General features: G+C 35.2%; 1 protein-coding gene across 1 annotated transcript; it reads right to left on the minus strand.

Annotated features, from left to right (window-relative positions):
* Positions 1 to 22,874: 22,874 nt before the first annotated feature.
* Positions 22,875 to 44,958, minus strand: LOC109456021 (transmembrane protease serine 11G-like). The gene is made up of 9 exons (XM_019748007.3): positions 44,802 to 44,958; positions 44,132 to 44,250; positions 41,054 to 41,121; positions 40,291 to 40,451; positions 31,771 to 31,809; positions 30,856 to 31,027; positions 29,611 to 29,870; positions 26,358 to 26,500; positions 22,875 to 23,036 (listed from the first exon to the last, which is right to left on the minus strand). The coding sequence occupies exons 1-9, from the start codon at positions 44,956 to 44,958 to the stop codon at positions 22,875 to 22,877; spliced, it is 1,281 nt and encodes a 426-aa protein (XP_019603566.2).
* Between the last annotated feature and the right edge of the window lie 15,990 nt (positions 44,959 to 60,948).

A 60,948-nucleotide genomic window follows, 5' to 3' on the forward strand; every position in this document is an offset into this window, starting at 1 on the left:
TTCGTAAGTTATATAAATGCCTAGTCACTGTGTTGTACACCTGAAACCCATATAATATTGTATGTCAACTGTAATTGAAAAATAAAACATTGTTTAAAAAATAAACATGTAAAGCCTGAAGGAAGATGTGAAATTGAGTAATTGAGATTAAAACATAAAGGAAATAAAAATAAAAGCAAGTGAAGAGTTTTATGAACTGAAGATAGAGGCAGTTTTACTGATTAGAGAGGCCACCCATCTTTGTTATGGTTAAGTCTTGAATGTGTTTTTGTTTTCACATCTTCTTCCTTTCCACTGGCTTTGAATTCTCATGAATTCTCAAAAAGTAAGGATTCCCTTCTCCCGTTCCCCACAGAGGCTCACATAACAATGGCAGAGGTCATTTGACAAGAAGGAGGAGGGAAGGAGGTCTGTGAAGCAGGCCTGTACTGGGAAAATTAATGACCATATTTGGGGTTGTCTGTAAATTTTGAAGGCTTTTATTTGACACTTTTTCCCCATACTTCCACATGTTCTCTATATGTTTTATATCTTGAGATGTTATATGTACACATACCCCTAAGTGGGCAAGATCTTGAAGAGAGTGAAGAAGTCATAGATAGCACTGAGGCATTTCTCAATAAGTATTCCCAGGTAGCAGGGGAAAGAGAGGTTTCCCATATTCAAGTAGGTTTGGAAAAAATGAGTTAAATAAAGTTAAATAGGATCCTCACTTCTAGAAATCTTAGAGCCTTTACTAGTTTCAAATAGGTATAAAGGTGAGCATCATTTCCATCTTGGTTTTATAAATATTCTGTTCACTGATACAACCCCAGAGCTTATACATTGTCTGCATCTTAGTAGATACTTGAGTACTATTTATTAAATTGGATTGAAATAAAAGTTTTCCAAATGTACTTTTTTATAAAATCACCATATTTATCAATCTCTTTTGGGATTCTGATGTTCTACTGAACAGTTTTGAAAACATGGCTCTGGGTGTATTTACACCACTGTGGTGCTCCATGGAGTGCCTCGCTGTCAGGAGGTTTTAAAAAAAGAAGAAACAAAACTTCTGATACTCTTTCTGTACCTAACTCCCAGATATGGGTGGGAATGAGGGGTGGTGCAAAGAAGGTAGTGCAAAATTGAATAAATTTCACTGTATGTCCAAACCAAAGAAAATTTTTTGTGGAAAATTATGAAGAGATTCAAGCTGAGCTGAATTTAGGAGACTCAGAGAAGGAAAATGAGCACTCCAGAAAATACAAGACTCCACTTCTTCACCTATGTAGGGAAATGCCTTCACCTTGGTCCAAGGGTTGGAAATTGGGCATACTGGTCAAAAAGGAGCATAATTGGGGATTTTGAGGCTGGAAGAGGAAAACATTAACTAAAGGGGATTGAGAACTTCTTCCCTGGATTTGCCATGAATGTGCTTTTTCCCCCTGGAGGTGTACTTTTACCCCCAAATATGTTTTTGACACAAGGTACAGTCCCACCTATTAAAGTTTGTAAAATATGTATCAGATTGGAGGTTAAGGCCCAGGCTGGGATAATATACCTATATGAAAAAGTAATTGTATTCAAATGTGTGGGTCAGAGACTTGCTCACCACAAACGCGTCCTAACAAAGTACCTCTAAGAATTGACCAGCTATTATAATATTTCTTATTCCTCATTTGTCCTTTTATTTGTCTGTCTATCCATTCAGCTATCTACGTATTGTCCATTTATCCATCTATTTTCCTTTCCACGGCCTCATATCAACTCTTTGTTAAGTCTAGGCATCATGCTGGGCTTAGGGATGCAAGGGTGAATAAGACATGGCCTCTTCCCTCATGCAACTCGGGGTACAACCTATAATAATTTTTTCTCAATTTGTACCATGTGATTAAAAATAATGAAGTATTATAAACTACTTTTCTGTAAATATTTAAAATAACACAAATAACAATTTTCCATTAAGGTAACAAAAATGAGATAATGATTGTGAAATAATAGAAAATTCATATATTGGTCTCTGCCCCTGGTTCCTGGCACAGAACTCCTAAAATCCTTGTAATTGTCTAAGTGAGAAGAGTGTTATGGCATCTTTTGTTTTGATATTTGGTCTTTGGCCAACCCCTACACCATTCCTGACATAGAGCTCCTAAGTCCCTTGGAATTTCCTGGGTGACAGGGTATCTTTTGTTTTGATGAGGTTAACTCTTGGGGAGGGATGCTGAATAGATTCAAGATGGGTGCTAGTCATCAGAAAGACCAAGCCATGATTAGAAGCTTGGAATTTTCAGCTCCCCCATCCTTTGGGAAGGGGAGAGGGGCTGAAGGTTGTTTAATAATCGTTCATGCCTATGTGATGAAACCTCCATAAAAATCCCAATAGTATGGGGTTTAGGGAGCTTAGGTATTGGTGTATCCCAACTCCACAGAAACAGAAGCTCCTGCATTTGGGATCCTTCTGGACTCTGTATGTTATCTCTTCATCCTGCTGTTCACCCATGTCTTTTAATATCCTTTGTAGTAAACTGCTAATCTAGTAGGTAAACTTTTTTCCTAAGTTTACTGTGTTTTCCCGAAAATAAGACCGGGTCTTCTATTAATTTTTGCTCCAAAAGACGCATTAGGGCTTATGTTTAGGGGATGTCATCCTGAAAAATCATGCTAGGGCATATATTCCAGTTAGGTCTTATTTTCGGGGCAACATGGTATGAGCTGCTCTAGCAAATTAATCAAATCAGAGAAGGGGATTGTGAGACCCTATGATTTACAGCTAGTTGGTCAGAAATACAGATAACAGCCTGGACTTGTGACTGGCATCTGAAGTGGGGCGAGGGCAGTCTTACGGCGCTAAGCCTTAACCTATGGAATCTGTGCTAACTCTAGTGTCAGAATTGATGTGAATTGGAGGACAGCTGGTGTTAGAGAATTACGTGGGGGAAAAATCCCCACACAGCTGATGTCAGAAGTGTTGAGAGTGTGGTACTAGTGTGAAAGTAAAGGAAAACAGAGTTTTTCTGAGACAAAGACTTAAACAAATTCCTTTAAGTGTTCACCTTTATGGACAAATCTTCTCTAGGCATCCTGCTGTTGCAGATATGACCCTGTCTTTAGGGTCAGAAGAGTTTGGCTTCAGTCCCTGCTTGTAACTACTTATCAAGTATCTTGAAAAATTTATGAGACCTCCCTGAATTTCAGTTTTCCCACCTTAATATAGTGATAATAAAAACTACCCAAATATGCGAGGCAATGAAATGAATAATAAAGGACTGTAGCACATATCAAATTCCCTCTCTGGGTCAGGAGTTCTCATGTGGGTCATCTCATGTAACTGTTGCCAGAGCTTTGTGGGGTACTCAGTGACTAGCACTATGAATCTTTTACTTGACTTTTAAATAAACGTTATTTTCTCTTGAAAATTATTTTTAAAAAAGGAAAAGCAGAATATCATAATAGTTAAGCTCTGATTCCACACTACCTCAAATCCCAACTCTTCCACTCATTAGCTTGTGATGATACAGGGCTAGTTACCTTTTCATCTGTAAAATTGAGATAATAATCGTACCTAAGCATAGGATTATTGGGCAAATTAAATGCGTTATTATAATGTAGCGTGTATACAGCACATAGAAAGCTCTATGAGTTTGCTGAAAACTAACAAAAAGTAAAATTTAATTGATAAGTTATGCAAAGTTTTGTAATCAGTAAGAAACATGGATATATTAGAGAATAGACTTGGCAAATTAACAAGTTGGTTACAATGAGTATTGAGAATGAAATTAAAATATAAAACGTGAATGTTTACAAAGACTTTCCCAGGACTGTCATTTTCTCTAAAGGATGATAATGAAGAGGAGGAACCTAATTTTTGCTTTATTGAACAATGCCAAAGATAATGAGCTATAGGAAGAGAAAGATGCAAACTTCTGGGAAAAGGACAACAGTCTCAGATGAAGATGTCACTTGGTATTTTATATTTTATAAGGGAAATAATTGAGATTTTAAATGAGAGATTCACCCAGTTAACAAATTTATAGGGAAAAGTAGGGGTATGGATATTACTCAAGGCAAATGAAGATGGTTATTCAGAGCAAAGTCCAAACACTAAAGACTATCTCTGAAATGTAAAGAAGAGGGTCATTAAACCCATTAAGAAGAGATTCAATGTTCAGCATAAGAGAAACAGCGAAGATACGAACCAGATATAGTTTGACAAGGCTTCTACATTGTATTTCTTGTTAATGGAGAAGAATGGTCAGTATGACTATAGAGCACACTGTAAAATTAGTGTGAGACATAGGGTTGTCATAGTGCAGGTCTCCCCCATTCTCCAGAAGTAGAGCATTCCTGTGAAACCTTTCGTTCGCCGAAATGGTTTGGAAGACGAAATGGTTTGGAAGACGAAATGGTTGCGAAACCAAAGACGCAATTACAGTGAAGTGATATGTAAAAAAATTTAAGCATTCCCATATCCAAAAAATAACCTACCAAATCATACCAAATAATAAAACCACAAATATATAGTAAGAACAGGAATGACATGATAAGTAGAGTGAGGCTGACAGTGCTAGTCTCCCTGCCTGGGGTGCAGACTGCCTTTGTAATGGCTCTCTGCAAAACAGACATTAAACGCCCTTTTCGCTTTTTGCCTGTTTTTGTAAAAGCAAAAATCCTCTTTGGATTTCTTTTGATTAACAAAAACAAGTACTAATGTAGATCTTTTGTAAAAGCGATGTGGCTGTAACACGAATTTTTGAAAAGTAGGGGGTACCTGGAATTAAGCAGTTGCTTTGCCTTAATCCTTAAATTTGCCTGTTAGTGTGACCTGCCATCTCCCCTAAATCCTCTAAATCCTGGATTAGTGTTTCATGAATTTACCTTAAAGGAACCATAAACTTTCAGTGTTTCCCACTGTGCCTTTCTTTATCAAGAAACCTCATGGTTGTTCTGAACAAGAGCATTGCTCTCCAATATTATTCCTTCCCTTAATTTACTTCCCCTTAAACTGAAAACATTTCCTATAAACACCTAAACATTAGAAAATATGGCGTTTAATGTCTATAATTATGTGAGTTCATATTTTTAAAAGAATAATTTGGGGGAATGTGAAACATGAAAGTTTGGAATTACTGCTTTCCAATATCATGATTTCCATAAACATGGAATATGCATTTTCAAATTCAATGAATTTTAATAAATAAGCAAAACATTAATGCTAGACATTTACATTTGTTTACTCATTCATTTGTTCAACAAATATTTGTAGAGTGCCAATTATGTGTGAAACATTATAGACCCTTTCTAAGGGTCTCAGAGACCCTTTGGCAATTACTATGTGCTCACTAAAGGGCGGATACAAACATGTATATTATTGCTGGTGAAGGAAACCCAGTGAAGTTCACTAACTTAGTGGCTCATTTACTGTCAAATTCTCATCTCTGAAATCCACCAGGTAGAATCCTTGCCATCTGGAGAGTCTGAAAGAGTCCAGGAAGACTGGACTTAAGGTGTTGTGGACTTTAGTTCTCGGATTCTGTCATCATACAGCTCTGTAGATCTGACGAGGCCCATTAATTTGTTTCCCTCAGATTTCTCACTTTAAAATGGGAGCTAATAAATACCTGTTCTACTGATCTTACAAGAATGTTTGATTATTAAATGAAATAACATATGTGAAAATGTTTTCAAAATGGCACAAATATAAGCAATGGTAAAATATTACTGCCATCATGTATGTTTAAACTCACTATTTCAGTTGTATATAAAGTTATGCCAAAGAGTCTTATACTCCTTCTCCCTCTTTTGCGTGTAGCAAACCCCATTTGAAAAAATAAACCTTGAAATAATTCAGTTTTCTTTAATATTTAATAGAAAAATTTTTTAGAGAGTAGACATGTTTTCCCTAGTCTGAATCTCCTATTTCTTTTCTCCCTGCAAATAGTCCTGAGATTTCTATGCTGAAGTCAGGTAGGTACCTCTGCAGCTCTTGACCTCCCAATTTGCATTAGTTCCTAGAACTGACTGTAAGGTACAAGGAAAGCAGCTAAATGGAAAGTACTATAGAAGCTAAATTTAGTCAGACTTCTGAAAGGAGACTTTTTAAAAAAAACAGATGAACACCTTTCTCCTCCCACCCCAAATCAGAATCAGTCAGAACGCAATGTAATATACTTTTTCATTAACTTCTAAAATCCCAACTGTTGAACTTGGCAACATGAAATAATAGTTACAATGATCTTTTTTTAACACAAAAGCACTGATTACAAATACAGGGATTAATTAATCCAGCTGCTATAATAATTCTAGAAATCTCACAAAATCCAATGCAGACGAAATCCACTGAGGATACCACACAGGCAGTCCCCCAACAAGCCAGGAATCTAGCCACTGACAGACAGTAGAGTAAACAAGCCATTTACAAAATAAAACTGAACTTACCGACACATGATCTACAGGAGAAAGGATATGATCTTGGAAGTGTGCACCCACTGAACTTGACTTTCTAATCAACTGTATGACATCTCTAAATATATTAAAGATCTACAGCTGGAAGAAATAAGGAAATAAATTACAAGTAGTTGAAATGAAACTAGTTCGACAAGTCTGAACAGAGAAGCTTCAACCAGCTCAAAGACACAGCATAGTCCCAACAAGAAAGCAAATTTTTTTTTTTGTATTGACTAATTTTGTTGAAGAAGAAACTGGTTGCAAGGATTTAAATGAGAAACACCTGAGGAATGTACTAGGATTAAGAGTTTAAAGAAGATTTTTAGTAGGTATACAGCTATTTTATAGAACATTTTATATATATATATAAACATTTTCAATAAAAACAATCAGATAGTCTTAAAATCTATATTCATAATATAACTCAAGAAATACTCTTTAAATGTTTTGTTGAAAAACAGCTATCTGCATGTATCACAGGTCTAATGAATGTATTAATACATAATTATTTTTCTTTTAAAAATACCTACTTCTAAGAGTACATAAAAACAGGTTTACATCAAATCAGATTTTTGCCAAAATGACTTAATGTAATAAATATATATCACAAGTTGTATTTGTTATATATATTACATATATATTATGTTGTTTCTCCCTCTGTATCTATATATCTATATAGCGAGAGAGAGAGAGAGAGAGAGAGAGAGAGAGAGAGAGAGAGAGAGAGAGAGAGACAGAGACAGAGAGACAGAGAGAGACAGAGAGACAGAGAGACAGAGACAGAGAGACAGAAAGAGAGCGAGAGCGAGGACAGACAGAAACATTAGAAATGAGACTGAAGCTAGCTTTGTTTGATCATGCCCTAATTTTGGTTCCTTTGGTTCTCTGAAGTAACTAGTGTTATTAAGGTCCATCTTTTTATAGAATATACTAAGTATTTACACATACACCCTTATATCTATAGAAAAACATACATGAATATTAATTAAACAGTATCATACACATCCTTGTATAGTTGGGTTTTTTTTTACTTAATATTTTGAAGATCTATGTTGGAAAACACATATCTACCTTATTCTTTTTGATAGCTAGATGAAGTATGAATATACTTAGTATTTAGCCCCGATTATAATCTTACAACTAAATGATACCCATTTAAAGGGAAACTTTAGATAAAGGTTTTCAGCAGTCATTGTTTCTACTATTTAGGGAAAGTACATTTGAAATAGTGTTAGTACCACATAGTGCTTCAGGTGGGTAGACTCTCTAGAATCGTAATGCCAGGGTTCAAATCTTAGCAGTTTCCATGTCTGTAATATAGGAATAATACTAGTGACTAGCATATAGGGTTTTTTTGAAATGTAAATGTGTTAACATGTGCAAAATGCTTTGATTAGTTCCTTGTGCAATGGAAGCATGACAGAAATATTAGTTAATACTAGTACGACCCCTTACTTTATTTGCATATATTTTCTTAGCTACGATAACAGCAACAACAATAAAAAAACGCTTAGTGAAACTCATTCAATTGAACTATACAAGGAAGGAACACAAATAGTCACATTCTTCCCTTCCCTTGCCTTGCCTTGCCTTTCCCTTTCGTTCCCTTCCATATATTCCCTCCTTTTTTCTGGATACAGTGCTTCATGGAATAGTAAGAGGCATGGACTTAGAATGGAATTCTGACTTCTTGGTAGTTATGTGAACTTGGACAGGATACTTTTTGAACCTCAGTTTCCTCCTATATGAAATGAGCTGATACCATTTATGTGCAGGACTTTTGTGAGAATTAAATGGTTTAATGTATGTAAAACTGCCTAGCACACTCTCTGGTACTAAATGGCAACTTCCATTGTAGGTGGCAGAAGGACTGGCAGACTGAGCCGAGGCTTTGGAGGGAAATGCACTTGTCTGTAAATCCTGGCTCCCCCATACCAGCTTGGCCCTTCTGTACCTTAGCTTCTTCCTCTGTACATGGAATTAATAATAGATTTCCAGACTTGTAGAAATTAAGTGAAAGAGAACATGTAAAATGCTCTCTACAAGAACTGAATTGTGAACTCTATTAAGAAAATAGTTATTGCCCTGAATGTTAGTATGACAGAACATGGCAGAAAGTTTGCTTAGAACTCTTCTAGTCACCCTGATTTCGTCTGTCTTTTTAGCTTTCTGGTCTTTGTTTAAAAGAGGGTAGAGGACTAAATGGCTGAATATAAAGGTAAATTCCAGAATTGGTAGTGGACGTTTAATAAGCTAACAGAAGGCGATATGGCATAGCGAACAAGAAACATACAACTTGGAGACAAATAAAAGTGGAACCAAATTTCTATCTTTCACTAACTACAACTTTGAGTAAGTTACTAACTATCTGAATGTAATTTTCCTCCTCTGAGAATAGTAATGTTTGTGCAAGTTAAATGAGATTACCTCAAAGGCATTATCCCGAGTAAAAGAAGCCAGACTTAAAAGGCTACAAATTGCATGATTCCATTAATATGACATTCTAGAAAAGGCAAAGCTTATAAGGACAAAAACAGACCAGAGTTGCCAAAGTCTGGTGTTGGCAAGGAGGCATTCACTACAAGGGAGTTTTGGGGATAATAAAAATGTTCTATATTTTGTGATAGTTATAAGACTGTATGTATGCGTCAAAATTCATAGAACTAGTTACTAAAAAGGGTGAATTTTGATGAATGTAAATCATGCCTTGATACTAATATATAACCAAAATAGAAAAATAATTAAATGAGATTATAATAATTACAAATAAACAGTACTTATCAAAGTTCAGATGTTGCTTTACATGAAGTATCTTAATACTTCACAACAACATTTTGGGGTAGGAATTAACCCCATTTTATAGAAATAGAAACTGAGGCTCACAGATATTAAATAATTTGCCTAATCTTACATCTGAAAGTGGCAGAGATGGCATTCCCCCACCACCCAGATATCTCTGAACCCAAAAACCCTGATCTTTATCAATTAGGTCTACTATATGAATGGTGCTTGATACAAAGCTTGCCCTCAAAAAATAGTTTAATTTTTTCCCTGTTACTAGCAGATACTGGAGTTGGAAGTAGGGAGTATCAGTCCTTGGCCACTGTTCTAGTCTATATTTTGTGTTGTACCACCTCAAATAGCTACCATGTCCCAACCTAATTTCCCTAATGTGGTGGAAACAAAGATGTGAACTATTATGATTGTCAACAATCACATTTTTAATATGGGTGGAACTATTTTTGTTTCACTTCCGGCATCTACTTGAGTAGATCTCAATAATTCCTCATATCAAAGAACTGCATACAGTTGTTCATACCCAAACCTATACTTTTAAAGTTGGAATTTCTCACAGAAAATACTTAAGTACTAAAAAGTTTGTCAATATAATTTAAATTGGCATGCTGCTGCTTTGCTATTGCCTCCTATTAAGGTGCTATTATAATGAAAACTATTATAGTGCATAAGGGTTATATCATGAGACAATAGCAATATACTTTCCTTGAGGGAGATATGAGATATTTCTATGAATATTTTTCTTCAACTTATATTTTCGCCCTCTCTCTGCTAAGAGGAAATGACAAAACCGATACCAGGTGACAAACAGGTGATGTCATGTTGGAAAGGAACAGGTGGAAATTGTCACATATCTTAGGAGTCATGGCACATAGTAGCTCAGACTCTATTGTGTTATGTTTATTTCAGAGAAACCTAATATGTTAAATAACCTGCCATTTAATAACTCATTAAACAGATATTTTCTCAGTTCCTATGATGTGCCAGGGTATGTTTTAGGCACTTAGAGATTAGAGCAGTTAAACAAAAAGACAATCGTTAAAATCACTTCTTTACATATATCGTCAATTCCTTTGCTTCTCTTTCACTTTCTACTCTCTTTTTTTTTTTAAACGATTTTATTGGGGAAGGGGAACAGGATTTTATTGGGAAACAGTGTGTACTTCCAGGACTTTTTCCAAGTCAAGTTGTTGTCCTTTCAATCTTAGTTGTGCAGGGCGCAGCTCAGCTCCAGGTCCAGTTGCCGTTGTTAGTTGCGGGGTGATAGCCCACCATCCCTTGTGGGAGTTGAACTGGCAACCTTGTGGTTGAGAGGACATGCTCCAACCAACTGAGCCATCCGGGAGCTCAGTGGCAGATCAGCTCAAGATGTCATGTTCAATCTTAGTTGCAGGGGGCGGAGCCCACCATCCCTTGCGGGAGTCAAGGAATCGAACCGGCAACTTTCTGGTTGAGAGCCCACTGGCCCATGTGGGAATCCAACTAGCAGCCTTCGGCGTTAGGAGCACGGAGCTCCAACCGCCTGAGCCACCGGGCTGGCCCCACTTTGTACTCTCTTGATGAAAGAAAACCTTGGATATATCCAAGTTTCCATGATCCATCACCTGTACCTGTGTGCAGATTAAAAAGGACTGTAGAAAGCCACCCAAACTTATTGATATAATTTTAAATTTGTGTTCATGATCCTAAAGTAGCTCCTAATGCTATAGGCAATCACTTCATGTTTCCAGGCCATTCACTTTCCCACACTCCTGGACAATGTCTCACCACCTCTCCTCAAACCCCTTCAGCTACTTTTTCCACTCTCACTCTTAGCCAATCAATAACCATGCTTCATACATCAGTGTGTAAGGTTCCTGAGTCTGCTGTAACAAATTACCCTACCTTAGTGGCTTAAAACACAGAAATTTATTCTTTCACAGTTCAGGAGACTAGAAGTCTGAAATTAATGTGTCAGCAGCATTCCACTCCCTTCAGAGGCTCTAGGAAGAATCCTTACTTGCCTCTTCTAGTTCTGGCAGCTCCAAGACTTTCTTGGCTTGTATCTGGAAACTCTAGTTTCTGCCTCAGTCTTGACATGGCTGTCTTTTCTGTTTTCTTTGCATTCCTTCATTTTCTGTCTCGTTTTTTTATTGTGGTAAAATATACACATTACAAAATTTACCATTTTAACCATTTTAAGTGTATAGTTCTTTAGCATTAAGTACATTCACATTGTTCTGCAACTATCACCATCATCCATCTTTAGGATTTCTTCATCTTTCCAAACTGAAACTCTGTACTCATTACACATTCACTCCCAATTTCCCCCTTCCTCCAGTCCCTGGCAACCACCATTCTATTACCTGTCTTTATTAATTTATCTATTCTAGGTAACTTATAGGTATCTTATATAAGTATAATCATACAGTATGTCTATCTGTAACTGGCTTATTTCACTTAGGTTCTCAAGGTTCATCCATACTGCGTGTGTCTGAATTTCCTTTCTTAAGGCAGGATAATATTCATATATATGTCACACTTTGTGTATCCATTCGTCTGTTGATGGCGTCTTGAGTTGCTTCCACCTTTGGGCTATTGAGAATAAAGCTGCTATGAACATGGTTCTACAAATATCTATTTGTCCCTGCCTTCAATTCTTTTACATAGATACCCAGTAAAATTATTGTTTCATATGGTAGTTCTAGGGTTAATGTTTTGAGGAACTATCTGTGTTGGACTGAATATGTCTCTTCAAAATTTATATGTTAAAATCCTAACCCCCAACGTGATGGTATTACTCCCTGAAAATAAGCCCAGGTCTTATACTATTTTTTGCTCCAAAAGACTCATTAGGTCTTATTTTCAGGGGACGTCTTATTTTTTCATGTACAACAATCTATATGTATTCATTTATTCATGTACAGAAATCTACATTTATTCAAATGCAGTCATGTCATCTTCTGGAACATCGTCATAACTCTCCAAACCCCAAATTCTGGCTTGAATTTCTTATGACTCCATTTCCTGTAGAACCATTGGCCCCAATCTCTCATGTCCAGCAATAGAGCTCTCCTTAAATGAGCACATCTTGTCCACGTAGCCTGCTCGCAGTGCATTGGCAACACAGCTGTCAGTGGTTTTATCCCATGAATTCTTCACCCAAGTCACGACCTCTTGCAGGCTAGGCTTCACAGTTTCCATGCTGATTTCTCTCCATTCTATTTTCAGTGTAGTCATTGATTTCCATGTGCAAATGATCCATGAATTACTTATTTATTGCAATATCAAGAGTCTGGAGATAGGCAGTCATTCCTGCAGGAATCATTATTTGATCTGTTCTTCTCTCTGCAATGAAGTTCTTTATGTCTTTAGCATGATGAGTACTGGCTGAATCCCAGACTAGCAGACCTCTTTGGCCACCTCACAAAACACGTGGCAGAATTAAATTGTCCCACTTCCTTATTACTGCTTGAGTGCACCAGGCTTTTTTGATTTCAAGAACACAAATGCCTGAAACACATTCAATCTTATCTTTCTTGACCTTAGTGATGATTAGAGGTGGGGCTTTCTTTCCATCCAGACGAATTGCCAAAATACAGGTAACACATGCACTTTTGTAACCAGTGGAGGGAATGTAGATTGACAAGGCACCCCTCTGATCAATTGTCGTTTGAGATCCTTGGCCCATAAACACTGCAGTTTCATCCATAGCAATCATGTTGGAGAGTTGGTCTTTAGAAAAGTCGATGCCATCAACAAAGGACTTGAATGTAAGTGCACGTTTAATAACTTCAGTATCTTCCAGCTTGAACAGTGTTGTCAGTCTTGTTAGAGATAGTTCATATCACTGAAGGAAGCCATCCAGCCAGTGTTGTGATGCTTTGAGTTCTTCTGGGAATATTTCTAACTGTGGTGCCATTGCAAGGGCAAATGCTTGAATATCAGCCCTGCACATAACCAAAGCCTTTGCTATCCTGTCAGCAATCCATTCACAGATGATGTCTTCCAGCTCAGGAAATAATAGTTGCCAACATGATTCACACTTGTGCTTCCTAGCATTTCCCTCGTCTACCTGTTGACTGAGGTTATCATATGCTGCTCGCCATTTTCAGACAATTCAGAGATTCAACTTTTTCTCTTTGCAGAAAGCCGAAAGATTCTTGCCCGGCAAGTCCTCCATGATTCCTTTCTTGTACTCAAGGGAATAGCTCTTTCTTTTTGCACTCATCTTGTCTGGGGGGTCAAAATATTATTTCCTGTAAATCTACCATTAAATCAAGTGTTAATTGAAGACTTATGAGACAGAAGTGGCCACAAAAATGATGACAGTTAAGAATGAAGGTCCACAAAAAAGTGATGGAAAATTCCACCAAAGTTCAGAAAACATTTCTTTATTTCACACGAATACATTAAGTGAGTCCGTTACAACTCATGACATATTGAATTATGAAGATTCATATTAGACACAACCACGTCCATTCATTATCTAGTGCACACGTTATTCGTGCATTGTGTCTGTACTCAAATTGGTCGTTTGGCAATAAGTCTCGAATTCATCTGTTTGCATAGGCATTTACCTCTCGTCCAAAGGCGCTGCTTGGGTATTTACAAAAACTTAATTATAATTTATATTATCATTTTTTAAGTATTAATGTCAATAATATTATTTATCTGTATTTAATTATATATCAATATTATTTTACAATTCAATAGTCTGTACTAAATGCATCCGTCTGGCTGACAATCTTATTTTTGGGGTAGGGCTTATATTACGAGCATCCTGAAAAATCATGCTAGGGCTTATTTTCCGGTTAGGTCTTAATTTCGGGGAAATATGGTAGGAGGTGGGGCCGTTGGGAGGTGATTAGGTCATGAGCATGGTGCCCTCATGAATGTAATTAGTGTCCTTTTAGAGGAGACCTCGAACAGCTCTCTTGTCTCTTCTGCCAGGTGTGATCACAGCAAGATGATGGCCATCTATGAACCACAAACAGTCTCTCACCTGACACTGAATCCGTTGGCGCCCTGATCTCATACTTCCCAGACTCCATAACTGTGAGTAATAAATGTTTTGTTGTTTAAGTCACCCAGTCCATGGTATTTTTGTTATGGTAACCAGAATGAACTAAGACACTGCCATTCCATTTCCATAGCAGTTACACCATTTTACTTTCCCATCTGGAAATGTACAAAGGTTCTAATTTCTCCACATCTCTGCCAAGATTTATTTTCTATCCTAATGTGTGTGAAGTGGTATTTCATTGTGGTTTTAATTTACATTTCACTAATGACTAGTGATGTTGAGAATTGTATCATGTGCTTGTTGCTATTTGTATATTTTCTTTGGAGAACTGTCTGTTCAAGTACTTTGCCCATTTTTGTTTTTAATTTGGGTGTTTGTTTTTTAGTTGTTGAGTTGTAGAAGTTCTTTATATATTCTGGCTATTAATTCCTTATCAGATATATAATCTGGAAATGTTTTCTTCCATTGCATGAATTGCCTTTTCATCCTCTTGATAGTGTTCTCCAAAGCAGGAAAATTTTAAATTTTGATGCAGTTCAATTTATCTATTTTTTTTCTTTTGTTGCCTCTTCTTTTGCTATCATATCCAAGAAATTATTGCCAAATTAAATATCATGAAGGTTCTCTCCTATGTTTTCTAATCTACTACCACAGATTTCAAATATCACCTATGCATTTGACCCACTGATCTCTTTATAGATTTGTTATAAGAGTAGTTCTATGTGAATTTCTTTCTGACACCTCAAATTCAATATATTCAAATAAAATACTGTTGTCTAATTCCCCCCCACCCCCATCCATTCCTGGGTCTCCCACATCCACTGAACTGTCATGACCTGCATTGATTCCTTTCAAAATTTAATCATTTAATCCCATTTAATCAAGAATCTATACCCCACCTCGCTTCCTGTTTCTATTGAACTGGGTCACAAAATATAACAAATGTCTCCCTGAAATAATGAATTACAGCAGTTATTTGGGGTGGGGGTGGATGAAGCAGTGGAGAGATTTGTTCTAGCTGAATTTTATGCTGAAACTAAATACACGCAACACATCACATTGAAGCAGTTCTGGCTGAAGTAAGTAGAGCATACCTGGAATCCCACCTACTCAGCATCTCTCATTCTCTTGAGAGATGTTCCTTTGAACACTGTTGTCCTAGAGGCTGTTGGAGGAGACTGTTTATCCTGTTCCATGCAAAAGAAAGGGCACGGCTTGGATACCAATCTAGGAATATCTAGGCAGAGCTATCAGATTGTCCATATTTTTAATCAAATAGAACAAAAGGAAGGGGATGTGTGAATGTAGTTATTTCAATCAAAGTTTCTAGTTAGTGCAAGTATTTGTTATAAATATGATAATGCATTTAAATTGAAAAATTAAGGTACAAAATCTTTCTTTTTACTGCCTTTACCTCTGAGAGATGAAATCTGTGTTGGTTATTTTGCATAGAATGTGAGATTAATCGTTTACTGCTTACTCTAACAACCTTGGGAAGTTTATTCAAACTGAGATAAACTTCCTTTAACAATTAAGTAGAGATAGGTCACTGTTTTGAAGACTGTGAAGACTGGCAGCATTACTTAAGAATGTGTGTTTTTCCTTCTGCCATAAGTATCATATTCTCAAGCTAAACGCCTATCAAATGAAAAATTCCTGTGTTCTTGATTTTTGGTTTGCACTTAAAATTTTATGGGAAAATTAAAACTTTCCATCTACTCTAATCTGAAGAAAATGTACTGGGGTACCATTTAAGAGTTTGTGTATGATATGGGAAATTTTAGAATTTTGAGGTCATATGACATTACATACATTTTTACATTCTGTGGGTATTATTTACCTAACAGAAGCAGTGAATAGACAAATGTATTTTTCATTCTTTTGCCTTACAGTTGATATTCTCTGTGTTTTGCTTTAACAATCTAGTCTTTATCCTGAATAATTTAACTAAAATTGGCTGCTGACACCAGCAGTCTAAGTCTACATCCTGCCTACACTTGACATTATTCCACTTGATTGTTTGGTATAAAGTGATGACTTACTTTTATTTTAATTGTATTTCCCTTAATGCTAGTTATTTGAACATTTGTTCTATATGCTTGCTAGCTGTGGGGTTTCTTTTCTGCAGACTGCTTTTTCATATCTTTTGCCCATGTTTTTACTGAGATTGTTCTTTTCTTTTGATTTGCAGGAATATTTTATATATTCTAGTATCACTACCTTTTCAGTTTTAGACATCTTAAATACCTCTTACATTCTATGGATATTGTTTACCTAACAGAAACAGTGAATAGTCTATTGTATATTTATTTGCCTCACAGTTAATACTCTCTATGCTTTGCTTTAACAATCTATTCCTTATCCTGAGTTGCAAAAACAAACTTCCATTAAGATTTTTTCCTTCTCACTTATGTCTCTAATCCATTTCTGGAGTCTACTATTGTGCATAGTTTAGGCAGGGATCCATGGTTGTGATGATGATGGAAATGTGCCTCTCAGATCTCCAGCTTTGAAGAATATAAGTGACAGGTGGCCCCAGCTGCTGTGCTCTGAGCCCACCGCTGCCCTCACACTGTGGCCATGCCTCTTACAGGCTTCTCCCAGCCTATGACCAGGAGAAGCTCAGCAGGGTTGTTATGGCGGTCCCATTCCTGGGAGATATGGGACTCCTCTGATGGGTGATTTTGACTTGAGGAGTCCTCGTAGGCCTGGCCAAATTTTCCTGGAACTGTACTGCCATGTGAGACTATCCCTGTCTAACTCTTCTTCTTTCCCTCCGTACTGCACGAGTCAGGCCTGAAGTGCATTCTGAAGGTTCTTTTTGACTCTTCCACCACGTGTTCCATTTTCTTCACATAAATTTCTTCTAATAAATCTCTTTCAACTCAAATCCCCCCTTGAGATCGGATGGTGTGATATGAGAAAATTGAGGACTAACTCACTTTACTGCCTATTAGGTAAAGAGGACACCATCCTTAGTGGTATGCAGGGCACAGATAATCCTTGGCATAAGTTGATAGCCTAATTGCTAAAGATTTTACCAGCAGTGACCTGGAAAAACTTTCTGGTATACGGGACACCAGTACAGGTATGACGGTCCAAGCAGTTGAAAAATGACATGTGCCTATCAAGATAGTGAAGTTGGTGGTTACTGCTAAGTTACAGTGTTGCCCTGCCTAGGGAAAAAGAGAAACTGAGGGTCATTTACAATCAGTTAAAGGCTAAGTATGAGAGCCTGTTACAAAGAGGCCCTAATCTCTTACAAAGGAAGAGTAGGCACAGCTGAGCTGCAGGCCGAGAACCTAATAGAATCCCAGAGTGTGACGCTCAGTCAAAGCAGATCTGCTGTGCTTAGGTCAGAGCCCTAGTTGGGGAAACCTAGCATCTTGAAATGTAAGATGGAGACGAGTGGATGCATATCCTTGAGGGTATTGGTTCTGAAGATCCTCGGAACTGTCAGAGTTTGTAGCAGCATTCTTTACTCCTTAGTTAGAGCCAGCCCTTCTCTCATCCCAAGAGATGCTGCAGAGCCCTTCACCCTACAAGGCAGTAGGTGCCTCCTCAAGAGACGTTCCCATCTCCTCAATTGACAACCCAATTACTCAGCTAGGAATGTGCTGGGGCTGATAAAGGAGGAAGAAGACTATTGCACTGAAAATGCTATAAGAATTAGTGAATCTGTACCGACTCTTCCCGGCATTGGGTTTGAGGGTGTCTGGTGAGAGAGCGATGAGTGGAAGACTGGATAAGTAAAATTCAATGACTTTCTTGAGATATGAAATTTAACACCCTGGCAAGGACCCAAGGAGATTGGAAAATTTTGCTGCTAGACCTGAAGAAAGCAATAGCCAAGGCTGAGTGAAGCAGAAACACCCCAGTTGCCCCAGCAGACAGTGGAGGAAGAAATATAGAAGGTGAGGGAAATGGGCATGCTGGAACAGATTCGTTGTGTGAAGCCAGAAGACCCACCAGGGGCGATGTTCCATGGGAAGGCCTAGAGGACATGCCATTTACCAAAGCCATTCGCAGTGAGCTGGTGACAGGGGCTGGAGCTTAACCAAGTAGTTCAGTGGTGGCTTTCCTCTGTGGTGAAAGGATGGTAGGAGGAACAGGTACAGAGCTAGTTCTTACAGGGAAGCAGCACCAGGAGGAAACAGTCTCCTTACATTTTAATGCACTAGCCTGCAGCTCTGGAGGCGTCAAGCTGAGGAAGAGAATACCTCAAAGCAGCTGATTAGTTGCCACCTTTTCTAGAAACTCTTCTCCCATGTGAACTTTAACTGAAAATAATAGTTAAAATAAATTTAAAAACTCTTCTTATTAGTAGGCATCTGCCTGCAGACTTCCAAAATTGGTGGTCGGATTTCTGCAACGAGCTTCTGGTATGAAAAGCAGGCAGATATTGTCTCAAGGCAATATAAGGCAAGGCAGGGTGTTGGGGGACGCAAGAGTAAAACTTATAAAGTGTTACTTTCAAGTGTCCTCTTATTCCAGCCTAGGTTTTAGCCACCTACCCTCTCTACATACTCCAGTTCAGGGTAACCTCTCCTAGCCTCTCACTTTTATTATAATTTCCTGAGTTAGAATCCATGTTTGCCTCTTTCTTCTACAGTTTATCTGATCTGATTGACTTGGAAGGAGTGAGTACATTATGCTAGTTGACGATTTTGGCAAAAATGAAAGCCCAGATATACATAAAATGCATTATACTTATGTTTGTGTGTGCATATAAAATGATGCAATTTTTGAAAATAAAGTACGTATACCCTTTATAAGTGAATAGATTGTTTATGTTTATATAAACAGAGAGAGCAATATAAAAGAATATACAAAACTTTAAACTTTGATTACCTTAGGAGAAAACTGGGGAGAGAATGACAGATTTTTGTGTGTGTATCATTCTATGTTGTAAAACAGCTGGTGTAGCATTGTAACTTGAGATGAGAGTACAATAAAATATATTTTAAAAATAATATGGGCCAGTAGATGGCAGCATAGTAACACATTTGTTCTAAATACCTTAGTCCCTTTCTTGAGTTTTTGTTTTTTTCCCCCCTCTTTAAAGTACAGTTGCCATACAATAAATATTATTTTAGTTTCAGGTGTATAACATAGTTATTCAACATTTATATACCTTATGAAATGATCTCTAGGGCAATAAGTCTAGTAACATCTCTCACTGTACAAAGTTATTACAATATTGACTATATTCCCTGTGTTGTACGTTATGTCCCTGTGACTTATTTTATTTTATGTCTGTAAGTTTGTGTCTCTTACTCCCTTTCACCTTTTTTGCTCTCACCTTAACCCTCTCCCCGCTGGCAGCCAGACGACATTAGCAGATTGCACAATCCAATCCTTATTTCATTTGGGTTGGCTTCTTACTTAAAACATTATTTGATATTTTTAACTTTGTGACTAAATCACTCTGATGCTTCTCCATCACTTGACACTCTTTTCTTTGGTTGCCATTAATGTATCTTTCTAGGTTATAAGAAATCCCCTGTTGATTTAAAAAGGAACAAAAAAAACTCTAGTTGATTCTTTAATATACCATTAATTGGGAAAGTTCTGGGATCTTTAGAAGGTTGAAAAACTGATTTCTGACCACTTCAATCTACCTGTGGGTCTCTGATGGGATTGCTATAACTTATACAAAGATTCCCCTCCCCGTTAGTGAACCAGTGCCCCAAGACGAAGGAAAGTCTAAAAGTGATTGTGCTGGGCCTGGCCAGCCACCCTCCTCTCAAGGCTCTGCTACTTTCAACAGCAGTTCATCAAAAACAACCTTTTCATGTGGTCTTGAAAACAGGACTTGGTTTTATACAGAATTGTATACCCAGTATCTAGAAACCCAATGTCTGACACTTAGAGGCCCATAAATGTTTATTAGATGAATGAGTGATTATGTAGTAGTTGCATAGAGTGCTCTAGGTCAGTAGCATCCAATAAAACTTCTGTAATGATGAAAATGACATATATCTATGCTGCCCAATGTGGTAGCCACTAGCCACAGGTGGCTATTTTGTGTTTCAAATGTGATTAGTATGACTGAGGAAATGAGTTTTTAATTGTATTTAATTTAAATTAATTTAAATCTAAATAGTCCCATCTGGTTACTGGATACCATACTGGATAGTGCAGCTTTCAGTGCATAGTGTTACTATGCAATTTTCTGTTCTCTGTTCTGCAGTATTAGTGAATGATGGACTGAGCCATTCTGTGTTAGCCAACTACAAAATGCTCTTTCACGTAGTATCTATTTATGCATTCTAAGGATACTACCGTGTTGCCCTGAAAATAAGACCTAGACGGACCATCCGCTCTAAAGCGTCTTTTGGAGCAAAATTAACATAAGACCCGGTCTTATTTTAATATATAAGACCGGGTCTTATATAATATAATAATATAATTAATATAATATAATATAATATAATATAATATAATATAATAATACCAGGTCTTATATTAATTTTTGCTCCAAAAGACACATTAGAGCTGATGTTCCGGCTAGGTCTTATTTTTGGGGAAACATAGTAAATAGAGTATATATGGTGCAATTTTGCAGGATTTAGGTATTAGAAATTTCTCTCTCTAGACATATGTCTCTAAAAATCTCTATATAGCTCTTTCTATATATAGATCTGTATATCTATCGAGAGGTGAATTATTAGCAGCTCATCCTTCAGACAATCTCCTTCCTCCAAACAGATTCAGCTTCCAAATGATCTTAATTTGGCTAGGACTGTTTAGATATGAGTGTGATTGTGACAGTCTTTTAGGATCCTCTGTGTAGCGGCATTACTTTTATAATGGGTGGTGGGGAGAAAGATATAATGGGAGGAGAAGAAAGAAATTCCAAACTCATGTGAGGAAATTGTGGGGGCAAGATTTTTAACAGTGACATTTCTTCCTTTGACTATTGATCTCATGGCAGTGATTCTCAATGAGGGTGATTTTGCCCATTTTTCAATGGATGCATTTTTGCTTGTTACAACTTGGTGGAGTTACTACTAGCATCCAGTGTGTAGAAAGAGGGAATGCTGCTAAATATTCTAGAAAACAGAGGCTAGCTGCTACTCCTTCACACCCCCTACCTCCCAAATAATTATCTGTGACAAAATGTCAGTAGTAACAAGGTTGAAAAATCCAGCAGTATCATGATTCAGAGAATGATTTTGACTTTATTATTATAAATATATTTAAATGTAAATAATATAATACAATCTGGGGTAAGAGAGACTCTTACATTATATGAAACTTGAAAAAATCTTACCATGGCAGTTATTTCATTAACTAAATTAATCATAAATGGAAGGGGGCAAGCAAATAAAGAGTTATGCACACGGAAAAAGTTTGAGTTTTCTTGAATACTAGTTATGTCACATAGTTATGTACAGTGCCACAAAAATTCATTTAAATATATATGAAAATTACTATTTTATTACAATAATTAAACCATTCCAAAATGCATTCTTAATTATTTGCATATTCTTCATAAATACCATTCTTCAAAGAATGCCTACCTTTTTAACAGTAAATATAAATGCCATACAATAAGGTCTTCCCAAAATCTTCTGTCAAATTATAAATGTCTGGTTTTATGTTGGCTTCTCATCTAAGTTATTTATAACTATCTAATTTATATTGGCTTCTCATTCTGTCGGTCCCTTAATTATTCTGAAGTTGATTGAAAATAAAACTGTTTAGAAAATAGAACTACATTAGGAAATAATTAAACAGAAGTGAAAAGTAAATTTACACCAGGATTGGAACTTCTCCCATTTTTAGAGATGGAAAGTAGCTCCCGCTCACTCAGTACTTGCCTCTTGTTCTCATTCCCATCCCCTTTTCTAGTGAAAAGGCCAAGAAACTTTGCTTTTATTTTCTGAATACCAAAGGCATTTTTGCATAGTTTAGAACAAAATCCTGTGCTAGGATTCCAGTTCCACTTCCCCTGCTGTTTAATCCAAGCATTTAGTCACTGTTCCAAAGTAAAGACATATTTGCGTAGTTGTTTAAAATCTGCAGTACTGGGTGTAAATGTAAATGGCAGCTTTCTTCAAGCTTCAAAGAGAGGTTGCATGTGCATCTGAGGGCAAAGGGGAATGGACTCACAGTGGTGCCATGTCTTAAGGCCTGCTTCACCCCTCCACCATTGTATTACCCACTGGCCAAAGCCAATTGCCTTGATTTGTCTAGTGTGTGGACCTACAGATTCCTAATGAGGATTATTCAATGAGGAAGATCAACACAGTGGAATCAGGGAAGGGCAGCATTCTGTCAGGGAAAAACACAGAGAATACTTTGCAAGTTGGTCCTTATCTGTTTAAACTGCTGGATTATTCTAAAATGAGACGTGTGTAGGAGGGAGAGAAAGGTGAGTAAAGAGGTCATTAGAAACACTTAGCAGCAACGGCAGATCTTTGTGGAGTGCACAGTATCTTGTATATTCATGGTCTGCAAAAAACACTTCAGATAACCTTGAAAAAAAGCCTATTTTGCTCATGGTTAAGGGTAGAATTGTCGGATCACACTTATTGGCACCTTGAACTTTATGACAATATACATGGCAACACATACAAGACACAGTTTGCTACAGACCACACATGACATTTACATTTTGGAGGTAGAGATGGTTGTTGCATTAAATGTTAGTTTTAGATTTAATCCAGTCCCGATAATGAGTCACTTTTGTATAAATTCCAGGATTGTTTGCTTTGCCACAGTCCATTCCCCAGCTTACTATTCCAATAAGATACCAGATGTTTCTATCTTGTACTATAACCAGAGGTCCCCCAGAATCACCCTGGAAAAGAAGAAAAAATATTGTCAGTGTAATAAAGTGGTATAACAATGAGAGTTAATCAGCATCTGAATGTCTAATAAATTAATAGTTTAATTGAAGTATGTAAAACTAATTCTTTTTATTTACTATTAGGATACAATAGTAAATATAATTGTGCTTATTACTTATTATCTCTGTTATTATTTTGTTATCTCTGTTAATGTCTTCACCTGAAAGATGGTGTGAATAAACCTAAGGTTTCAGTTTTATCCTGGTATGGTTTTTAGTTTTGCTCCATATAAACAGAAAGTGCAAACTGAACCTAAGTTTAGGCATTCAGTTCTTACATAAATGATGACTCAGAGCTCAACTAAATGTCACCTCCTCCATGAAGGCTCTTGGGGCTCTGTTAGGTAGAAATAATCTCTTGCTTTGAGTTTGCATCTTACCTTGTTCCACTCATACCAGTTGATAGGAAGGATGTTGTGTCACTTTGCCACAGCTGGTTTGAGAAGAGGACAACATTCAAACGGCACTCCACGTCAATGTGTATCATTTATCATACAAAGGATTTTGCTCCCAAATTAAGGTGGAGTTCCTAGCCCTAGTGAGCTGGTTTGAAATGCGTGAATCATGAGGACTTCCTTGATATCTTTAACTCAAGTTTTGGACAACTGGTTTGTAATTTTATCCTCTAGCAATAAGCCTATTTATTCGAAAGAAGTGCTATGTAACTAGACTGCTATCTGTCACTATACATAAAAATTAATTCATAATGGATCAAAGACCTAAACATAAGACCTGAAATAATAAATTGCATAGAAGAAAGTCTAGGTACTAAACTTATGGACCTCTGGTTTAGAGAGAATTTTATAAATTTGACCTTAAAGACAAGGAAAGTAAAAGCAAAAAGAAATGAATGGGACTATATCAAACTAAAAAGCTTCTGTACAGCCAAAGTATCAACAAAACAAACAGGCAACCAACAGAATAGGAGAAGATATTTGCAAACTACACCTCTGATAAGGGGCTATTATCCAAAATACATAAAGAACTCATACAACTGAACAACAACAAAAAAATCCAATTTAAAAATGGGCAGAGAACCTGAATAGACATTTCTCCCAAGAAGACATACAAGCCACAAACAGATATATCAAGTGATGCTCAACTTCACTAGCTATTAGGGAAATGCAAATAAAAACCAAAATGAGATACCACCTCATACCTGTTAGAATGGCTATTATCTGCAAGACATATATAATAATAACAAGTGTGGAGAAGCTGTGGAGAAAAAGGAACTCTCAAATACTGCTGGTGGGCATGTAAATAGGTGCAGTCACTATGGAAAACAAAATGGAGGTTCCTCAAAAAATTAAGATTAGCTACCATATGACCTAGCAATCTCTCTTCTGGGTATCTACCCAAAAAAACTGCAACCATTTATTTGTAAATATATATGCATTTCTATGTTCATTGCAGCATTATTCATGGTGGGCAAGACATGGAAACAAGCAAAGTGTCCTTTGAGAGATGATTGTATAAAGAAGATGTGGTACACATATACAATGGAAAATTACTCAGCCATAAGAAAAAATGAAACACTGCCATTTGTGACAGCATAGATAGATCTTGAGATTATCATGCTAAGTGAAATAATCCAGACAGAAAAAATCGAGAACCATGTGACTTCACTCATATGGGATATGAAATTGAAAACAACAAATGGACAAGACAAGCGAACAAAAACTCATAGACACAGACCACAATTTAGTAGTTACCAGATGGTAAAGGGAGAGGGGGGATGGGAGAAAAAGGTAAAGGGGGTCAAATATATGGTGATGAAAGGAGAACTCACTTTGGTGGTGAACACACAATGCGGTATATAGATGATATATTATAGCTTTATACACTTGAAACCTATATAATATTCTTAACCAATGTTATCCCAAAAAGAAGTATTATGTAGAAGCCCCTTACAGGCTTTTTTTTTTAAAGAGAAATTATTTTGTTCGAAGCAGACACAGGGTCCTAGAGTCTTGTGCCTTCAGCTCTCTTCCCTTCACATGCTTCTTAGTACACCGCAGTACTCAGCAGACAGAGTGTGAAAACCCTGGCCAACCAAAAGCTATCTTTCTTAGTACTCAGTAGACAGAGTGTGAAAACCCTGGTCAACCGAAAGCTACCTTTCTTAGCTCCTTTCCTGTAGGTCCACATGCTAATTTAGGTCCTCAATATGCTAGTAGTGAAGGTAGGAATGGAGCATGGACCAATGGAAAGAGAACACCTGGTCTCTTATAGAATAAACTCAAATACAACTCTCTAACATATTCATTTTTGTGGATTTGAGTATTCTAAATATAGATTTATTTATGTTCCTCCTTGAAAGTCATGTGATCCAGTTTTATCTTGGTCCACCCATGTTCTTTCTGCTCCTCCAAAGTAAAGTGAATGGAAGGAGACCTTGTATTCCAGAATATGCAGCCAAATCCTAGTTTTCTTGTTCATTGCTTTTAGTTGCTTGTGTGCTATTGTAAGTTGATTGTGGACTCACTGTGTTTTTTTCGATGTTAATGTTTCCTTCAGTAATTGCCTCAGTACCTTGCAATTCACCAAAAGTTTGAATAAGTGAATAAATGTTTATTACCATCACAAGACAGACAGCCAATGGCAGATCAGTGGTAACTTTGCATATAAGAAAAGCACTCATGCTGCATATGTGTCAAATTCTAAAAGGCATCCTTAATCCTTCAAGAATTGCTAAACTATTGGACCCAGTTTCAAAGGCTAAGGTGAAATCTTTAGTTATTTAGTTATTTATTTTTAGTCCTTTAAATCACCAAACTTTAAAACTGATGTTCTCTTTTAATGCTTAAGTGATTAAAATTATTTTCCCTAAATAGTGTAATTCTATCTGGATGTACACTGTTTAAGGTGAATAGTTCAAGCACCTATGGGATGAAGTTCTATTGGTTCCTGCAGATCCCATCCCACGGTGCTTTACAATTAATAGGGATTAAATACCTAACTATTGGTTATGACGATGGCTTGAAGCAATGATTGTGTGGCTTCCTGATTTAGTTTCTCTTATGCACTTCCAGTCCTTTTCTCTAATCAGAGTCCTAATTTGCAGGTGGTGATCATTTCTTACATATGGATCTGGATAATAACAGGGTGTTAAAGAAGGACAATTTTATGGTTCTTTCATTCCCTCTTTTTATACTTTCCTCTCTCCTCCATGACTTAGTTTTATGGAGTCCCACAAAATGACATTGGTCTGTGGTTAGTAAGGTCATCTTTATTTAATAGAGTCATTTTTGTGGACTTGAATTTTATTCTTACCTCACAGGCATCAAATTTTCCTGACAAGAATCCAGCACATATCATTCCTGATGACACAGCACCACCATATACGTTAACTTGGTTACATATATCATTACTTATGGTCTCTATTTCAACTTGTCGCAGATTATTGGGAAAGGGACCTAAAGAAGAAAAAAAAATAAATGTAGAATTTACATATTCCTGCTTATGATAGTTAATTGTGTCTTGCAAAGACTAGCACAGTGATAAAACACATAGGACTCTGGCCTGTGGAAGTTGTAGGACTCTGGGCTGGATGACAGTACTCAGATTCGAGTTACATTTTGGTGATGCCTTCTATGTGCTAGATATCATTCTTGGCACATTTACTCCCACCATCTTATTTAATCCTTGCAACAACTAGCAAAGATAGATATGAATATTCTCTTTTTCACATGAGGAAACTGATGCTCATCAAGTTATGAGTCTTGCTGTGATCACATAGCTAAGTAGGAAAAAATATTAGATTTAAACCCACGGTACTTTTCACCACCAGGGATAATTTGTGACAGTTTTCTTTACCTTACCTGGAAATCTGCCTGATCATTCTACAAAGGACACAGTTACATTGGGAACTGAGAATCCTTTAGGAGGAGCAGTATAGAGCAATTTTGTATTGTCAGGAAGTCACTTCAATACTGAATAAGTGAAATACTATTGCTTCATAAGAAAGACCATGTCTGCTTTGATAATAGCTCAGATTGCCATTCAAAACTAATAACAAGGTAAGTAACAAATACCAAGATAAGAAATAGATCATGGTTCATTAATGATCCACACATTTACTGATTTGTTATTATGAGAAAAGTATTATTTAGTTGTGTATAGTACAGTTTTAGCCATTATATTCCCCCTCCTTCCCCCTTAATAACTTCTATTTTAAAGACTGTATTAGTTCTTCATATAAAGATGGACACTCTGTTTGTAATAGGTTCAAAGACAATTGAGAGGGTGAAGGAGGACAGTGCTGTTAATTTGATCAAGTCAGAATTATTCTGTGCTAAGGGCTCTGATTTTGGAGGCAGCAGGTATGAGTTTATACACTTTGCACAATTTATATGCTATTTGACATTGCACAAGTTACTTAACCTTACTAAGCACCATCATCTGTAAAAAGGAGAAAATGATACCTATCTCATATATTTATCATGAGGATTAAAACATAATGAATATGATCAATTATGATAGTACCTTGTCCCATATTCAGATTTTAGTCAATGGAAGCTATTGAAGAAATAGGGTTATGTATTTAAAACCCTTATGGTCTAAAAACTACCATTCAATGTTAATGATGGATGGTAGTTGCAAGAGCTTTTATAAAAGAAAATCTAGGTTTCTAGGGATTTTGTTATTCACTCTAAATAAATCTAATTCTCTGCTTTAAAACTAGTCAATACATTTACCTAGGATTGACCATCTTGGTGAAGAACTAAGCCTAACTCCTCTATGGGAATAGTATTAAAGATTCTCTAGGGTCTAGTGAATTTCTTCACTTCACTCATCATTTTTAAGTCTGGGAGGGTCATTATATGACAACTTTCTCTTGACTTCATTTCTGAATCTTCTTGAAGTGCGCCCAGTGAAACAATGTTTTCACCATCTGCTCATTATACAGATTTTTTTTTAAAATCTATTTGTTTGTGTAGGTGCCTCAACAATATTCAATTTGCTGTTCCTCATTAGAATTTAAAACTTATAGGTATTTTCAGGCTTCAATCAACTGTATTCCAACTATTTTAATTTCTGTGGGCCTATTTTTATTTTAGCTCATTAGTCTAGGATGCTTAGTTTTAAATTTTAAATGCTTTCAGTTCTTGAATCTCAACTTTTAAAAAGTCAATTTAAGTGTTCCACTGTATAACAAGCAATTTTGCATTGCCAACTATACAAGGAAGAAATGATCCAGAATAAAAAGTTTTTGTTTTACAAGCTGCCTAGTAAGAAGATTTCTAATTAGATATGTGACAAATCTTGGGAGGTAGGAGAAGAAAACCTGAGTAGTACTTGTTTCAGTTTCAAAAGGCAGAAAAAACAAAACCATAATCAAATATCTAACGCTTAACTTTAGACTGATGTCTAACAAATTCATGATGTTATTCCTGAAAAATATGCAACTTGTTAGAGTAGTTAGACCAATGCACAGTAATCTGCACAGTATTGGGCATTGAACAATTCATGAAGAAGTTCCAAATCATTCCCAAACTACTGCTCTCGAAGAGGATGGTATGATATTTTAATCAGATTCTAGAGGAAGTGTAATGGGGCTGCCCTAGTGGTACATGCTATTTGTTTCTACTCCAATCAGTAAGTGGCAGGTCTAATCCCAAAGGATTTAATTCCCCATCACATTCACCAATGTGTGTAGAATAGGGCAGATCCCCCAGAGATGAGGAAAATAACTCTCAAGTTATAACAACAGTATATAAACCTGGACCCAATGTCAGAATTCTGGAGTGCATATTGAAGGGAAGTAGACTTCTATAAAAATCAACTGAAGAAGACTCAGTAAATAAAAGCTATACTTTGAGGAAGTACATAAATAAGACTACAACTTCATACTAGGAGCCTGGAATAAGAATCAGAAGGTCAAGGGAAGATTAAATCATGTGTAAAAAGTACAAAGAGGCATAGAAACTGAAGATCCATATCAGAATTTAAAGGTCTATCTGCAGTTTATAGTATATTATTAAGTGTAGTAAAGTGTCATATTTGTCAACTCTATAAAGTCTCTGGCTCAAAACTGTTCCATAAATACATGAATCAGAGGGGCCACATTTAATATTTAGCATCAGGAATTCAATTTCAAATTGTTCGCTTAAGGCTACTTCTGTTAAATTGTGTGGCACATTGCAAAAGCTTATCATCACCACTGCTTGCAAATCACATATTTTAAAAATCCTATAGCCATAGCAGATCTCTACATATTAAAGAGAACAATGGAAAGAAAAATATCATGTGAAAAACTATGCTTTAATTAGTTTTAAAAAGAAAGTTATAGTTTCTAAAATAGCCTCCCCCCCAAAAAAAAAGACAATAAACATAGATACTGTGTAATAATAATAATAGCCAGTTTCCACAAAGCACCATGTCTGCTTTTTTTTGCCATGTTTTTCACGGGACATATTGATTTCATCTCTTATTTTCTATATTTTGATTTGGTATCTTAGTTTATGTCTCCACTCAAATGGAGGTTTTCAGTTTTTTGCAAGGATCTTTTTACTGAGATACTCACCCGATATTTTTAATGCTCCCCATCCAGTGACAAACACTTTACTCTCAGGCAAGACTTCAAAAGTAGCATCTGGGAGACAGACTCTGTGCACATCATCAGAAAATAGGACGGGGATGGAGAGCTTCACCAAAGCGATGTCATCGTCACGCTTATGGGCAGCATAGTTTTCGTGAATGATAATTGACTGCACCTGTCTTCTCATTATTGCAGGGTGTAGAGTTGTTCCAAAACTAGCCGTCCAGAGTTTGGGGTTTTTGGAACTGATCACAGATTAAAAGGATTATGGTTGGTTCATTTCTGATCTAAAGTTGCCCAGGCCTCTGGATGAACATGGGACATAAGGGTGGGAGAAGCACAAATTGTTTGAAGTGACGTCTGATTGGGATCCCCCCACCTTCTTATCTGAGGCTTCTCCCCTAGGACTGTGTTACTTTTATTTAGCTGATGACAAATCCCTCCATTCTGATGTAGCTTAAATTACTGTCCTCCATGGGGGAGTTTGTATTTTTTAAAGAAAATATTTTATAAAATTAATACAGTTGAAGAAAATATAAATAAATAAAAATTAGATATATGTACCCACATATACAAACCCATACACACATATCCATGCACAGTTATATAAATGTATGTATGCGCATATAGCTATGGAGAAAGAAAGGAGGGAGGGAAGGAGAAAGGGAATGAAAGGGTGGTAAAATTGGAGCCACAATTTATGTATTGTTTTCTCACCCTTTCTTTTAGGTTAAAATTTTATCCAGAATATTTTCCCATTTTATATGAATTTTCCTAGAGGTTACTGTACCTCTTTATTGTCTCCAGTGTACCATATGTTAAGTCTTTAAAAAGTATATAAATAATAAAAGCACAGCACCAAAGATGTTCATGTGGGATAATCAGATATAAGTTTGTGGATTGGGATACTATTAGTGGATTTTTAAAAAAATCCACACTATACCTCAGGAAAACTGGTGAGTGTGTTTAAATTTTTACCATGTTGACTCATTCTTAAACCTGAGATTGCTGGAGAATATGTGAGTATATTCAGTTGGAACTGAAGATACTCTCTAAATTTTTCTACTATTTTTTAGTAAGTTTTGCTTCTCCTGAGCTTGTCAAACAATCATCAATACCTTTAGTGGGGGAGGGCTAAGATGACTAATGAAAAAGAGATAAAAATTATAGGAAGTGAAGGTGAAAAAAAGGTGAAATTGGTGATCTTGTTGGTACAGTGTGAGGACTTACACGTCAAAGCAGTGAGCGGCAGTCAGGAGCCACTCTTCACTGATCAATGATGCTCCACAGAAATGGATGCCATCCATCTGCAGGCTGGCTTGCCATGGCCAATCAGCTTTCCTTGCAACATTACCAGCAGCAATTCTTTCCATGGATGGGGCCTCCCTCCCTAAACCACAACCTGTCATAAGGAAATAAGAGAGTTATTTCCAGAGTTATAAATGTGAGTAGGTACGTCTGGCACATACTCATAGTTAAAGATAAAAACATTTATAGGTTTGCCTTGCCCTAAAAAACAAAAAAAAAAATCAAAGTTATTTTATAGAATAATGATTACTCACATTGAAAAAAAGGTTAAATTTAAAAAATAAAATATTTAACACCCTTCCTGATGTATTTAAAGCAATTTTACTCAAATTTTTTTTTCATATTTTTCAGGGTCATGTTCTTACATGCAGCAGTTTATCCCAGTGATGTTTGACAATTTTGAGTGTGAAGTGTACACTAATTATTGCAGGAAAATTCCATTTGTACTATTTTAAAATACTTGTGTAATATTACAACTATTGCATTACTATAGTATCAATGTCAAAGTTCACATGGTAAAGTTAGTGGGTTTCACTTAATTCTAAGCAAAATTTTCTACTTTAACAAAGTGAGCCAAATAAACATAAATAAGATAAATTGAAAGGGAATTGTTAAAAGAAGTCAACAGTGAAACTTTCTGTAAGGGAGGGCAAGTTATTTCCAAGGAGTCCATATGACATTCCCAATTATTTGTAGTAATTTTTTTCATTTGAGGCGAGTTAAATCATGTAGCCATCCAGAGATATTATATACTTTTGGGAAATAGTAAATACTCTAGAAGTGTTTTGAGTTTCGTTATTTGATTTATAAACATCTCAGTGGTATTCTTGAACTTACCACTGTTCAGAATGTGCTCTGCTTGTGCTTCGTTTATATCTGGAAAAAAAACACATGATCATTCAGCAGGGAAACAATTATAATTTAAAATACTATACCTGTGTGACGTAAATAGTTCTGGTTGGGAGCAACTGAATAAGTCAGGAAATTCTTAATTGAAGGCAACAGAATAAAATCCTATAAAAGGAGAGGCTTAGGTATAAACTCTTCATCTGACTACTGCATGTGGACCCCAGGAAAATACTGCTGCATGATGATAAACTCATTAGCATAGCAATATTGTTTGGGTATTGTTTAGGATAGCATAGGATATTGTTTGCCATGAAGGAGCACTGCATCTAATTAATTAATACCATACCAATTTACTAAAACATAAGTTCAACAGAAGAGGGCCTAGGACCACCTTTACATGTGTACTACTACATGTTTAGAGACACTTTCCTTCTGTCCTCACTCAAACAGTAGTGTTATAGTAAAGGTGTTCAAAGCATCTTACGTACCTGGCATCTAGGCTTGGTCCACAGATGCTCCCTGTGGACTCAAAATCCACCATTGTACTAACAAATCCTCAAAATATGTTAGTCATTTTTTCATAAAGTAACATAGAAAAAAGCATGACTAGTGGCTGTTCCCCAAAATTATATGAATTGTTCCTTATGCTAGATAGTATAATGAGCAATCCAGATCCACATTTTGTTAAGATGAATGAAGGTTTGGTAAGCCTGCAAATTAGTGAGTCTTTAATATAGGTCAAACTCCAAGAGGAACATAGAATTCATCTGCAGGGAGCTACGCATAGCAGTTTATTAGAATAAATCTCTTAGAATTAGGTTTTGCCAAAATAACAATCTTCTAAAGGCTTTCCTGGCCTCTAGAATAATCTTAAACTTCCTACCTGGATCTGCACAACATGGTCCCCATGTATGTTGTGGTTCCCATTTTGAACTGTTCTTGCTCTTATCCACAACTCAGTGGCTACCTTGGCTTTTCCATTTGTTTGTCTGTGCCAAGGTGTTCCTGTCTTTTCTTCTAGTAGCTGCCCTTTTTTGCCAGGAATGCTCTTCCTGTGTCCTTTTTTATGGTTGGCTCCCCATTGTCATTCAGATCTCAGTTTAAAAATCCCCTCCTCTGAGAGGCTGTCCATGAAACAAAATCTAAATTAGCCTTCCGCTCTCTAGTCTCTGTATGGACTTTCATACTACTAAATATTGCCTTGTTTATTAGGTCATCTTCTTCACCCCAGTTAGAATGTTAGCTCTATGAAGACAGAAAATTTGTTCCTGGCACAAATGGATTCTCAGTAAATACTTGCTAAATGACTAAATGAGCAATAATGATGACTAATAATGGACTGAGTTTTATTTTCCAGGAACTGTGACAAATATTTCACATTACTTACTTATTATATCCTCACAATGATATTATGAGGCAAATCTATTATGAACATGACTTGAATATTTCTTGAGATCAAAAGCTTGTCCTGCAACAGTTTCACTGTAAGGTCAGTTATAGTTTAGTGTCACCTTCTATAGGTTATGGATTAGTGAGAGAAGGATAGAGTTATGGTTAGTTCACAGCTAATTGGAACTTAGGTTAATTACTGTCTGTGCAGAAACTATTAATGAACTTCTGTGATGGTGCTATATCTCACATGTGAACATTATCCAGTAGATGTATTCCACCTGCAGGATAAAAGAGATTGAATTGTTCTAGTTCTAAAACAAAATATTGTAGACTCACTTTTCCCTGCTCTCCTCCTAAAAATGTAACTAAATACTATGAAAAATGTCCATCAGATAACAATAAAAGAACTCTGAAAGCTGGGAGAAAGGATCAGAATGGCTAGAGATGTCAGAATTTGAAGAAGGACAATGTGGAGTGTTTCCTGGGTTTTCTCTTTATTTCACATATACCCTGGACTGGGGACTGAGAAAGGCTTGCAATCTAGAACCACCAATAGGCATAGAGGGAAAAAAAAAAAAAAAGAAAAGAAAACAAAAGAAAAGTCTTTTTCTCTCAATCCAAATACTGGGAAAGAGGAAGTACAATGGAGACCCAGTAGGAAGGCAAACCTTCTGCTTCACAGCTCAGGGCTAGCAATTCATTCTGCCAGCAGCAGTGATAGCAGTGATCAAGGAAGCCCTTTATCATCCCAATCTCCACTTCTCAACCAGGGCACCAGCTGGCAGACTGATACTCCCACAAGGACAATATCAATCTGCATCCACACAGTGATGTAAGTAGCCCAGGTCTACTGTAACCTCCCTCAGAAGGTAGCCCAGGGATAGAAGGCGGCCCAGAGAAAGCATGTTGTATTCCCATAGATGGTTCCAGCAGCAGAAATTAAGGGGAAGCACCAGAAGATTAGAACAGCACTGCAAGGACTCTGAAAACTAAATTATTATCAAAATGGCAAAAGTAAGTGAGAATCTACACTCCAAACCTAAACAGGCTGACTATCTGCTAATGTAGAGGAATTAAATAGGACCAAGAGTCTCCTAACATAATAACTAAAATGTTAAGAATACAAATAAAAATTTATTGCCATACCAAAGCCCAGAAAAATCACAATCTGGATGAAAAAAGACAATCAGTTGATGCCAAGACTAATATGAATAAGATATTGGAGGTATCTGATGTAAATTTTAAAGCAGCTGCTGTAAAAATAATTAGCAATCAATTACAAATTGAAAATAAAAAAAATGAAAATTGAACCAAAAAATGGATATTACAAAAAAAAGAACCAAGTATAAAATGATAGTACTGAAAAATAGAATAATAAAAAATAACTTGCTGGCTGATCTGAATAGTGCAGTAGAGATGATGGGGAATAGAATCAGAAAACTTGAAGACAAGTCAATAGAATTTACACAGTTTGAAGAACAGAGAGAATATTGACTGAAAAATGAATAAAGACTCTGAAATATGTGGAATGATAACAAAAAATGTAACATTCATATCATCAGATTCCCAGAAGGAAAGAAAAATAATGTTGGACTGAAAAAGTATTCAAAGAAATAATGGCTGAAGACTGCCTAAATCTGACTAAAGACAGAGACCTACAGATTCAAGAAGCTGGGCAAATATTAAATATGATAAACTCAAAGAAATCCATAGTAAGACCCATGATAATTAAACTACTAAACACTAAAGACAAAGAAAATAATAACAGAGAAAAATATTACATTATCTGTAAAGTAACACCAGTTCAAATGACAGTGGTTTTCTCATATGAAATCAAGGAAGCCGAAAGGAAGTGGCATAGTATTTTCAAGTTTTGCAATAAAAAAGCTATCAACCCAAAATCCTATATCCAGGGAAACTATCTTCAGAAATGAGGAGGAAATAAAGATATCCTCAGATGAGGAGAAACTACAAGAATTTGTTTCTAATAGACCTACTCTTAGATAATGGTTAAAGGAAGCCATCCAAACAAAGAGCGAATGATAACAGAAGAAGGCTAGAACCTTCAGAAAAGAAAGAAGCAGAATAGGTAAAAATAGAAATGAACATAATAGACTATCTTTCACCTCATGAGTCTTATTAAACATATTTTATGGTTAAAGCCAAAGATATAGCCCCCATCTGATTTTTTGTTAAATATATATGGAGGAAATACTTAAAAATATGTCTAAAAAGTGGGGAGGGTAAGGAGACCAAAATGGAAGTAAAGTTTCTACACTTCATTTGAAGTGGTGAAATGTTGACACCAGTAGGATATAATTAGTTACATATGTATATGTTAATACTTAGAGCAGCCACTAAGTCTGCCACATACTGATAAACTCAAAGACATTAAAAATAAATCAAAATGGAACTCTAAAAATATGGTCAAGTTACCAACAGGAATGGAGGAAAAAAGGAACAAGATATAGAACAAACAGAAAACAAATCAAACAGAAAATCCGCAAGGATATAGAACAAAACAACTCCATCAACCAACAGAATCTAACTGACATTTGTAAAACATCTCTTCCAACAATAACAGTGTATATATTCTTTTCAAGATCCCATGGAACATTCATAAAGATAGACTTTATCCTGGGTCTTAATTTTCTTCACATTTAAAACAAATGAAATTAGAGTATGTTCTCTGTTCAGATTAGAGTCAAACTAGGAATCAGTAACATAAAGATAATGGAAAAACCTCCAAATACTTGGAAATTAAGCAATACACTACTAAATTATCTATGGGTCCAAGGGGAAGTCTCAAAGAAAACAAAAATTACATAGAACAGAGTAAATATTAAATACAATGTAGCAAATATTGTGAGATGCTGATAAAGCATTGCAGAAAGAAAAAAATTAGAGTATTAAATACTTACATTAGAAAAGAGAAATGATCTCAAATCAATACTTTCAATTTATACCTGAGGAAACTATAAAAATATGAGCAACATAAACCTAAAGTAAGGAGGAGGAAGGACATAATGAAGAGAAAAAAACAATTGAGGTCAAAATTTTGATTAATAAAATTGAAAACAGAAAATTAATAAAACAAAAAAACCACCAGTTGTATGAAAAAAAATCAATGAAATTGATAAACTTCTGGAAAGAATGACAAAGATAAAGATAGAGAAGACATAAATCACCAATACTATTATGAGGAGTTATCACAAAAGAGTGGAGTTCTTGAAGGTTGATTAAAGAATGCTGTGAAGAACTTCATATTCATACATTTGACAACTTAGAAAAATGGACAAATTCTTTGAAAACTGCAAACTACCAAAACTCAGCAAAGATGATGTAGATGAACAGTCCTACTACTAAAGAAATTAAATTTTTAACCAAAAAATACCTGTCAAAACAAAGAACCCACAGGCCCATATGGCATTACTGGAGAATTTTTCAAGACATTCAAAGAATTAACACCAATTTACACAATCATTTTCAGAAATTAAAAGAAAAGGAAATGTTGTCTAATTAATTTGATGAGGCTTGTGTTACCCTGATACTGAAACTAGATCAACAAGAAAATAAAACAACAGATTAATATCTCTCATGAAGTTAGATGCAAAATCCTCAACAAAATTTTAGCCAATTGAGTCGCATAATGTACAAAAAAGAATAATACAGTGATGAAGAAGGCTTATTCCAGGTATGCAAGCATGGCTCAATTGATTTGAAAATCAATTAATGTAATCTACCATCTCAACAGACTAAAACAGGAAAATTACATGATCATGTCAATTGACACGGAAAATGCATTGAATAAAATTTGACACATATCCCATCCACTAGGTTGGCCAAAATTTAAAAATTTGTAAGATAACAAGTGTTGATGAAGATTGAGAGAAATTAATACCTTCATACATTGCTGGTGGGAATGAAAAATGGTGCAGCTACCATGGAAAACAGTTTGACAGTTTTTCAACAAGTTAAACATGGAATTACTATATTTCCCAGCATTTTAGGTATATATCTAACAATACTGAAAACAAGTATTCAAATATTTTACACCAATATTTATAGTAGTACTATTCACAATATTCCTATAATGGAAATAGCACAAATGTATATTAACTGATGAATAGATAAATAAAATATGGTATATCCATATAGTAAAGTATAATTCAGCCATAAAATGGAATGAAGTAATGATACATCCAACAACATGGATGAACTTTGAAAATATTATGGTAAGTGAAAGAAGCCAAATACAAAAAGTTAGATATTATGTGATCCCATTTATATGAAACCTCCAGAATAGGTATATCCATAGAGACAGAAAGTCATTTAGTCATGGTCAAGGGCTGGGGAGAGGTAGAATGAGGATTGAATGGGTATAGGATTTCCCTTTGAAGTAATGAAAATGTCTTGAAACTAGATAGAAGTGATGGTTGCATAATATTGTGTATTAACTACTACTGAATGATACCCTTTACAATCATTAATGGTTAATTTATGTTATGCAAATTTTACCTCAGTTAAAAAAAATGTCCAGCACCCATTTATAATAAAAACTCTTAGTCCACTAGGAATGGACTCAACTTCTTGAAGAGTATTTACAAAAATCTATATCTAACACCATCCTTAAAGGTGAAAGACTGCCTTCTCTCTATGACTGGAAGTAAGACAAGAATGTCCATGCTATCCATCTTATTTAACATAGTACTAGAAGACCTAGCCACTGAATAAGGTAATAAAAAAATATCAGTGTTACCACAATAAATTTAATAAAAATTTTAAAAAGTTTTTTATGTTAAGAGATTTCCAGATTGTGATACTGTTTGCTGATTTTTTATTGTTAAAAGAAGCACTATATACTAAATCATACATTAAAAAATGAAAAAAAAAAACACATAAAAGGCATTTATATTTCAGAGAAAGAAATAAAACTGCCTCTATTGGTAGACATCATAAATGTCACCATGGAAAACGACAAGGAATCTATAAAAAGAAACTCCTAGAGTAAGTGAGTTCAGTAATGCTGTAGGATACAAGATCAATCACTTACATTGCTGCACACTGAAGACAAACAAATAAAAACAAAAAATAAAAAAACAACATTTATAATTTCTCCAAAGAAAACAAAATATTCAGTTAAATATAAAAAAGTGTACAGAATTTGTATGCTAAAATTTAGAAAACACTACTACTCAACATAGTAAAAATGTCAATTGTTCTCAAACTGATCTATAGTTTTAGCAAACTTTCTTCAAAGTCTCAGCTAGTTTTTTTGTAGGCACAGGCAAGATTATTCTAAAATTTATATAGAAAGGAGCTAGAGTATTCAATACAATTTTGATAAAGAAGAATAAAGTGGGAGAAATCATTCTTCCCAATGTTAAGACTTGTTACACAGCTGCAGTATTCAAGAAAGTGATTCTGATGGAAGGATAGAAAAATCAATGGAACAGAATGGAGAACCCAAAGATAGATTGACACAAAAATACCCAATGAAATTTTGACAGAGGAGCAAAAGGAGTTCAATTGAGGATGGACAGCTTTTCAATAAACAGTGCAACTGGTCATCCATTAGCTTAAAAAAAAAAAAGAAGAAGAAGAAGAAAAGAAAGAAAGAAAGAAAGAAAGAAAGAAAGAAAGAAAGAAAGAAAGAAAGAAAGAAAGAAAGAAAGAAAGAAAGAAAAATTAGCCTCTCCCAGCATGTCATAGCTTATACAAAAATTAGCTCAAAATGGATTATAGATCATAATGTAATGTGAAACTATAAAATGTATAGAAATAACTATAACATATGAAAAGCATAAGTAAGATATGTATAGAACTTACATAGAAACATAGGAGAAAATTGTTGGGGGTCCAAAACTAGGAGAAAAGTTAGATTTATTGCCAAGAATACAACCAATAAGAAGAAAGTTGGATTAATTTTATCTCATCAAAATTAAAAACTTTTAATCTCTGAAAGACTGTTTACAGGATGAAAAGACAAATTACATCCTAGAAGGAAATATTTGCAAATTACATATCAGACAAAGGCCTTATATCTAGAATAAAGGACTCTCAAAATTTCAACATTTTTAAAATAAAAAACAACTCAATTAGAAAAAAAAAACTTGTACAAACATTTCATCAAAGAGGATATACAGATGACAAATACATTAAAAAATGTTCAATATTATTAGCTATTCAAGAATTGCAAATTAAAGCCACAATGAGATATCACTCACTACACGTCTGTCAGAAAATCTAACATGGAAAATAATAACACTAAATTCTGGCAAACATGAAGAAAAAGAAGGTCATTCATAACTGCTGATGAGAATGCAGCTACTCTGGAAAGGAGTTTGGTAGTTCCTTTAAAAAAAAAAATGGATTTACCATGCAACATAGCAATTATACTCTTGGGTATTCATCCCAAAGGAATGGAGATTTATTTTCATGTAGGAACTTATACATGAATGTTCCTAGCAGTTTCATTGCAATAGACAAAATCTTGAAATTATCCAAATGATCTTCAACGGATGGGTAGTCAAAACACTGAAATACTATGACATACAACTCATTAATAAAAAGGATCAAACTATTGATACACACAACATGGATGAACCTCAAGAAAATATGTTGAGTGAAAAAAAGCTAATTTTAAAAGGGTATAGAATATATGATTTCGTTTATGTGATGTTCATGAAATAATATAATTACATAAGTGGAGAATGGATTAGTGGTTGCCAGGAGCTAGGGCTGGGCAGAGGTGATGGGCCTGGCTATAAAGAGATAACACAAGGGAGCCTTGATATGGTATAGAAGCAGAATGTGGGTTTTTATCATGGGATTGCTGAATTAATTCAAACAATTCTAAGATCTCTTTTTTAAAAAGGAGGAAATACTATTATATTTAGGTTATCATATAATTCTTATTTCATAGTTATTTTATATTAACCAAAGGAAGATAATCTCTGGTGTTGATTGTATGGGGATATGTTTATTGTCAAGTAAATGAGTGACTTAAAAGTGAAAAGTGGTTTTATTTTATGGTGCAGTAAAGATGCTTTCTCTGTAGATAAGAAGATTGTTAAAGTGATGCACTGTAACAAGTGAGAAAAAAATATTTCTTGCCTCTAAGATAAGGTAATGAAGCATCTATCTTCACGAAGCTTTCATTTAATTTCAACTTCTGATGCAAAATGTTATCAGCTTGCCTTTTTATTGTGTCTGCATTCTTAGAAACAAAGTGAAATTTAAGCAATACATCTGTTTTCAAACCATCATTACTAGACCTGAAAAACAAAAACACCAGAATAAATGTGTGAGGTCATAGCCATAGTAATTTTGTAATTTATTATGTAATTATTAGTTATATCTTCAAGAAAATACAACATAAATTATTTTATACATTTTATTGTCATGGATTCTTTCTCCTTTCCTGTATCATATAGACATTAATACCGGAATTATTCCCTGTCTGTAAAAGTCATATTCAGGGTGGGGAGAGTAACTGATAGTTCTAGAATTTTTTTTCTGGAAAAATAAATCAAAAGCATTTGTTAAATCTATCAACTCTGTATGTATATTTTTTCTTGATTTTTTAAAAAATTCATAATATCTGTTTGTATAAAATTTAAGTAAAATTGAGAGAAGCGTTTAATGATTGTGAGAATTATTAACTGCATAGCAAGTCTTTAAAGGACAACCAGTAGAATATATTTCATCTCTACCCAAGTTAAGAACTTCTCCCCTTAAATGTACTCCATACAGGAGAATAACAATTAAATATAATAATATTAAATTATTTTTGCTCTTGTCCACAAACAAATAACTGAAGAGTAACTAAATAAAACTAAATTGCCGTTCATTATACAAATTAATTAGTTGTGATTACCTAAGGTTGACAGCATGAGACTTGATGTAATACTGATTTAAACTGGATATTTGAAATATCTCATCTATCTGAGAAAAGAAAAAACAACAACAATATAGAACTTTGTTAAATATGAATTTCACACATTTCAATATATCATAAAAATGCTTCTATAAAACCTGCATATTCAGCATTCACTTCTAAGTTTGTTTACAGCTATCTCCAGAAAGCTCATTTGGGCGTAATCCTGTTGTCATAAAGGTCGTCCTTGTAATTGGATGTTTATATTTGAACAACTTGTCACAATGGTCGATATAAAGATGGCCAATATAAAGAATTTAATTAAGCTAGATAGTTCATTAGCCAGTATAAAATGCAGTTAGAGATGCAGAGACTGAGTTTCTTTGAAAACTTGATATACATCGACTTATCACCCACTGTTATTCAAGTTCAGTTATTATCTTCATGGATGTGATTGAAGGATCAGTTTTTAGTTGTTAGGGAAAGTTTTTAGGCCATACTTTGATCCTATGATAAATGGGTGAGAGGAGGAGAATGTATATTCATTGGGTACTTCTTTAAAATGAATATACTCATTAAGAAAAATGCATGAAAGCATTACTTAGAATAAGATTAGACTTATATGTCATTTTAGACTTCTTTTTATAAAAAATTAAAGTTTATTGGGGTGACAATGGTTAATAAAGTTACACAGTTTTCAAGTGTAAAATTCTGTAATACACCATCTATATATCACGTTGTGTGTTCACCACTCAGAGTCATTTTAGACTTCTTACATGGAGTAATTACTCTGTAGTATAAATTCTTAGAAGAAATTGTTTCTTACTAAAATCGCAGCTTGTTACAGAATCTGTGGTTTTATAAACCTATTTATAACCATTGACTCATCAACCTGGCTTCTCACAGAAAAAGACCAATCATATGCCAAACCTTAAATGAACCCAAGTCTTGATAATTATTTCCACAAATTGGAAGAGAAGAGCTGCCAAATTGTGAAAATGGGTGCATGTTGAACAAATGCTCTTCATTCATTTGATTTGATTTATAAAATTTTCTCTGGTGAAGTGCCATATTATATCCTATTGGATAGGTTGGTGAGCATAAGTTTATTGAGAAATCAATAGTTATTCAAAAATGAATGACCATGTGTTTTTCTGCTATCTGACTGTGAAGAAAAAAATTGTTGTTTAAGGAAATAGTTTTATATACATACATGTACATTTATATGACAAAACTAATACATATTCATTGTAAAAAGTTATAAAAAACAAACTTTGTGAACCATATATTGCTCATGGCAACTGAGCATATAAACAGTCTAGATAGTTGAACTCCACGAGAAGTCTGTAAAATTCATGTTAGGTACTGGTTTAAATGATTTCTTTTAGAAAAACGTTTGCTACAACTGCAACTCACGTGTAAATAAGGGATCATCAAATTATGGCTTGTAGGACAAATCTAGCCAGCCACTTAGATCATCTAAGAATGACCTTCACATTATTTTAATAGTTGAAAATAATCAAAAGAAGAACAATGTTTTGTGACATCTAAAAATTTTACAAAAGTTAAATGTCAGTGTCCATAATAAAGTTTTATTGGACCACAGCACACTCATTTGTTGATGTATTGTAAGGTTTTGGCTGCACTTGGAATACATGAAAGATTTGAGTAATTGCAGAGGGACTCCAGGGACTGCAAAGCTAAAGATATTTACTATCTGGCATTTTACAGAAAAATTGCCAACTTGTGGCTTAAATTACTGTACTGTTCTTTTTCTATGTTGTCTCCATTTATATTCTAGAGGGTAGGGCCAACACTAGTGAATTAGCCCTTTATTTCCTAGTCATCTCTTTGATGAATGTTTTTATGGTCTTATCATGTGGCAGACTCCATAAGAGGCACCAGAAATATAAGAATTAGTAGACCTAGCCCCTCACAAATCCAGAGGGGCATAAACGTATAAAATAATAATGATGTCACAAGGTGGTAACTGCACTAGCAGAGGTGTATGAAGGGTTCTGTGAAAGCACAGGAAAGAGATGCTACCATTTTTTGAGACATTACATTTCATACTTTTTATTCACAACATAAACTAATTCTCAGAATAACTCAGAGAGGTGGATGAGAATATCTCTATTTTGTGGTTGAAATCTTAATGGGTCAAGTAGATTTTCCAAAGTTGATAAGCTGACAAATGGTGAAACTGGATATGAATCTAGATATTCTGATTTCAAAGTTTAGACTGCCTCTAATTCAATATAATAATTCCTGGAATAAAATAGTTTATACCCTGCCCTGATTTTTTTCCCTAATCAAAACTTCTTTATGATGTATTTTTGAAAAGACATGCCAACCCCACTTTGTTGCATCTTTCAACTCATTTCATCAGCTTCCGCTTTTGGTTGCTAAATGGCTAAAGAAATATTTCTGAACCTGGTAAGAATAATCTGTCATATTTTGTCAATGCTAGGCTCAGTAGAAGCCGTGTATACAACTGAAGTCTTCAGTGGACGTCTATGTGTTTCTGTGGTATATGTTCAGGAATAAATGTTCAGTGTAAGTTGCCGAATGAGAAATATATAAGGGTCAGACACACAGTAGGTGCTTAATAAATGATTTCTGGTAAGGTTTTTTTGTGCCTGAATTATTGAATTATATTTCTAGATTAGATACTCTATTTTTTTTTTTTTTTAAGTATTTGAGCTATTTATTTTTCCGTGTTACTTATGCTGTTCAGTCTCTGGTTCAGTTATCTTCTGTCCAATATATTTTTCCATTTTTCCTCAGATAACATTGGTTACACTTTCCAGGATTAGAAAATAAAAATACTGTTAATCTTTAATTTCAGATAATCAATGAATGATATTTTTAGTATAAGCATGTTTAAAATATTGAATTAAGTATAATTTTAGGAAGATCTGAAATTAAAATTTAAGTGGAAAATTTGTATTTTATCTGGTAAACCTAACAGAAGTGCAATTTGGTGTGTTCTCAACTCACTTCCTACTTTATTTTAACCTCCTTCTTTCTAATAGTATTGCCAGGTTAGGAATGATGCCAGCAAAGCTTAGAACTCACCTCATTATTGATTTTTTGTATCAGGTCTGTCCTAATTTTTGAGTGTTCTACTGAAAAATCAGGATTATATTCAATACTGGGAATCTGGAAGGAGGTTTGGTAATAGTGAAATTTCTGATCTGGAAGGGAGAACAAAAATGCATATTAGTTGCATAAATATCAGAAATAGAGGGGATGACATGCAAAAAAGTCCTAAAATTTGAAGACCTCCTAAGAATTAAAATTCAGTAGCTGTAGCCAATACTTCCCTCTTCCTTTTTAAGATCACACATTATCATAGTCATGTGGTTGTCAGTTGTGTCTTGACACAATAAATTGACCTCAAAATTAGAATTACAACTAAAATAACTTCTTATTCTCAGTATATTAAATATTATTAAACCATACATGACATAGGATATAAATCTATTGCATTAGTCCAGAGATAATATTATGTGAACCAAGTCAAATTATAAATGCCAGAAGCAATTTTACACATAAAGGATTATCATTTCCTAAATGGAGATAAATTTTATGCACATTAACATTACATTATGCAAAGTAGTGGTATATTTATGCAAATTTTGTTGCAGTGAAAATTGCATTCTAGAATATTAGAAAATATTAATGCTTTGAAATAAATTTGATATTCAAATTTTCCAAAATAATACAATGTGAGATAGATTCTTACCAAATGCCAAAAAATAAACAAGGATGCCGATGATTATTGCTAGAACCAACACAACAGCTGTGATAATAAGGGCAATCATCCATGGTTTCAATGAATTTGTTCTTCTACCTAGTATTGGTGGCCTTTTGAGAGAGAGTTGTTTATTAAAAACAAACATAACTTAAACAATAGAATCTCAGTTTCACATAGTTTTGGTGTAGAATTTTTTTTCTGGAATTCATGGTTAGCTCACATTGTATTTGGTAGCATTTGAATATATTTTTCTATAAGAAATAGAAAAAATATTGTCAATAAAAATCTCAGTGATTATTTGACTTTATATTTTTATTTTCAAAAGTCAGAATTATGCTACAATTGACTACTGTTTCATATATTTCCTGGTCCATTATACTAGATGTTCTGAAATATTTTTTCTTTGTAAATGTACTAATACCATATATTTGGTTCATGTCCTTCAAATCACAACGAGCCTCAAAAAATGAGGGCATCTGGGTCACTCCTCTCATTCTAGCATGAACAGACAGACAGAGGTTTAGACTGATTACTAAAACCTCAAAGTTGGATATTGGGGGAGCTGGAACTAGAACTTGGGCTGTTAGGGCTCTTTTCACATATCTGTACTTAAACCTATAATTCCCATTTATAAGACAAGTAATCTGTAATGCATACAAAGGGCATCTAAAATAGGACAGGTTGGAGAAAGAAAATAGTCAAGAATGATGAAGAAGTAATAATAAGAAACTAAGAAAATATCATAATATAATGAACAAACAATTAAATAGTGATAGCTCAAGACTTTGGACAGAGGAACTCCATGCTGTAGGAACCACAGGAGGTATATGATGAATATCTTTTCATAGGGTTATAAAATTTCAAACCTGTGATTTTTATAGATGATATTGCATAGGATAATGTCATATTTATCTGAGTAAATAATGAATCAATTTAAAGAAAAATATTAAAACAATAATAGTATCATTAGCATGTAAATATGGCAAAAAGCATGACTTTTTGCCATATGTGGTATACAAATGACTGACATTTGGGAAACCTTTGTAGAAGCAGGGAAATGTGACAAAGCCCTGTCCCCATCCAAGTGTCAGGGTGATAGTCTAAAGACCAATCTGAACAATTACAGATTTGAGGCAGGCTAGAATGAGACCAACATATGTTGTCTACGAAAATCTAATCCATGAGAAAACTGGACAGGGATGTGGTTCTGAAAGATAGAGGTACTAGTTCTTGTTTTGTTAAAATTACACATATAAAAGAAGGGGAAGGAATTATGCTCTCTAGGGTTGCTAGCTGGTAGCTGGTAAAGTTGCTAGCTGGTAAAGTAGTAAAGTAGGCCCTAGATAAATAATTGAAGGCATAACTGAGGTGTGCCTTTTGGCATTAATAAGCTGAGAGGAGGAGGAATGCTTCTATATCCTCGTATCTGGGCAAAGCAGCTAGAAGCAGTTTCCCCACACCAGAACCTATAACCTGAGCTCTGATAAGTACCTTGGGTAGTACTAATTCTGAGTTCTGTATTTCTGGAGTTACTCTGTCCTGCTGCTTTTTTGTTGGTGTCAAGAAAAAGTATCTACAACAATCTGTAAACATCTAAAGTATCTTTAAAAGAGCCAGGATCCCACTGGGGCAGAGGGAAGAGCTGATGAACATATTCATCACCTTTATTAATGAAAATCATGGGCAATCATAAAGTCATTCAGTTGACATTTACTGAGTTTCTTCTGTGTGCCAAATACTTTCTGCTCAAGATTTAAAAATGAATAAAACATGATCTCCCATCTTCAAGAATATATAATCTAGAAGCACATTAAGTAACTACTATAATGCAAGTGACAAATGTCAATATGGAATTATGTACAGTATGCTATGAGAGATGAGTGGGTACAAATGATTTTGCCTTAAAGAAGTTGTCCTTTGAACTGGGGCTTGAAAGCTAAGGAAAAAGAATTGGCAAGGGTGACATGTACCACAGGCAAAGGGAACAACGTAAACAAAAACAAGGAGACATGAGACAAGGATGAGGATTTCTCAAGGACATACTTGAAAAAGTAGAATTTATGAATGAAAATACAGGTAAAGTTAATTCATGTATTTATTTGTTAGTTCAGTAGACATTTATTGAGCATACCATGTGCAAACCACAGGGGTTATATAAAAAAAGAAACTTCACTAGCTCTTCCTTTCAAGGAACTTATTGTTTTATAGAGGAAAAGGGGCACAGTGTATACAAATTGCTACCAGAGTTGCAGAGAATTTCCAAGAGAGTTTTGGAGAAAGACTAATGATTTCTCTTTGAAGGAAGTAATTATTGAAAAATGATGATAATTTTTTAAAGCTTAAAAATGCTGGACCCATCTTATTGTCTTGTCTCTGAGTCAGATATGGAAAACCATTCCTAAAGAGAGAGCTTGTTTTGCAAAAAAATTTCTTCTTCCAAAAGATGTGGTTTCCCATTGAACTCTTCTACTTCTAACGCAAGAAACATCATTGTGACTGAATTACAGTCTTACGTATGCGTAAACCAAAATTAATTTTAGACTGTAATTAAGAATAAGCAGCATTTATTTGAGCAGAAGGAGCTACAGACCAGGAGACACAGATTCCGGTACTGTAGCAACCTAAATTGTCTTCCTCTGAGACAAAGGGAAGGCTGACTTTTATAGTGAAAGTTACCATTAAGGTTCCCAACTAGATCTATTTTATGTAAATGAAGTACCCAAATTGTGTAGTTCTGATTGGACAGGGCAGATTTTCGTCTGATGTTAGAAATGCAAAACCAGGTTTTCCCTGTGGGGGTTGACTCAGACAGTGTAAACAAGCAGGGCATAATACCAGATGCCAAGAGTTCAGTCTGAGGTTCTTCCTGGTGTACACAGTACGTGAGGAGCTCCTGTCAGCAAATGGCCACTAGGCTCTTATGATTCATAAAATTTGGGCCTTTGGTTGATCTGTGGAGTTCATCTCAGCAGATAATTCCTTCTCAGGGTTCATATCAAATGAATCTTCTCAGGGTCCACATATGGGTCACAAGTGAAAATTGGTTTGAGTTTATTTCCTTAACAAGGCAGTCGTGCCTTATAATATTTATTCTTAGACTTTTTAAAAATAAAATAAACAATTTGTCCCTAATTGTTTTTAGCATTAATATAATTTTCACTTATACATTGAATAATTTCAATGACTATTTTCAGTGGTAATTCCGGATTGGTGGAGATTGTATGTCATAGATACTTGGTAAATATTTGTCTGCTAAATAAAGAATATGTCATATGGCAGTACGCAGCCCTAAATTATTTGCAACACAAAAGCTATTTTTAGCAGAGTTTTGCTAGAGGTGAATTGCTTCAAATATGGCAAGAGGAGAAATGAGATTAAGTTACCTGCAATCAAGATACAATCACAAATTTTGTACATGAAAACCATTAAAGGACTATTCTCTACTTCTCTTTCTTTCTTGGCTTCTCCCTCTCCCGAATATTTCCAAATGAAAGCATCTAATTTTGGTCAGACTATCCCAGGAAGATGACTAAACAGGTTCATTGTAGTGCAGGAAAATCCAGCCTTAGAGAAATGTTTGACATTCAAACAAACAAACAAAAATATAAGTGACCTCACCTTTGAGGTATTCATACCAAAGCAAAGATGAAGAGTGATGAAAGCTACCAATTCAGCAGGTCAGTCCAGAAAATCTTTCACAGAGTCAAAGCATTTTGAAAAATGTCCTATTTTTAATCCCTCCCCTACCTTTGTTTAAATTCGAGTAACTCATTATCCAGACTATTTCAATGGGAGGTACTTCTTGAGCCAAACCTTAACCTAAATGGAATGAACTCTGCTTGCTCTTTTCAAAGTCAGCCATTTTATTTCAATGCTGCAATCTTTTACCAAGGTACATTTTCAGGTCCTTTTCCCTTAGATAGCTCTCCTGACATCTGTTACTGTTCCTGGAGCTTTGTTAATTTCTTTATATAACCAAATGTTTTATGCCACTCAATGTCTCAAAGATGAGGCGTAAATGGATTTCTTTCTGCCATAGCAGTGGTCACATGATTTGAAGAGCTCATGGTCTCTGAAAGAGGTGTTTAACATAGTGGTTAAGAATATGGGTTCCAGAGCCAGCTAACCTGAGTTTCTATCCCAGCTCCCGACCATGGTACTTTGATGGTTACTCAATTTCTTTGTGCCTTAGCTTTCTTATCTATAAAATGGGGGTAATAACCACCTTGTAGGTATTGCACATTCTTGTAAACACTAAATTAATTAATGTATGTAAGAGCACTTAAAACAGTAACTAAACATGGACTTAGAGGAGTTTTGGTTATTTTATTATGAAAAGCGGTAGAGAAAAGCGTACCAAGGAGTGAATGGATGGAGTGGAATGAGCTGATGAAAAGTGTGTACTGGATGGTAGATGTGCTGCTCTTGAAAGAAAGAGGCAGGGCCTTGGAATCTGAGTGGCAAACTGGGTGCAAACTACATACAGGTTGGGAAGCAGCTTGGAAGTTTAACAAAGCCCTGATAAACTCCAAGAAGGGTGCCAGCAGATAAGAGACTCCAAGCTTAGGGGAAAGGGCACCACCAGAGCTTTCAAGAATAATCACAGGATTCAGATGTAGGCATCATGTGTTGAACACATTTTGGAGCACCCATGGGGAAAGAATTACTATACAATAATAATGGGTATGGGAAATTTAAGACAAAACAAAATTGGTGAATCACATAGCTGGGGTTTTAATCCATTGCCTAGGGAAGACGATGAACAACTCTGGAAGAAAATTGTTGTTATGAAAATACCAGGAGGTGTTGGTGTCGTTATTCACAATAACAGTGGCTAGCAATGGGGATGATGGCTTTAATTGTACTACCAGATACTGTGAGACTTTCATAAAATCTGTGATGTGAGTAGGAATACTGAAAGTTGTGCAAAAGATTAAGTGAACATTTGTGTTTCCTTTTATGTTTCATGTTCTGACAAGCTGTGTGTCTTGTTTCTATAACCTCATATTGTGCCAATAAGAAAGACATAATGTTTCATAAATGAAAAGTTGATTGATGTGATAAATAAAATAACTGCTGTTTTTATTGTTAAGTGTTCAAAAGGAAATAATCAAGGTCAGGGAGTGCTACTCTTCAAATTTCTGTTCATTAATGCAAATTTACATGGTGAAGTTGCATGAGAAGCTGTTCCTTGAAGGAAATTTTAGAGTATTGAGGAAATTAAAACCCATGAGGACCAAAAAGAATGTGCAAGCCATTGACTTGGGCTATTGAAGATAAGGTGGTTGGCCAGAGCAGTACTTCCCACCCACTTCGGCCAATATTGCTTCAGTTTTGTTGGTACATTTTTCTGCTTCCTTACGATGTTTTCAATTAAGCATCATTTACCCTTAATCATCTCTCTTCCTAGTGCTATTTAACAATAGAGTTTGACCTCCACAAGAAAGTAGGGCTTGTTTTGAACGTTAGAACAAAAATAAAATTTGAAATTTGGAAAGAAAATAAAGGGCTTTCTTGAGCCAGAAAGAACTACTGAAAGAACTACTTGATACTACTGTAGAAGTCACATGTGTGCCAAAAGGTAAAGATGATAGGTAGGTGACTTTGACAGATTTAGTGTACAATAATTGTCAGGAGCTTTTACATTTAATGAAAACACACTTTGAAGCTTCCAGAACATTTTGGTGCCTTCCTTCCTGCCTTCCTTCTTTTTCTCTTTCCTTTCTTTATTTCTTTAATAACCATATTGAGATATAATTCACATAACATACATTTCACTAATTTAAAGTGTACAATTCAATGGTTCAGTTTATTTGCAAATTATATAGAAATGCACAGTATATGTGAACTCATTGTATTCACAAAGTTGTAGAACCATCACAAAATCAATTTTTCAAACATTTTACCATCCCAAACTGAAACCCTATACCTGTTAATAATCACTCTTTTATCCCCGAACCTCCTAAACCTAGGCAACTACTAATCTATTTTCTGTCTTTATGGATTTGTTTATTTTGGACATTTCATATGAATAGACTCATATAGTGTATGGTTGAACACATTTTGTACCTGTCTTCTTTCATTAGCATAATATTTTCAAAATTCATCAATGTGGTAGCATGTATCACCTCCAAACTAGTTTCTACAGTACGACGTAAAACTTCATTTCTTTTTATTGCCAATTTTCCATTTTATGAGCATGTTACATTTTATTTACATATTCATCAGCCAATGAACATTTGCATTGTTTCTACTTATTGGCTATTGTAAATAATACTGCTATAAATATTCATGTTCAAGTTTTTGCATGAACATTTGTTTTCATTTTTTTGCATGTACATCTAAGAGTGGAATTTCTGAGTTATGTGATAACTCTATGTCTAACATTTAGAGGAATTGCTAAGCTTTTCCAAAGTGTTTATACCATTTTACATTCACATCAACAATGTAAAAGTGTTATAATTTCTCAACATCTTCACTAATCTTTTTTTTCTTTGCTGTCCTATAATGTTTTTTTTTTTATTTTTTCCTTCCTTCTATTTGTTTTTTCTGTGTTATTCTTATTACAGCACTGTCTTTCCAACTTAGTCTGTTCACATCTTATTCCCCTATGCCTTTATTTTTAATCACATTTAAAAAAAATAAAAAATAAAATTTTCCAGGTTACTCACTCTCTTTGAACCTTCAAATGCTATGATACCTCCCTCTCCACAAGTCCTTCACCTAATCAGTCTACCTCTGCATTGTCTTTCCTATTTGTGCCCTTTTTGCATTTCCTTAATACCATCCTACCTCAGGCATTCAATGTGTTTTATCTGGACAATCACTGTAGCCATTAATAGATCTCTTTATCTCCAGATAATTTCCCTTCAAATACATTCTGCAATGCTGTTGCCAAAATTATCTTCCCAATACAGTTCTGATCACATGACTCATTAGTTCAAAAACCTCAGATATTTCTCATTATATAGAATATAAAGTCTTCAGCTTAGTATTTATTCACTCAAGAAATGTTTATAGAGAGTCCATTATGTGCTGAAAACTAATTCTGTTGCTGAAAAAACTATAGTGAACAAAACGGGCAAGTTCCTACTCTCATGGAGTTCACAGGTTAGTGGAAGGAAACTGAAGGAAAAAAAAAAGCCAAAGAATAAGTTTCACTCATTAAAGTAAAACACATTAATGAAGAGAGTGACACAGCTAATGGGGGAGGGTACTTTATTGGGTAGCAAGGAGTCATCCCTGAAGAGATACCGTTTGAGCTGAGGGGTGAATTGTGAGGAAACAGCTTCCAGAAGAACTGGGAAAGAGCAACCAGGTGGCAGCAAGTTCCTAGAGCTGGAATAGGGATAATTTGTTGAGTTCCTAAAAGAAATGAGGCTAGTGTAGCCAGATGGTGGTGGGTCCAGGGAAGAGTAGAGAAAGTTAAGCCAGATGGACAGGCAAGGACTGAATAAATCATGGGGCCCCTGAAAGCCGTGGCAAGGTGTTATTAATTCTATGGGTTATAGAAACCCACTGGACAATTTCAGATATGGGAGGGAAAGGATATATTTTACATTTTTAAAAGAAGGGTCTTTCTTTTGCTATGTTTAACTTACTTTTGGCCTCTTAATGTATAGTACTTGCCCTCACATATGCCATTCTGTTCCTACATTCACCCACCGCTGTTTTGCTGACAACATCTCTGCATAATATGTCCTCCATCCCTCAGTGTTTCTAATCACCTTTTCCCCAGCTGCTGGCATTTCCATTTCTGGAACTTTTCAATGTGCTGCTCTAATGCCTTCTTTGTCCTTTAAGGGCAAGTTTCTTTCACAGCTGTTCCACCCCAATTAGCAGCTCCCTTCAAGTTTCCTACACTGTTTTATTACTGTCTATTTTGTTGTATTGGTTATCCTCTATTTTCTGTACTGGCAAGTAGTGTGACTTGCTGACACTTTAGAACAAAATTATTAGGTTAGAAAAGTGTAAACAGTTGATCTTGTCCTTCTCCCTACCTCAGCTGCCCACTTTCATACTGATAGTCTGTACCTTGTCACTACCAGTAGTAGCTTCAACTTCTCCATAATCTAATTTAATCATCTAACTCTTAAACTACCACCACTCATCTTTCCAGCTCACTGCCTTCGTACCCAGACTTCAATCCCACGGAGACTTAGAGTCCACTGATCCTACCATCCTTTCAATGTCTCCGATCACTCTCATGATGGCATTGCTCTCTCACCTAGATAAGTCCCATGGACTCTCATTATACTCATTCCCTGACATATACCCTCAGTTCTATAATCCCCTCTTATTTTTTCATAATCATGTAGTAAAACTCCAACCCTGGTTAAATATAACAGATCATGTCTGTTTGTACAAAAGTGGTTGAGAAAAATTGTTCAACTATGCTGATGAACCTCATTTTAAATGAAGGAACACTAACTTTAAGTTAGCCCTCAGTAATACCTGGCCATCATACTAATTAAGTTACACTCTCTTTCCCCTAGTGTGAGAAATAGACAATTATTTCACACTTTCTTTTCAAATCACACTTTTTCATCCTCACCCTCAGCTGATGGCCTTGATCCTATTTCACTGAGAAAATAGAAATGATGAGAAGAGAACATCCACAAGATCCCACTAACCCATCTGCCACCCCCATTGTGCTTTCTTTATATTTTATTTCTGTGTCTGTGTTCTCTGCCTTTCTTCTTGTTATAACAGTAATGTTTAATACAGTTCCTTGTGCAAAGTGAGCAATAAATTCTGGTTAATTCACTGAACTGACATCGCTCTTTTTTCCGCAGAGAATGAAATTTAAGTGAAGGGATTATGGAATAGGGAGTAAAAAGATTGAGTTCTAGTTTTATCCTCTTACAATTTATCAGTATCACTCGGGGGAAAAAAAGGAAGTCAAGAATTAAGACAATTATCTAGGTAATTAAAAGAAAAACCTCCCACTTTCTCTTAATGGCACATGTGGTTTTCTCAATATCCCACTCATCTGTATAATCTGGTCTGTATGTGATCTAGCATATATTAAGAAAGTTCTCTAGGTTGCTGTGGTCCTATGAGCAAGAAAGAAGCTGAGCGTTGCCTATTTATTGGGTTGCTTCTTAATGCATATGCCGTGCATTATTATGGGTAAGGCTCTTAAAAAGCGGTTTGAAGACAATGCAGTGATACACTATTTTATGCATTTTACATGATAGCCCCCCTCTTCTAGACAATTCTGTATATATTACATAGTCTTGAACAGAAAATAAGCAATATTTCTTTCATATTGCTTTTTTCTTAAGAGGTTGCTTTGGTCACAGAGGTCTCACCCGGTCTCTGAAGAGAGGGTACATGTATAGTGAAAAGAGCCTGAATTGTTTTCAGACAGAATGCCTTTGTACTCACTAGTCATGTGACTTCATCTCATTTATTAGAGCCTGAGTTTATTAATCTGTAAAATGCAGATGATTCCCACAGAGGCATCATGAGAATGGAAAGAGATAGCAAATGCTCACTGAGTGTTAGCTATTGTTATCAGGCTTGATTAAACAAGTAGTGTGACTTGCTGACACTTTGGAACAAAGTTATAAGGTTTGAAAAGTGTAAACAGTTGCTAACTGCTCTCACAAAGGCAGTCCAGCCATTCTGCAGAAGTCACACTCATTTGGGAGATTTCTGTCTAAATGACAACCACAGGATCTCTGTCCAGATAGCTCTCTTGTCCCATTTCCTATTGCCCTCACATTTTAGTGGTAAAATACCTGCCAGAGGGTGACTATGCTACTTCAGTTAAGTATAAATGGCATTTGTATATATCTGATGAACTGTCTTAATTGCTGAGAATTCTTTCTGTCTGTGTTTGATAAATTTGCACAGTGTAATCAGAGCCTCATGTGATGATTCTAGAGTCTCAAGGCGCCTGAAAAGGTAAAGAGTGCTCCTTTACTCAAGGTTGCCCAACCTGATTCCAAACACGTTTGGAGAACAAAGGGTGAGGTGTTAAGCGTATAAGGGTGAATCACAGGTCATCCTAACAATACTAATAATGATGATAACAGCTTTAATTTATGAATATATAGCACTGTATAATTTTTAAAGAGCTTAGCATACTCTGTGACATCTCTGTAAGGTTCACATGGTAAATAGTATGCCCACTTTTCAATTGAGGCTAAAGGGGTTTGCCCAAGAACATAAAAGTACTTAATTGAGCCCACCTAGATTTCCTATCTTCTATTTATGAACATTTTCCTCTGTAGATCACAGGCTCTAATAAAAAATTACCACAACACCGACCAGTGCAGCATGGTACAAAAATAGAACCTTGGGAACAAGAAGGTGAATTTTGCTGAACAGAATTGTACTAAAAATAATTTAATTTTCATCCAAGATTCAGGGGTCTGGAAGAGCCCAAATACACATAAGAATAGTACATGGCAACAATTAAGAGCTTCTAGTACCTTGGGAACCAAAGCCTTACAGTGAAGCTGCCCAGGAGACCATGTTGGGAGGCATGCCTGAGTCACATGGTGTAAGAGTCTCAAGATGGTGAGGTCACTAGCTGGGCTGGGCTGTGACCTTCAGGGCACCCCATAAAGAGTTGGTGGCCAGAAAATGATTATTCCTCTTGGAGAGACCTAAAATCCTCTGGTGAAGACAGTTAATTCACCTGTAAGTGGGATACAATAAACCATTCTATCATATCTGTTTCCAGGAATCTGAGTAGGAATCCAAGTCAAAATATAATGAACCCTTAGAAAATCACCTGGTCATTTGTTACACAGGTGCTTCTTGCACAACAGTCATGATCAAATCTTACTTTAATATACTCTACTCTCTTTTCAATAGCACCTCCATTGGGTCTGTTAACAATGATAACCTTTTGCATTTGTAATCTTTTATAGTTTTTAGGGTGTTTAATATCAAATATCAGTACAGAGGTAAAAACATGACTTTACACTGTTAGTAACTTTACTAACAATTGTCACCCTAATAAACTTTAATTAAAAACAAACAAACAAACAACAACAACAACAAACACAAGAGACAAAGAAGGACCCAATAATACCGCTTTTGGGTATTTATCCAAAGAAACCCAAAATGCTGCTTCGAGCAGATGTGCTCATCCATATGTTCACTGCAGCATTATTTTCAATAGCCAAGATATGAAGGCAACCTGGGTGTCCCTGAACAGACGAATGGATAAAGAACAAGTGGTACATATATACAATGGAATATTAGTCAGCCGTAAAAAGAATAAAATCTTGCCATTTGCAACAACATGGATGGACCTAGAGGGTATTGTGCTGAGTATAGTAAGTCAGACAGAGAAAGACAAATGTATGATTTCAGTTTTATGTTGAATCTAAAGAACAAAATAGACAAACGAAACAGTAACAAACTCATAGATACCGAGAACATTTTGATGGTTGCCAGATGAGAAGGAAATTTTGGGTGGGTAAAAAACGGGAAGGGATTAAGAAGTACAAATTGGTTTGTTACACAGTAGTCATGGGGATGTAGGCTATAACGTAAAGAATATAGTCAATAATATTGTAATAACTATGTATAGTATCAGATGGGTACTAGATGTATCGGGATGATAGATGTGAAGAAGTTGGGGGCAGGGTGAAAAAGGAGACAGGATTAAGAAGTACAAATTGGTAGTTACAAAATAGTCATGGGGATGTAAAATAAAGCATAAGGAATATAGTCAATAATATGGTAATAAGTATCTATAGTGCCAGCTGGGTACTAGACTAGTCAAGAAGATCACTTATATAAATATCTAAACACTATGCTGTATACCTGAAATTAATATAAAATAATATTGAATGTCAACTGTAACTGAAAAATTAAAAAGGAGGCACAGGTAAAGGGGAATAAGAGGTTCAAATTTCCATGTACAAAACAAGTAAGTCATGGGGATATAATGTACAGCATAGGGAATATAGTCAATAATATTGTGATAGTGTGGTACAGTGTCAGAAGGTTGCTGGACTTATGGTGATCACTTCTTTAGGTATATAAATGTTGAATAACTATGGTGTACACCTGAAACTAATATAATACTATATGTTAGCTATATTTTAGTAAAACTATTTTTAAAAATGAAAAAATGGCTTATAATTTGCATTTTTCTTGAGGATATCAACTTGGCCCTAAACAGAACACCTGTTACTTCACCTAAGGAAGTATTCTGCACTGTGAGTTTAATGATCCCAGTCTAGATTGCGTTCTCCTACTTGCCTATTTACAAAAATGTACTCGTCTTTAAGACCTCATCCAAGTGCACAATTTAAAGCTTTCATTTTCTATCTTGATTAAAATTATTCTTTCTTTGAGTTGTTATAATGTTTCTCAAATTGCAGTTGCAGTCATCACAATTCTGCTATAAATAAGTACTAATACGTCCAAATCAATTTCCTTAAATTTTGAAAATAGACTCACTTTGTAATATAGCCAATCCTTAAGCAATAATATTTACCAAATACTGAATTTGATTCAGTAACTCTATTTTCTTACGTATACATTAAAATAAATACTACGTATAGTCGTTTCATATATCACCAGCAATATGAGTACTGATCTTTTAGGTAATGCTACTAAAGTGCATTGATTATACCTGTGGTTAACATTTAAGCAAATCTAAATTACATTATATTTATTACTACTTATGGTTCTCTCTCTCTCTTCCCCTAACCAGAGATCATGTTTCCTTTATTCCTCTACAATGTGCCTTGTTACAAATCTTGTCCTTGGTAATAATTGAGTACATTTTTTGTTGTTGTTGTGGTTGAAATGAAATAGCATTGAGCTCATCTTATTGTTATTTAGATTCTTGGTTGGCATAAGAAATACTCTCAATATTCACTCACTATGACCCCTATGTATGAGCCTAAAATTCTCTGTCTGGTTCATTTACCCAACTTGAGTATTATAATTGCATTCTAACTCAGTAATATGTTAATACCCAGGAAATTTAAAGGAGTTTGCTTTTAGATTACTAATAAACTGGGGAAAAGAATATAGCCTGTGCCATGAATTTGTGAAACAAGATGAACTGGGCAACAGTAATCTCAGGCTACAAACTAATCTTTTAAAAGTCTATAAGATAAAATAATTATTGCATATTATTTATTCCTACAGGGGCATTTAAGTGTTGTACTATGTCAACACTTATTAGTAATCTAAAAGTAAATTCCTCCTTATTAAAACTGCTTAATATGTGTAACATATATATTTTTTACTGTTTTATTGACTTTGCTTATAAAATCCTAGGAGAGATTAGAAAAATTAGTTCCACGTGATCTTGGTTTATTTTTACTTTGCTGTCATGTTTATGAGTGAGCTATTCATTTCCTAAAACTCACATATGGAGGTAGAAATCATCAAAGCAAACATTAAATAATTGGTCTACTTTAAAAGAAAAAGGAGGGGAAAACTAATGATTGCATCAAACGTTCTGTTTATCAAAGTTTCAAAATAAAGGTTAAGTGACAAATTGTAAGTTATATATTACAGGTATGCAAAGGAGTGAGTTAACTTATCAACATGAATAGAAAGCCATTAAATATGCATTCCTTTTAATTTAGCAATTTTATTTTACCATTTAAAAATGCCAGGTCCTGTGTGAAATTCATTGTTGTATTTTTACCACCTGGAATATGGTAGATGCTCAAGAATATTTTTTATTAAAATAATAACAAGAGGAGAATGTTCAGAGAAGAATCCTGAAGACTAACATTTAAGATATGGGCAAGGGATGAGGAATCCTGGAAAGCACAGAAGAGAATAAGGAGGAAATATGAAAAAATAAATAAATGTGATATAATAACAAAGGATAGAGGATATTCAACGAAGGATTGATTCACAGTATTAAATGCTGTTGAAAAATCAAATATAAAAATTTAGAATACCCATTGATTTAAGCAATAGTAAGTCATTGGTGAGCACGAGAGAAAAAGCAAAAGAGTAGTGGCATTATAAACCAAATGTCAGTGGGTTTAAGGAAAAATTGGAAGTGAGGAGATGGGACAGTGGATATTAACATTTTTATTTTTTAGTGAGTTTGGCTATGAATGGAAACAGACAGGTAGGTCATCAAGGCATATGGGGTTGACAGAGAATTTTTTCTTTTTATTGTGAATGTGACAGTTTTGAGTATACTTACAATAGTGTAAACTAGCCAGTAGAAATCCTGAGGTTGGGAGGAGGATTGATTTGACAGCATATTTGAAGTATCATGGATTCTGAACTATTAGGTTTACACATACGTGATTGCCATTTGTGTAGGTCAAAAGGGGCAATATATTGACATTTTCATATGGTTCCACCTAATAGGTTCGAGAACTTAGACAAATTGTAGGCATCCTCCAAAGAGCATAAATAGATACAGGTAGGTTTGTTGGTTCCATGTCAGAATTCTCATCTAATTGATCAATCATGTTATCCTTTTGAAGTAGTTGAAATATGAGAGGGCAGGTGGTGAGAATTGGAACTCTGAGAAGGCTAGAGAAGTTGAAAATAGTCATTGTGGAAAATTGGAGTATAAATTAAGGTGATATAGTAGGAATGGTAGGCCAGAATTGAGGGCTCAGATGAACTGGCACTTCCTGCACATTTGTGAGATTTTCTGTAGTATTCCTCAGTGGTCTGGGCAGAAGTGAGCCATTGTTCAGATAGTTGTATTCTCTCTAGACTTTATCCAGGCATGAATGATGGAAGAAATATGAAACAAGAGATTTCAGTGGAGTTTAAGACATCATTAAGAAATTTGTTGAAATGATGAATCTAAGGATCACAAGAGAAACAAAGATGAGTGTGTTTGTCTGTGTGTGTGTGTGTGTGTGTGTGTGTGTGTGTGTGTGTGTGTTTGGTGGGGGTGGAAACTGATGGATTTGAAGAATTCATTGACTGGAAGAGCCAATGAAATTAAACAAAAACAAAACAAAACACAAAAACCCCTGACGCATTAGAAATAACTAAGACTGCAAGAGGACGGTTAGTATAGTGATAGTTGTCTAAAGGTATGATTCACAGACAGTAATCCCAAGTCATGACAAACTCTAGGGTGTGGACATGAAAGTAATATTTGAAGAAAAGGTTACAGAGATGAGAAGAGCAAAGAAATAAATGACTACAATGTTGAGGATCAATCACATGGGCACTGGTGCTACTTAGGCTAAACCTAGGAGATAGGGACGTAAATGTCAGTCTTTAATAAATCCGGGCATAATCATGGGTCCATAGAACAGCGACGAGGAAGGACAGATGGTGGAGAGCAGAATTGTGAGAGCATCAAAGGAACAAGGCAGTTTACAAGGATGTGGAGAGCAGTGATGTGAGGTGGCATTAGGGAGTGAGAGGACAAAACTCAATCTTCAGTAATAAACCCTTACTTGAAAGGGCTGTAAAAAATGCTGTGTCCTGAGGGGTAAAAATGAACAAATTGTATTTGAATTTTCTAGGGAGCTGGGGAATATTCAGTGAAAAAAGAAGTTTAAGATGTAGAGTAGTTTGCTAATCATGGGATGACATTCTAGAAATTGTGAAAGTATAGAAGATACTTTATCCTAAGGAAACAATTTCAAATGTGTGCAAAAATTAGCCAGAGGGATATTCATTTTAACAGTGTTGTTTACAATTTTACCAAGATTGAAAAAAAATAGATATTTAAATTAAAGATAATCTATCATAACATTTTCCTGTAAAAATACTTAACCATATATAAAACAGATATGTTTGCATCTTGCTAAGTCTTATTTTAAAGAAATATGATAAAATATGAGTATGTATCTATATGCATAATATGTGTGTATATGTCCTGATAAAGCTTAAATTTCATCTTTAAACTTAGAATTATGCCACTTTAGAGATACTGATTATTCTTAGTTTATGTGCCATCTGTTTTTATATATTTTTTATTTTTTGTATCTAGTTTTGGTTCTACATTGACAGTTCTGAACTCCTAAAGCCCAAGACACTATTACAAGAGAGGAGTGAAGCCTTTCATTTAAATGACAAATTTAGTTTCCAAATTAAAGCAGTTGGCCCTGTTTTCTATATTTATATGTTTTCACTTGACAGGGTCCTTTTATGCTTATTGTTATAAAATCAAAACTTGATTTTAATAGTCAATGTCGGAAATAAC

Source organism: Rhinolophus sinicus, chromosome 1 (assembly GCF_057876585.1).
Source record: "Rhinolophus sinicus isolate RSI-liver-muscle chromosome 1, RSI-T2T, whole genome shotgun sequence".
Taxonomy (NCBI): Eukaryota; Metazoa; Chordata; class Mammalia; order Chiroptera; family Rhinolophidae; genus Rhinolophus; species Rhinolophus sinicus.

Bases quoted from the DNA above. Each gene is read 5' to 3' on its own strand.
- LOC109456021 (XM_019748007.3), bottom strand. From the start codon at position 44,958: ATGTTTGTTTTTAATAAACAACTCTCTCTCAAAAGGCCACCAATACTA. The intron at 44,251-44,801 runs GTAAGAATCTAT...TCTCCCTTCCAG, and splicing joins TGTTTATTTTTTGGCATTTG to ATCAGAAATTTCACTATTAC. The intron at 31,810-40,290 runs GCAAGAAATATT...TTTTTTTTCCAG, and splicing joins TTCATTACCTTATCTTAGAG to ATATAAACGAAGCACAAGCA.